Genomic DNA, 72,089 nt, shown 5'->3' with positions numbered 1-72,089 from the left:
CAAGGTCGTTTTGACTATAAAAACTTTATTTCACACCAAGCATAACCCAAACAAGTTCAAATAGAATACAAGACACGTCACAATACACATGCACATATATGTATACACGCATGAATCACCCACAAACTCAATATGCATCAATAGTAGGAGCAGCCAGCTGAACCTGATACCTCTGGTTTTTCTCATGCATGTGTGCGTGGTTTCCTTTGATTAGTAGATAATTGCTTTAGCTAGTAATTACTTCACGAGTTTAGCATGATATCCATAATTAACCACCTTAATTTATATTATAAAACCATCCGTACGAATAGAATACAAAAAAAAAAAGGTTAGTTTCATTTCAGTACCTCAAGTTAGTTTCAAATTTCAATTTAGTGCCTCATGTTTAAAATCTTGCAATGTCATACCTCATTTTTCCAATTTGTTGCAATGTCATACCTCTGTCAATATAATTGTTAAGAGATCTCTTCAATGTTGATGTAACACTTACATGACACTCCCACAATACTAATTGAATACCACGTAGTCTGACAGCATGACACATTATGCTACATGGCATAAAAAATAATTTAAAATCTAAAAATTGAAAGGAAAAAAAATTAATAATTATGTGTCATGTTTTTAGATTTTTAATTATTTTTATGTCACGTGACATGACGTGACCTGTTATTAAATTATGTGACATTCAGTCATCATTATGAGAGTGTTATGTAAGTATCACATAAGTATTTAAGAGATCTCTTAACAACCATACTGACAGAGGTATAATATTACAACAAATTGGAAAGATAAGGTATGACATTGCAAAACTTTAAACATGAGGTACTGAATTAAAATTTGAAGCAAACTTGAAGTACTGAACTGAAATTAATTCAAAAAAAATATATATATTGAAATTAAATCTGAATATATAGGACTTGTCTAATCCCATATACTGTAGCTAAGATCCTCTTCTTACAGCAGGGAATCCTCCCCATACTAATTAAGAGTCAAAAGTTTCTGCTCTTGAACGTGGTATGATTAGCTTTCCCACAACATATATAATATCTCCAACCACTAATTAATATTATTTCTAAGGGCCTAAGGCCAAGAGAATATTGATTTTTGACTTGCAGTAGGAGTCCTGGACGCAAATTGTATGTGCAATAATAGAGTTGCTAGCTAGCTATATATTCTGTTTTACTGCATCATATATAATTAATAAATCCAAGCATATAGAAATGGAATATGATCATTTACTGACATTTTTTAGTAAATTTTGTGCTTCACGCCTTCACTTTGCTGTTAAAAGTTTGGTTTAGTCTTGGGGTGTAGTATATACTACACTCCAAGACTAAACGAAGGATAATTATACTAATCATTATTCTCAGGTTTGGACGGTCCGCAAGTTAATTTTTAATTAATTTCCGAATTCAGTGCGAATTGATTGGTACTTTAGAAAATGCACTGCCAGAAGCTCTTATTCTTAAGATGTAATATTTAAAACTTAAAGTCTAAGTAATGAACGGGTTTTGATCGATTGACAAAAGTAAAATTTTCATTAGTCGATTGATTGGTGCCTGCATCCATAATGATTGTCCAAAACTGAGTAAATAGAAGTTTAAAATAATATCATTTGTATATAAGAAATGCTATCTGTCTTCTCTTCCGATCAAATATAGAAAAAAAGTAAATAACATTCATCGTATATAAGACCACCACAAAAAAGATACATAAAAAGTTTGTATTCGAGACGGAAAATGATGGAGAATTTCATATATATGCGGCGATAGGTTGATGCATATTTGATTGCCTCTTATAAATGGACTGGTGAAAGTTGAAGCCGGTGGATATCAAATATGTATGTCATTGACAAGCAACTAAAGTACTTCTTTTTTGGTGTCCACAATTGATGGTCCAGTTTTTATATATCACACAACACACTTTTCCTCCCTCTTTTAGATAAAAGAGAATATTCTTTTTTTGCTTTGAGAACAGACTTGATGGGTACACATGGTGTGCCATCACTGAATTGGAATTCATCTATTGGGGAAGTGAATAATGTAGCACTTGTTGTTGTGGCTCAATTTCTAGGGTCATGGTTGCAACACATCTATCCCTCTGTTTCTATTTGCCTCACAAGAATTGATTCTTTTTCTTCTTCTTCTTAATTTTCTATTTTTCTTTGAGTTTTTTACAACAAATATTTGCAGTTTGGTGGGTACTTTGCTAGAGCAAGCAAGGAAGGAAGGAAGGACATATTCCAATGACCAGAAAGCCCACGACATTCACAGGCTAGGCAACACTTTTTCTTCTTGTCCAAAAGGTTTCTCAACCAGTTTTACAAGCAATTACAACACTTTTTGGACCAAACCAAACGCCATTCAATTGGTTGGAATTAAAGGGATTTTCAATTTTGAAATCAAGGACTGAGATTGAAATTGAAAATCCTTTGAACCAACTAAATAAGTTTCGGTTCAACAACCAAAACCCCAAACAGAAGGAGCTTCAATTTTGTCACGTAAATTTTTAAAATTTGTGGATGTCTACTTTAGAAGCTCATTTTATATAGCAATAAAGAGGATACACATTAGATGTTAGTGTTTTAAATTAGTAACGATATATGCATAAAAACAATTAATCATTAATTCAAGAACTTATATTATATAGTGCCCTTAATTTGAAAGGTGGACGCATATCCTAAAAATTATATATAACACTAGACTTTGCACTTGTACATGCAATGGACCAAACACGTAAGTTGTAAATAAACGACCTGATCAGAAAGAGTTGGAAGCCAGGGCCAAGTGCATGCAAGCCCCACCATGCAATTATAGGCACCACATTTCCATTCCATTGGTTTAGAGCAAGAAGACAAAATTATTTTGGCATAAATTCAATTTAGACACATAACTATTTAAGCTATTTCAACGGGGTCCATGAATTTTAAAATATTTCAAATATACACCCGATCTATTATCTAAATTGAAAAATGAATTTCTGTCCATTGATTCGTTGAGAGATCAGTTAAATGACAGCTTGGCTTTTGTTGACTGGGATTAATTGGCGACGTGGCGCTATCTTAGCAAACATTCCCGCCAAATGAGCGACACAAGTCCACCTAACCCGGTCCACAAACTCATCATCTCTTTCTTGCTCGTTGAACACAAGTGAGAGATTTATATTCAAATTTGAGGGAAAATGTGATGTTTTTGGGAGATTAAATGGTTAGGAGAGCGTTCGATGAGCGGGAAAGAGGTGATGGGTGTATGAGCCTGTGTCAAGTGTACATGTGTTGCTCATTTGACGGAAAATGTATGCTAAGTTGGTGTCACGTTGTCAATTAATCCCCATTAGCAAAAGGCAAGCTGACATTTAACTGATCTTTCAATAAATTGATGGACGGAATTTCATTTTTCAATTTACATAATAAATCAGGTATATATTTGAAATATTTGAAAGTTCGTGGACCTCATTGAAATAACATATATATAATTATGTGTCTAAATTAAATTTATGCTAATTACTTTTTAGTCCTTATGCGGCAAACCACATATGCCCGAGGCATGTATATCGCCGACCAAGCCGAAAGGAAAGCTCCACCAAATATATCTATGATCACCATCATTGCATGTTAGGGCTAACTGATGACTAGGTTGTAGACCCATCAATCCCATCCCACAGTCACTGGATAAATATGAAATATATATCATAGCTAGAGAGAGAGAGAGAGAGAGAGAGAGAGAGAGAGAGAGAGAGAGAGAGAGAGAGAGAGATTAATTGGAGATGTAGAAGCCCCACACGTTTATAATTGCTCCACTTTCTCAAGGGATAGCTATAGCTAGATATATAGTTGAATATCAATGTCAATGTCAATGTCATTCAGGATCCAATGAAGCTAGCTAGCAATGCCTTAACACGTACTACATAGTACATGCAATTCCATTGGTTTGGACTTTGGAGCATTTAGCTAGGTTAGCAAGTCTCAATGGGCAGTGGGCACATCAGTCAGTTCTCGAAAGCCAAACCGTGTGTAACCCATGGTGAAATATAGAAGCTCGATCTCTCTTGATCAGTAGTTCAGTACTGAGTCCTCCATTAATGACCAAAATTCAAATGGCTCAGCTGACAAGATGATTAATAATTACTTACAAACTCAGCATTATCGACCTGAATCGAAATGCATGTCAATATTCAAGTTCTTGACTTGGGTCTCTAAACCTTTTCCACTAGTGGAATTCAATGGTTTCAGAGTATGAATGCATATAAACAGTAACGGATCTATAATTTTATCTTTATGAATGCAAGATGAATAATTTCATATAATTTTCTTTTAAGAAAATAATGCTCTCAAATATTTTTGATTGTTCTTATATATCTCATCTTCTTTAAGACATTTGATCAAGTTTCTTGTTCTTTATTCTCTTTCTTAGAAAAATTTAAATTAAGTTATCGAATAATTTAATGTGTGGTATATTAATGTACAACATAAAACACTTTTCATGACACGCAAAACATGCCATTAAAATCATTTTTAATGACAGCAAAAGGATGTCGTGGATGTATTAACCTTTTAATGATATGCCCAAGATGCTGTTAAAATGTAATATTTATTATGGCATACCAATAAATGCCATTGAAATCCTTTTTAATGACATACTCATTTAAACATTATTATAAATATGTCATATGGCACATTCAATGATGCAGATTTTAAAATTGTCATCTTTAATAGTATTTAATGACACCAATTTTTCAAATGTCATGAAATATATGTCATTAAAAGTAACTTTTGTTGTAGTGATTGTGAGTGGGCCGCGGAGACTGCCTTCACTCATCCCCTATTGCATATGCTGTTAGATTGAACCTGCAGATAAGCAAATATAAAAATTTATATTAAGGTTGTAAATTTGTAATACTCTCGGTTGAATTTGAAAGATAAGTATTAACTATTAAGTGCATTGAGAAGGGAGTTGAGTGCAGAGGTTTATTCTTGGAATATACCATTCGATTCTGATCTTCCATAACACTTTTTCAGGACGTTCATGGCTATAATCATACTTGGGTCGACTGATGGTTTAATTTGTGTGTGTGCATGTTTCTTTAAGAACACGGGTCCCCCACCCAAGTCAACTTGGTGGATCTTGGAGCGTTCAATATGAGCCTGAGCATTTACTACCATAAACATCATATTGGTGAATGCACCACAACCCTAGAATCTGATTCAAACCCTAAAGTCTAAACCCTATGCTATAAGCTATTACTTTGTTATAGACCAGTTGATCATAGCGTGAATTCTATTGAGCACTACAGTACGGATTGGAGGAGGATCGATATTGGAAGTACTTGGAAAAAATGGTTTGACTTTTTCTAGTGTTGTTATTCTACATTTCTTGTTGTGCTGGTGGACTTTGAAACATGTTCATTAAGAATTAAGTGATTATTATGTAAACCCTAGTGGTCAGGGACATGACATTAGTGAGGGTGATAATCACCCATTAACTTTAGGGGAGGGAGGGGACTTTGAAACATGTTCATTAAGAAGTGATTATTATGTAATTAAACCCTAGTGGTTAGGGACATGACATTAGTGAGGGTGATAATCACCCATTAACTTTAGGGGGGATTTGAGCTAAGACTCGCTTTGAGAGTAAGTAAATGAAGTAACTGTCTCGAGCCTTCAAATTTGATAAACTCTTTATTTAAATTATATATGATAATTTTTGTGAGTGTTTGCTAAAAAATAATAATCATATAAATATTAGAAAATTAGGATTAAAGACCAAATTCTAATAATTTTTTGGTATAGCATGAACACTATATAATATTTCAATATAATTGAACTACTAAATTTAAATCTAGATTTTAGATTAGGTCACAAACATGTTGACCCTTTTGATTTGAGCCTTTTTCATTTAACATTTTTGTCATTTACCCCATATATAATGGATATTAGTTAAAATTTATAAGGTTTTGACAAAATTGCCCTTAGCTTTTATATTATCTTGAAAATTTGCTAATGTAATCTCAATTTCACATTTAGTTGTGAATGTACGACACTCATATTTAGTTATGACTGAACGACAGTCACATATAAGTTGTGAGACAGTCACAATTAAATTGTGACTTAATTGAATTTTTTTTAGAGAAATTATACTATAATATAGTATAAATAGATCGAAGTCAAAACAATATTTTTACTCAAAATAATACATAGTATAGTGGTGTGAGTTGTCTCTTTTAATTTACCAAAGACAGTCACAGTTAAGTTGTGATTGGATTGATTTTTTTTATTATAGTGACATGTGATGTAATATTTGTAAATTATAATACCTTTTACTTTATTATTTTGTTTGACTTTTCAACTAGTACCGAATCTAAAATACTATTTAATTTTGATACATAAAATAAAAAATTATTAAAATTTAATAATTAAAATCAATGAACCTTATAAATATACATGAATAAATAATAATAAAATCTTTATAATAATTTATGATTCTCGCGTCTTTAGCATCCATACCCTCGGTAGAAATTCTTCTACTATCGTCTCTCACACAAATAATGTAGGATCCACCAAATGTTCGTGGGTTTCACACCCACAATGTGGTAGGGGCCAGGTTCATTTACCGGAGAAAAAAATGTGACAGGGCGGTTGCAATCTTAGCTAGAGCCTGGAGGTGAGGGACAAAGGTATTTGGGGATTGATTATCATTAATAAAGAACTAATAATGTCATAATTAAAAGGTACAAAGCAGCTTTCTTTTTACTTATATATTGTGCTCAGTTTCTGATCATACTGATTGATCTGGCTCTTTTGGTCTCTCTGGTCTCGCTTTCTTTTCCTTTTAAAGAATTTTTTAATTAGTTATAATTCTCTTATTTAATCAAAGAATGAGCATGACATAATGAGTTTAAGTTTAGTGCCTACGAAGATATATTCCATGGATATTCTTTCATCCGCTAGTTAAGAGATTGGTTGCCATTCTCTCTCTCTCTCTCTCTCTCTCTCTCTCTCTCTCTCTCTCTCTCTCTCTCTCTCTCTCTCTCTCTCTCTCTCTCCCTCCAAATGCCCCTCGTTGCTATTATATTTCATGTTTGACTATTAATATAAAGAAAATTTTAGCTAAATGACTCAAACTATATCTCATGTCTCTATTTAGGACAAAAATTTTACTTAATTTGTGTCAATTGAGGACTAAAATTTTCACTTTGTGTCAACTGATGACTGAAATTAAGAACCTTGTTTGTTTCAGTTTTTATCTCAACTTTGGCTCGATATTGGACCTATTAAACTTCCACCAAACTCAAAAAAATTATAGGGTCCATTAAGATACAAGTATTGGTACCTAAATTTATTAACCAAAACCACCTAAAGCCTCATTCTATTTTTGCGGGCCAACTACCACAATCCTATTATTTATTTGCGGACACCACACCCACTAGATCCCAAAATACCATGCAGACACCACACCACCACCACCACTAGATCCCAAAATACCATCCGAAAATAAACATAACAAAAACATAACATGCAAACATCTTCCAAAATACCAGCATCAACGCATCACCAAAAAACAGAAACTGAAACTGCAAGTCTGCAACTCCAATAAACTGCAGTTTCAACTCTAATAAATTGCAGTTTCTGCAGTTTCAGTTCACTTACAGTTCCAGAAACTGCAATTTAGGGTAAACCCAAAAAATAGAAACTGAAAGTGCAAGTCCGCAACTCCAATAAACTGCAGTTTCATCTCTAATAAATTGCAGTTTCTGCACTTTCAGTTCACTTGCAGTTCCAGAAACTGCAGAAAGTTCACTTGCAGAAACTGAAACTGCAAGTCCGCAACTCCAATAAACTGCAGTTTCAACTCTAATAAATTGCAGTTTCTGCAGTTTCAGTTCACTTACAGTTCCAGAAACTACAGAAAATGTAGTTTCAGTTTATTTGCAGTTCCAGAAACTGCAGAAAGTTCACTTGCAGTTTCAGAAACTGAACTAAACAAAAAAAAATCAAGAACCTAAACATACTCATGCACAGACCTTGATAAGAAGAGAGAAAAGTCGGGATCTGAATTATTTGATTAATTGATAAATTGGATCGAAATCGGTGGCGGGCAGCGACAAAATGGCAAAGCTGGATGACAAACAGATCGTGGAGCTGCTCGTGGTGGTGGTGTTCGTCCTGGAGGTGCTTGCACTGCGAAGAAGAAGAACAAGAAGATGATGAAGAAGAAAGAGAAAAGAGACATAGTGAGGGGGATAAAGAGAGAAAATGAACGTGAAGAGAGAAGAAAGAGAATGACAAAAAGGAAATAAAATGGTAATTGACCAGATTTCAAGATAGCAACTTACCTTGTTATTAAAAAAAATTAATTGGTGCACTAGAGAGTAAAAACAATAAGTAAAAGGTATCTTAGGGTAATTAATTCAAAATTATACTGGGTTTAAAGATATGCATATCTTCGATCTTTACAACCATATAAAGATCACCAAATCAAACCTCTGCAACTCTAGATAATCGGCACCAAACTAGGGTACCCGAAACTGTCCAATTTTTCAGATATTTTCCCAGAGGTCCAATTGGACAGTTTTGGGTACCCTACTTTGGGGCCGATTATCTGGAGTTGTAGATGTCCAATTTTAGTGATCTTTATATGATTGTAAAGAGGAGATGCATAGCTTAATTTAAACCCAGTATAAGTTTGCTGAATTTGGTGGAGGTTTGATAGGTCCAATGTCGGACCAAAGTTGAGATAAAAAAAAAAAAAAACATGGTCCTTAATTGACACAAAATAAAAGTTTCAGTCATCAATTGACACAAAGTGAAATTTATGTTTTGAATAGAGACATGAGGTATATTTGGAGTCCTTTAGCTAAAATTTTCTCATTAACATATATAGTATATAAATATATACCATAGAGTGGGGAATTCCCCGTTCACCTAGCTAACCACCACAGAGTGGAGAATTCAATTATCGGAACTTTCCATGTTTTAGAGCATAATTCAAAAATTACCCTTGTAAAAAATCAGTCAAATCGAAAACTGTTTAGCCAGTGTATTACAATCAACATCATTTGAACTTTATCTGACGAAGTGTATTTGTTTGAAAAATTTGGATGACCAAATAATTACCGATTTAACTGATTTAATTTTTACAGGGACAACCGTTGAGATTGAACCTAAAAAATGGACGTCCTAATTATTTAATTTTCTGTTCTAAAGTGAGCGGGTGGTTAGATGATCAGGAAAATCCCCGCTCTATGGTGAGCGGGTGATCATTATGCTATATATATACACCAACTTTAGTGCGGCATTCCTTCAGCCGGATGAGGCTTGGTTAGAAGGGTGGATTGATCTTTGAACTTTTTTAAAGATGAATTAATGATTTTAAAGTGTAGAAACCATTTATGATTCATATTTTAATTCTCAAATTTAGGCTTTAACCCAAAACTCAAAATTTAAACCTAAACAAACATGCTTTAATGCATCATTTCACATAATGTGTTCCCTACAGAAACGCTCTCTACTGTAATTAATTAATTAATTATTGAATGCATCCTTCTCATATGCAAGATGGGTAAGAAATTTCGGGTTACATTATATTAGGGGCATTGCAAATTAGAAGAAAATTTACCAACTAGCTTGTGATCTAATGATGTTTCTTAACGTTAGATGATATCCCAAATTTGAATCTTCCTCCATAGAAATAAAAAAGTTATAAGAAAATTTATATCAAGTGGATCTTTATAAAATTTTAAATTTCAATTGTTATAAGTCCCACAATCAATCATTACGTGTCATTTCGTTATTGGTTTGTAATCTCACGTTAGCATGATGACGTGATATAGATGTCTTTCTCACAACTAGGTGAGAAGAATAAATAGGTTAGGGGATGAGGTATGGCTTACCAATAGTCTGCCACTTTTATATTGCTAGCTCATGAATGCTATCTACTTTTTCCTTTCTACCTTCTTCACTAACCTTTTCTTTTATTTTTCTCATTCTGCAGTATAGTTTTATTATCGGAATAATTCATTTTTTAGAGTATTCTTTAAAGATCATCTCTACAAAAAATCAACTAAATCGAAAATCGTTTGATTATGTAACTATGATCAAAGAAATAGACGGTTTTAGTAACAATTAGATTTACTGTATGTTTATTTGATAATTGTTACATGATCAAATGATTTCCGATTTGGTTGATTTTTTGCATAAATAATTTTCAAAGAGTAATTTAAAAAATAAACGGTTTCGATCATAAGACTACACTACAGAATAAGAAAAATAAAGGATCGGTGGAGAAGCTAGAAAGGGAAGATCAATCTCTTTGCTTGCTATAAGACTCTTGAGTTCAAAGCCTGGCCAACCTATTATGGAGCCATTAACAATTACATAAACCCTGCACTATTATAGCATAAAGTTGCCCATAGCGTATTTGGGCCCATTATCCTTGTTGGTTCATTAGTGAACATTGACCACTTGACCCAAATATTTGTCAAAATTGCTCTCCGGCCACCTTTGAAATGAACACAATTAATTATTAAATAGAAAATAATGACTAGTGCATTTGTTTGGAAATTGTGGAGTAGTATGTAGTTACCATACTACATATATCTAATTTTTAAATCTAGGCTTATTTCATGATTTGCTACCCATAACTGTTTTCCATTTCTAGGTTACCAACTCAACTTACACATGTGTCATATTTTACTTTGTTCCATCACTTCTGTCAACAGGTCCATAAAAAATGCTGACGTGACAGAGACAATTTGGTTATTTCGCACCCATCGTCGTTCTAGATCACTCCTCTTGAACTTTCTGTACTTAAACAGCTATAAGTTATTCTAAAAAACTTCAAATCACCATCCGTAAAATTTTTTAGAAAGCTAACATCCGTGTCTTTCCAACGGTTAAGACTCATCATCTGGTTCATTTTGAGGAAGTACAGTTTAAAACAAGAAGTTGGCTGAACTGTTTGTACTAAAAAATGACCATAACTTCTTCTAAAAAACTCGGAATCACCATCTGTAAAATTTCTTAAAAAGCTAACATTTGTATCTTTCCAACGGTATAAGGCTAATAATCTAGTTCACTCTGAGGAAGTACAGTTTAATACGAGAAGTTGGTTCATCATATGATTCACTCTGAGGAAGTTCAGCCAACTTCTAGTATTAAACTGCACTTCCTCAGAGTAAAACAGATAATGAGCCTTATACCATTGGAAAGATACAGGCCTTTCTAAGAAATTTTTTGTATGGTGATTCGGAGTTTTCTAGAAGAAGTTATGGTTGTTTAAGTACAGACAGTTTAGAAGAAGAAATCTAGAACGACGATGGGTGCGAAATAACCAAATTGCCCTGCCACGTTAGCATTTTGACGGATCTGTTGATAGAAATAACGAAGGTAAGATAGGACGTGAGTGTAAGTTACATGTGGTAACCTGAGATAAAAAAACTTTCAGGTGATAATCTGGGAATAAAAAACAGGTATGGGTGGCAAATGGTGAAATAAGTTCTAAATCTATGATTAAAATTGTTTTAATTAGAAGTAGATTGACACATGTACAAGAAGGACACGTTATCTTAATATTATTAAGCAAATGACATGTCACATAAGCCAATCAATGCATGCAAATGGGTTCAAAGACTTGAAGACTACAAAGGACATTAAAGTAATCCACCAAATTGGCCGGTGAAGACTTGTATTTGACGTGTTGAAATTTCAAAGCAATATATGTGCAATGAATCACCAGCTGTGATAATTTGTTGTATGGTACGTCTCCTCACTTGCTTTGAACCATCCTGAACCCTTTTGTCCTGTGTTACACCAGTCAAAGAAAGAGTCTTGAAACTTGATCTCCACCCTCAATTCCAGTACATCAAATGAATGGACGGCATCTAACATACTTGGTGATAACATAGTATTGACTCTTCAGCATTGAGATATGAACTTTTTCCTTAACCTCTAAGCATCATTGGTATAAAAGGAGGTTGTGCCTCATCTTCTCTTTCACTCCATCCACAAACAACTTTATCAGTTTATCTATATCTTCAATCATCATATAACCTTCCTTCCAATCTTCGACCACAACAAAATGGTGAGTTTATCACTCTTAATGTTGTGCTGTTAGAGGACAACTTGTTGCTAGTTTTCCTTTTAGGCTTTTTTTTTTTTTTTTTTTTGGGAGGGCCTACTTGGACATGTGGGCCCATCCCAAAACATAAGAGGTCCATTAGTTGCTTGCCTATTATAGCAAAAAGTGAAACTTATTGTTACGTGGCGGGTCTTACGTGTTTGTATTAGTGTTTGATGACAATTTGGGTGAAGTATATATGATATATTTAGCCAATAATCAGATTTCAATCTAATTTTAATTTTAGTATTATAATATTGAACTGACAAATTCTTACTTGTTGCTTGTTTCTGCATTTGCTGGGAAGCAGCCTCTCTCACTAACTGTTGAGGTATGACTATTCTTTATTTATTTTTTGTTATCTTTTCTATTTTATGGAAATTAAACAAGATCTTCTATGTTTCAATACTGATTTCAAACTATTATATTCATTTATGGATCAGAAAGAATTTGCTCAAAACTCAGAAAGAGTTAAATCGGTGGATCTACATCCAACTGAGCCATGGTAATCTCCTAATTAAGAGTTCTGATTTTCACATTGTTATCTATATTAGTAGATATCGAGTCAATGATGTCACTACTGGTTTATTTAATGCAGACATATGTTAACATTTCCAAGGTTGTATAATGCAGGGTTCTAGCAAGTTTGTATTCAGGAACTGTTTGTATCTGGAACTACCAGTCACAGGTAATAAGGCATTACTCTCACATATGCTTCCACTTGAACATTATCAAACTCCTCAATTAATTAATTGATTACCCAATTTGGAATTTCCAATTGCCTTTCAATAAATCTAACATCATCCAATTGCTATATTAACTTGATGCTACTGTTCCAGACCATAGAGAAGTCCTTCAAGGTCACTGAGTCACCAGGTACATATGACACAAATCATGCATTTTATGCTTATTTGCTTTCAATATCTGTTCTTTTATTGACATACCTCTGACATTGTTTTTAACATCTGTTTATGTGCTTGCAGTCAGGTCAGTCAAGTTCATAGCACGCAAGCACTGGATTGTAACCGCGGCTGATGACAAGTTTATCCGAGTATACAACTACAATACAACTGAAAAGATCAAAGAGTTCGAAGCCCATACAGACTATATCAGGAGTGTTGCTGTCCATCCTACTCTGCCATATGTGTTGTCGTCTTCTGATGACAAGGTTATAAAGCTTTGGGATTGGGAGAAGGATTGGACATGTACTCGGGTCTTCGAGGGACATTCCCACTATGTGATGCAAGTGGCCTTTAATCCAAAAGACACCAATAGTTTTGCTAGTGCATCTCTTGATGGGACCATTAAGGTATTTGTAATGGCATTGCAAGGGTGGTTAGTTGGCTGCAGACTAGTTAACTGCATTTCTGGTGTCATTAGCTTACAATCTCTTCTTTAATTGTAGATATGGAACACTGGCTCCCCTGCCTCAGATTTTACGTTAGAGGGTCACTTAAAAGGAGTGAACTGCATTGATTACTTCAGTCGCGGTGATAAGCCATATTTATTAAGTGGTTCTGATGATTTTACTGCTAAGGTTTGTTACCAGATATATGCCTATATAGTGTGTGTGGGTGCGCATATGGTACCTGCAGGCATACTAATTTGAGTATTCTTTGATAAATTTCATGACAACAGGTATGGGACTATCAAACCAAAAGTTGTGTGCAAACTCTAGAAGGTCATGTGCACAATGTAACATCTGTAAGTGTTCATCCTGAGCTTCCCATAATAATTACAGCTTCTGAGGATGGGACTGTTCACATTTGGCATGCAACTACTTTTAGGTAACTTTTTTATGATTAAAAAATATGTGCATTATAAATGCAATTGACTGAGTTTTCTGCTTAACTCTTGCTCTTGTATTGCTTCTTTTGAAACTTGTGTTTGTCACAGATCGATATTCTTAACCCTTCTTGTGATGTCATATTGTAGTTCCAATTTCTTTGATGTATAGTAGAAACTTAATGAAGTTTGTGCTTTTAGAATTTTGTAAACATTTAATTCTCATTGTCTCACAGGCTGGAGAACAAATTGAACTATGCTCTTGAAAGAGTTTGGGCCATAGGACACATGAAAGGATCACACAAGTAAGTAGATATTCAAACATGTTATGATGGAAAAATTTATTGCCTCAAAATCAGATAATGTTATGCAATAACTGAGGAAAATGTGATGTGTACTTAATGATATATACTACTACTCCCTGCAGGGTTGCATTTGGTTTTGACAAGGGAACTGTGATGATTAAAATGAATGCTTCTCATACTTGGGATTCTGTGGACCTCTAAGCTTAGAAGGAAAATTTGAAGGAATAAAGGCATCTAATGCTACAATTTATAGTGTCTGCTATGAAGGGGTAGAATAATGGAATGATTAATTTCACCTAAGCCTTGTTGCTACTGCTATTAACCTATTACTGTTGTATGATATGAACTATAAGTGGCCAATACAAATTTATCTTTGTGTGTTTGTAGTGTTTCCCAGGAGGAACAAATTGTAAGGATCAGTAGACTAATTTCTAATGGATTGTATTATGTGTGCTCTTTATCAAATTATACTGGCCCATGGTGAATATAGTAAATCGAGTATATATATACATCTTTCAACTGCAAATTCCCTGCAATAAACCCTATAACATCACCCAAGCAAAGTAGTTTTCTTTGATGACACAAAATTGATCTGCAAAAGCATTTTTCTTTTTGTTTATAAATGAACCAAGTAAAATTGAATATGCAGAAATTCATGCTGAAAGTTCCTACACTCAGAATTTTCATAAGCAATTTCCTGCAGTGGATATGAAAATTCATAAGCAATTTCACTTGTGGCCCTGCTTTGGCAATTATATTCAAAATCTCAATTTTTTATCTCCATGTCAATCTTTCAAATACAACCTGAAATCTAAATGGTCTCTCTACCAGAAGTTTCAAAAACTAGATTAGCACTCTCCAATATATTAAAAGCCAGATCTAAATGGTATATGAATGAATCTCACAGAATATTTACCAATGCACAATCTTGTCCACCATATATTTCAGAAGGGAATCAGAATTAGATATGCAAATCTGAACTAACATTCATCTTGTGGCAGATAGATATGCAATAAATATTGTAAGTATGGCAAAGAGACAGGCAACACATAATGTTACCTAATGTATAAATTATTTCCAACATGAGAAAAGCTGAAGCCAATGGATTTTGATATATAGTATATCAAAATCCACATTTAATTTTAGAAAAGAACTAAAGTGAAATCTATGATGGATTTCAATCTATGACTAAGGTTGAGGCCTATAAATGAAAGGATTGTTTCACCTTCTAAAGGGCATCTCAGAATTTGAAGAAAGAAAGAAAGAAGGCATATTAGAGGCCTATAGGAATGGAAGGAAATGGTTCCAGGAGAGTTGGGCAAGCACTTGTGGTGATGATGGTCATGTTTTTGGTGACTGAAGTGCAAGCTCAGTCCCCTTTATGCATTATAAAATGCATGGTCCTATGCTCTGGTAAGAAAGCCAGCTCAGCTTGTACTGCCTTGTGTTTGAAAAATTGCCAGATGCCTCTCCCAGAGCCTCTCTACTACTGCAGCCTTGGTTGCACAACTTCCATGTGCACCAACACTGGTACTTACATGCATATTCTCTAACATAGGATTTGTGATTAGATGACTCTTTTACATGCCTTGTTTACTATTTTGACATCCCCATAAAAAAGTCAACAATTTTTACTCTTTGGATTGTGATATGACTGAACTACCACTCATTTAAATCATAGTGGAGATGTTGTTAAGCAGGTAGTCGAGATGTGATTAAGCCCATCTTGGCCACCATAAACACCATCTCGACCACTATCAAGGAGGGGTAAATTCGATCTGTAAATGGTCTTTTAGAAAATTATTTTGGATGTACAAACAAATGATAGTTTAAATTTTTTTTTTTTTTTCCAACTTGTCTTTAAATTAGATTCTTACTTAACTGCTGACGTGTCACATGCAGAAAATGCGGAAGGATGTGCGGATTTATGCTCCGAAAATTGCAGCAAAATTTTTGCTCCCAAATAGTATTTGTAACAGCACAAAGGAATAAACAGCTCTCAACAACACAAATGAATGAATATATATATTTTGATTTTCTGTTGATTGTTGAATAGAAAATGCTGAGAGATTTTTTAATTTAATGGAATGGTGGTTCTATCAATGTACTTGACCTGTATTGTTTCACTATTACGAAAGATGAGACAATTGTTAGTCTGATATAAATTGTTAGTTCATTATTTCCTAATAGCTCAAGTTTTTTATTATCTAATATAGTATTAAAGATGTAATTGCAAAAAGGTAAATCTCTGATCCCTATTTCCTATCTTGAAATTTATGGGGATTAATGCCAAAATTTAAAATAGATCTTTTTTTGTAAAGAAACATAATTTTATTTGCAATGACCTTGGTTTTCTTTCAAGCCAAAAGACACATTCTAATTCTTCAAAGGTATTTGTTATGGGAGCTTGCAACTCTGGTGATGAACATTTACCTCCACGGCCAGAGTTCAAAGCATTTACCCCACGACCAGAGTTCAAATTCTTTCTTTTTTCTTTGTTACCAACTTGTGGAGACTCTTGATCACAAAATTTGTTATTATCATTATTTATTTTGGGTAAAATTCGACTTAGATCCTCTTTTTTTTTTTTTTTTGAAGAAAACATTTCTTTCAACAGTCTAAAAGGCATAAATACAACAATGCCCAAAGGGTAATTACAATATAGGATTGGCTTAACATCGTACAAACAAAAGCCCAAACCCAAAACACAACAATCAGATTCAAAACCACCACAGGAAAAAGAAAACACTAATGGTGCGTTTGGATGAAGTAATTTGAAACTACTAAGGAATTCACAAATGACGGAATTAAAAATGACGTGATTTAAAATTCTAGAATTTGTAAATTCTCTTATTTGGATAAATGTAATCATAATGGAATTTAAATACGAAATTTATAGTAGTTTTATAAAAGAGTGATGGTGATGGTGGCAACAATAAAAATGATGTTTGTGGTAAGTTGATGATGGTAGTAGGGGTGATGGCCCACGGGCGAGGGGAGAAATGGTGATGGCAAAAATTGGGGTATTGGAGGTGGTGGCAACGGCAACATTGGCGGTGAAGGTGGTGGCGACGGCAACGGCAATGGTGATGGTGATGGCACTGGTGATGGAGGCGGCAGTGTCAGTGTCGGTGATGGCGGTGTCAGTGGTGGTGACAGTGGCGGCGATGGTAGTGGTAATAGTGGCGGCTGTGGTGGTGTTGGTGGTGGTGGCAGCGGGTAGTGGTAGTGATGGTGGCAGTGGCAGTGTCGGTGGTGGTGGTGGTAACGGTGGCGACGGTGGTGGTCGTAGTGCTGGTGGCAAAGGTGGCGGCGGTGGTGGTCGTAGTGGTGGCAAAGGTGGTGGTGGTGGCGGCGGAGGTGGTGTCGGTGGTTGCAGTGGTGATGGTGGCGACAGAGGTGGCGGTGGCGGTGGCAGTGGTGGTGGTGGTAGCGGTGACATGGTGGTATTGTAATTAATTTGGCAAGGTGATGGGTGGACACGACTTTTTTTTTTTATAAAAATTGGAATTTTGAAAATGACACCAATTTAGGTGGAATTTACAGCCTTCAAATCCCAAGTTTTTTTCCATATAGAATTTCGTGGAATTTAAACTTGGAATTTACAGCCTTCAAATCTCAAGTTTTTTTCCATATAGAATTTACGAAATTCTATATTTATGGACCCAAACAAGGAAATTAGAGCATGTAATTTCTTAAATGCTGAGTTTTGTTTAAATTCCAAGTTTTTTTTTCTCCATCCAAACACACCATAACGTCATTAAAATTCCACAGCCCATGATTCCAAACCTTAACAGTGTGGTTGGATGAAAAAATTAAATTTGGTATTCTTTTTTTATTTGTTAAATTTGGTATTTCAATAAAAGTTATAATTTGAGAAATGACAACCTTCAATTTTATTGTTTGGTGTTAAAAATTAAATCTTATAATTATGTATGAGGAAAAATTTAGAATTTGAATGTCAAAATTCCAATTTTAAATTCACCTAAATAGTTGTTATTTCTAAAATTCTATGATAATAAGATTTAATAAAAGAAACATTACCATCACCACCACCATCCCTCTACCTATCATTGTAGTTGCCTTCACCATTGCCACTACCTCTACACCCCAACACTGCTACCACCATCCTCACTTCCACCACCAACTCTATTGGTGCCGCCACAAACACCACCAATGCCACTACCACCGCCACCAACACCACCGCCGCCTCCTGCCTCTACTGTTATAGTCGGTACCATTAGCATTGGCACCACCATTGTACCATGGTCATCATTATCACTTATCGGCATCCCTGTTTCCATTATCGCTCACTACCACCACCACCCTACCTCTACTACTATCACCACCAACTGCATTGATTTTAAATTCCATTATGCTTAAAGGTAAGCTGAATAAGAAATTTTACAAATTTATGACTTTAAATTTCGTTTTTAAAAATTTTGTCATTTTAAAATTGCTTAGTACTTCCAAATTTGCTCATCTAAATGCAAAATAACCCTATACGGGCAGACCAACTATGCACCGAAATTACTACTCGCTAGCACCAGCACAATGTAATGGATATAAAATCCACCTAGTTAATTATTGTAGTGTTAATTCTCTCAACCTTATTGGATCTAAGTTGAAATCCCCCCTTGAGATTAAAAAAAACAAAAAAAAAACAAGAATTATGAGCATGTAGCTTCTAAATCTTCATTTTTCTTAAGAAAACAAGTTTCATGATGTCGATCTAAATGACTCATGCTCTATTGAAATATAAAATCACAAGCACATGTACGTATATAACATGAAAATGACCAAAACTAGCAGTCTAGCATTATCTTGAGAACACCACTGCTCTACAACTGGCTTTTGGGTCCGGACCTCCGGTTTGTAATTGGTAAAAATTGCTTTGTCTTTGGGCTTCGGCCCAAATTTACTCGATGTATTTGTTCTTGTCTTTGTCCTGGTATTGCTTTTAATACTTGAATTTGTTGCTGCAGTGCTTAATTTATCTTTCATATTTTCTGAAGTCTAATTTAATTTTTTGCTGTTATAGTTCATGTTTACTCTCTTTAATTTCGGCTTATGAATATTTTTGAGATGGATTTGATGACTGATGGCTCGTTTAGGCCAACCATATATCTTCATAGATTGGGAGAATGGACACTATTTAAATATGTGCTCCTTATTTCAATTTCAATACTAATATGTATACGCATTATTTGGTAAGTAAGTTCGACAATAAATTTACCGAGTCTAACGGTAACATTATTGTTGTGAATAAGACAAAGTAATCAGTGAATGTGTGGTAGAACTACTCATACAAACATGATCGACATTTTTTTTTTAATGAAGCATCTTGTCATGATATGTGGGTATCACATTTATATTATGGTCAAATATTGGTAAGAATGAGATGATCATTAGCATATCTTTCGAATGAAAAAAAAAAAAAAAAAAAAGTAATGTATTGCAAAAACTAACTCTTGAGCATTAGTGAGTTTAATACTATGAATGCTCAAAATTTTGCAATTATATGAGATATTGGGAGAAACTAACACTAGGCAATATTATCAACTCTAAACAAAGTTGTTACTAAAGCATGTATCTTCAAAAATGTTGTTTCATCCTCGAGCGTCAATTTGGCCAAATTGGCCCGACTTGTGCGACACAAACGGATGTTGAACGGAGAAGAATTATCTATCAGTTGAAAGACGTCATCGCCGCCGCGACATTTGCCACCTGTGCCGCTGTCATCGCCTTTTTCACTTCTAAATATTCTTACATGCTCTACGATCCCAAATGTTACTAGCAAAATGAAAAATGCTTTTCCATTATTGTTATTCTCATTTACAATCTTCTCGACTCCCCGGACGACGACTCGACTCCCTAGATGAAGAAAACTTATTGAACCAATGGGGAACTCGATCTACCATCTTACCTAAGAGTTCGCCACTCACTTCCACCGTAAATTTCTTGAGATTCGGCATCACAAACTCCATTGTTGAAGAGTTAAAGAGAGTATGAGTGAGTAAGTGAAAGAGAGAGAGTGAGAGTTGCTTCCCGCTCAATAACTATCAAGTTTAATTAATAAGGATGTGTCAAATAGGCCGGCCCAGCCTGGCCCATCCTATTTAAGTCCATTTGTTCCCAAAGTGGTGGAGGAGACTTCATCAATAGCCTCCGCATTAACTCAAATGTGTGCATCTAGTCTCGTTGATTAAGTTGTGGTTGTTTTGAAATTTTATTGCCTTAATAATTGTATACACATAACACTACATTAGTATGTCAAGTTTTGTTATATATCGTGACATTTGATATAGGGTGCTGCTATTCAGACTCAACTTTTTTATTAATAGCCCAACATTTTAATTAAAATATAATTTTCTATTTTATTCTAATACAAATTGACTAAAAAGGACATCTTAGTTAATAAACAAACCTTATATTTATTTAATATTTTAAGATTTATTAATTTTTTTTCAAACTAATTAAAAAAAAAAAAAAAGAAGAGACAGTAGGAAAAACCCATTGTCCCATCCCCAACAACAGTCCAGCCCCGCCCACAACCACCCTTTCTCTATCTCTTTCCCTCTCCCTTACTTTCTTCCTTTCATGATTTACAGACCACCGAAGCAAGGGAGTCGGCAGACATTTCGGCCTTGGAATTGGAACGGCTAATCCCAAGCAGTGGCGGATCCAAAAACCTTCTGTTATGGGGGCAAGATTAAGCCAGGGGCGACAGCGGTAGTCCAGGGGCCTCGGCGCCTCGCTTCGTCGTTCGGCAGCAAGCCAGCAAGCAGGCCAGCAAGGGGCGTCGGCGCGTCGCGTCACGAGGGAGAAGTGGCCAAGCAACCAAGCAGGCGTCGGCGCCGACGGCGAGCCGCGAGTGTAAAGGAGCAAGGGGCGACACTGCGACAGCCAGGGGCGACACTGCGACGGCCAGGGGCGCGACACTTCTTTGGCTTCAGTCTTTCAGAATTCAGACTTTCAATTTTACCCAATTTTTGTCGTTCTGTGTGGCTGGTAGTGGTACTCAAGACTTAGTTTAATTTACTTGCCAAAACGACGTCGTTTTGGCAAGTTTAGAATTAAAACAACCTATGCATCTCACGAGACAGACATTCATCTTCCTCAAATCTGTTTTTCATTTCTCTGGTTCTCTCTCAGCCATTTTCACAACCGCTAGCTTCTCTTGCCAGTTGCCCCTCTGCCTGCCAGTAACACCCAATCTTCATGGGGTCAAAAATTTCTTTTAAGCTCAGCATTTCTGGGTTCATGGGGTCAATTGACCCCATTGACCCCACTGTGGATCCGCCCCTGATCCCAAGGCCAATTGTTTTTCCAAGACACCACCAGTGAGATTTAAGAGGAAGATGGTTGATCATTAGACAATCCCCATTTCCAATTCCATTGGTGGGTTTATCCTCCTTGACTGGTGACGTTGGAATCACGACAAGCTTGTCAACAGTTTTGGACCCAAACGACATTATGAGTTTCACTGCCAAGTCCGACTCTATATGAACCAATACACACGAACCCATCTCTCTTACTCTATATTGTTTTTATTCTAGCAATCTCCTAACCCAATAGAGACGTTAGTTGTTGAAAATAATAGATAAGGATTGATCATAATAATAATTATTATAAAAAAAAGTATTGAAAAGAGTAAATTAATTTTTTTTATCAAACTCAAAACTTAGGATACTATAATATGCATATATGAAATTCAAACAACAAACAATAATAGAAACATACCTTATTTTGTTCATTGATGAAGCTATTCTTATTCATAGTGATTTCTTCTACCTTTCGATTCACCAAAGCACCACAAGTGTTGTGCCTCTAAGAAAATAATATTGTCAAAGTCTCAAATAATATTAACGAATATATTTGTATTAAATTAAATAATGACGTATCTAACGTCGCTCCTCCAACCGGTATGAGATGAACCTTGAATCACCATAATGTTCAATCTTTGCTAGTGCATTTTGGTTACGAATATTGACAGTCGACTTTTTTTGTTAAATATTAGATAAATATAAATGTGTTAGTATATATAATAAAAAAATAACAAAAAAAAAAAAATATTTTGAAGCCTTAAATGGTATAATATATCAAATCTCCAGAGTTTGAAACTTCATGTACAAATAATGCCATTTGTCAAGCCGATTTACCATCTCGGGCTTGGCCAATGCCTCAGCAGGCGACCCATATTGCCAGCGTACCATCCACGTCAATGCCACACAGACTCGCTCCTCAGATCACATTGTTCACATTTCACACCAAAGAGCTTTACCACTCGACAAATCTCCACCGTCGATCAGTCCACCATCCACGTCTCAAGAGCCCGGGTTTCCCCACCAGTGGCACTATCGTAAAATCCCTGTCTTAACCGCAAAAGCTTTTGCTCGCTCTCGTATTTACACAGACACAGAGCTCTCTCTCCAAATACGAAACACCAAAATCTCTCTCCCTCCCTCTCTTTCTCTTCTTCTTCTTCTTCTTCTTCTATCTCTGAGCTCGGATTACCTGGATCGCTAGGGTTTCCCGCTCTGTGATCTCGGCCGGAGCTCTGCGAAAATGGTGAGTCTGTGATATCTTCCGGTTCCGTAAACGTTTTCATATTACACTGCATCACAGATCTGATTCGAATCCATTTTGACTTCGCACCAATTCCTCATTGTTTGACCAACTGCATGAATTTTAGTCAGAGTTGTGAAATTCCTTATGCTCTGTTTGGCTGCTTGGAATTCAACGATTTCTTAATTTTCCATTTTGTTTTCATTTCGTTGCGCGGCAACAAACTGAGCAATTAGAACTTGAATTTCGTCGGGATCTTATGTTCGATTCTGAGTTTCTATTTACTTTCTCGCTAATCAAACAGAAATTTGAGTTTGTGAATTAATTTTAAGATTTGGTGTTTTAATTTGGCACTGATTGATTTTCTTTGCTTTTTGCAATGTATTAACAGCCTCTCAGATTGGAAATCAAGGTAATGCTATTGAATTCCTTTAATCTCGCTTCTCTATGTGGATCAGATCTCGATCTTAATAGTTATATTCTGAATTGTGTGAGAAATGGTCTAATGTAATCTTTTGGTTCAGAGAAAACTTGCTCAAAGATCAGAGAGAGTAAAATCTGTGGATCTACATCCAACAGAGCCATGGTAACTACATTACATTCCTCTCACCTGTCCTTCTTTCTTTAAATTCTATTATTATTGACAATAGCAATATAATTTGTTACAACTTTGTAAGTCACAATAGCAATGCCATGCATCCCAGCTCCTCTGCTTGATGTCACTCATATTTATTTTTTCTTTTTATACTTTACAATTTGGAAATGGGCTTGCTACTCAAATTAGATAGGATCCTAGACAATTTGGTGAAACAATAGGTAATGTGATAGGTGGTTAGTTAGTGAGAGTAGTAGTGCCATCTCTTCAGCCTGATATTTTTTCTACAGTTTTTTTTTTTTTTTTTCTTATTGAAGTGTAATGATGTGGCAGACATTTTGCTCGAGGCAGCACCCCTACGCTGGGGTGCCATGGCAGCCTAAGTTTCTTTTTTCTTTTTTTTTTTTTTTTTTAATTTTTTTATATATATGATTTTTTAAGATAATTTGGTGAAACTTGTAATTTTTGTGACTCAACACATATTAATAACAATGAGTTGGGAGCTCAGCGAATGGCAGGGAAAATTGATGGTTATTAATGTGTTGAATGATGATTCTTACTGCAGGATTTTGGCGAGTTTATATTCGGGAACTGTGTGCATTTGGAACTACCAGACACAGGTATGATCTAGATATATGGACATTAAATTTACTGCAAGTAGCATTTTCAACTAAGTTATACTGACGTATTTCTGAAAACAGAAGGGAAAAATGGTGTCTGTTTTCAAAATATTCATCTTCTGTTTGGATATTAAGAAATGTCGACGATGGATCTTTAACTTATTGTAATTGTGAGCCACTGCTAAAAGCACCTATAAAGCTTGATCTTAACATTTAGCGGAATATGTGAGTATCTTAACTGTTCTTAAGAGGTATTGTTGCAATATGAGAGTTGAAATTCTATGGTCTGTATGACTAGCTTCATCACATGTTAAGACATTATAGAAACAAATCTTTTGGTCTGAATGAAAGAGTTACAACTGAAGTTATGGAACTTGTACGACCAGAAGATCATTTATGAGATTCCTTGTTAAGTTTAAGATATCCCAACTAAAGTCTTGAGAACTTTAGATTAAAAAATTAATTGATAGAGTGATAGAGGACCTTACTGTGACAGAAATTCTTTACTCTGTAGACGAACTAGATGCCAAACTAAGGGCAAGGAATTGCTGATCTGGGACTGTCCCAAGTCATGATTTGTGTATAGTTCAGCATAGGATTTCCTGGTCACTTGTTCTTAATTGAGCTTATTCAGATGTACTCATAGGCATTGAACAGTGATGGTTACAGACAGAAATTTTATACTCACTTTGACATTGACAAAGCAACTTCATAAAATTCTTTTTGATACCTATTTGGACACTGACTTGAGGTGCTACTTATAGAAATTCTTTTGATCTTCATAAATATTACATTTATACTAAACAATAACACTTTTTTTTAGATATTGCATTTTTTACCCTGAGTGATTAGAAAAGTGGGTAGTCTGGGTTTTTTCATTTCTCTAGGTTTGATAAGTATGCTATTATCTACTGCCAAGTCATTCTAGCTAATTCTGTGATGCATTTAATACTTATTAAATCATCATGTGAGACCTACCGTTTCATTTCTTGTAACTGGTACAGTGTCTTTTAGGGTTTTTTTTTTCATAAATAAACAAATCACAAACAGTTGGTGTTTCTTCCTTTCTCCTGGAGTTGTTTTAAACTTTAAGTGAGCCTTTGAACTCTTAGGTGTATTTAAGTGGTTATGGATGTAAGCATGTGCTCACTTGAATTTTCTTCGTACTGTTGCAGACCATGGCTAAGTCTTTTGAGGTCACTGAGTTACCAGGTATTTTGTTGGATGCCTACTCTGTCTGTTTGCATTTCTTTATTCTTGATGGACATTTCTTTTCTGGAAATTTCCCCCAATAAGATTATCATGCTTTAATGTCTAAATCATGGGTTTGCAGTTAGATCAGCCAAATTTATATCACGCAAGCAATGGGTTGTTGCTGGAGCAGATGACATGTTTATTCGTGTATACAATTACAATACAATGGATAAGGTTAAAGTATTTGAGGCACATACAGACTACATTAGGTGTGTGGCTGTCCATCCTACACTTCCATATGTGCTATCATCATCTGATGATATGCTCATCAAGCTTTGGGATTGGGACAAGGGTTGGGTTTGTACTCAGATATTTGAAGGACATTCCCATTATGTGATGCAAGTGACATTTAATCCTAAAGATACAAACACTTTTGCAAGTGCATCGCTTGATCGCACCATAAAGGTAAACATGACTTGTTCTGGTGGCTTTCTTGCATGTATTGCTACATTTGGGTTTACTGGTGCTAATTATGCTACGGGGTTACTGGTTTTTTTTCCTTGGCAGATCTGGAATCTAGGCTCCCCTGACCCAAATTTTACATTGGACGCCCATCAAAAAGGAGTAAATTGCGTTGATTACTTTACTGGTGGTGATAAACCTTATTTAATTACTGGTTCTGACGATCACACTGCTAAGGTCTCCCTTCATCTATCCCTTTTCTTCAGCAATGTTTAGATTGTATATCTATGTGATGATTCGGTGAAAAATTCATGCATAATCTTATGAAAGCAGGTGTGGGACTATCAAACCAAAGGTTGTGTTCAGACACTTGAAGGCCATACACACAATGTTTCTGCTGTGTGTTTCCATCCTGAGCTTCCTATAATAATTACGGGGTCTGAGGATGGAACAGTTCGAATATGGCATTCCACCACTTACAGGTGATTCCTGTGCTGTACAAAATTTCTGTATCTTGATTCCTAGGATATTATATCTTTTGTGTGGGTATTCAACTTTTTTTTTTTTTGTTTCTTTATGAATTTTGTAGGTTTTTTTTGACCTTTCTGACTGTTTTACTTTTGAATTTTTTCTTCTATTTTCAAATAAGGCCTAGTATAATTGTGTGGTTCATTTACAGGCTTGAGAACACATTGAACTATGGGCTTGAAAGAGTTTGGGCTATTGGATACATGAAGGGTTCACGGCGGTGAGATTTCTAATACTTTTTTCTTCTTAAATTTTCGTTGCAGTTTCTCTATTTGGTGTGCAATATCTGTTGATATCATTTATTCATTGACATTGGGACCATGTTAAGGTGTTTCAAGATCATCAATAGGTGCCATTACTGTGTTGAAGTTTGTGAAAAAGGAATTTTTTTTCTTGCAATAATGTCTTGAGTTGTTAGTCTTCTTAATAAATTAATCAAACATCATGCCGAGTTTTTGAGTAAGGTGCCCAATAAAATGAATTTATAATTTCTGGAGCATGTTTCAAAACTGTATCTAAGGTGCCCAATAAAAAAACTGTATCTAAGATGATTTCTTTTCTTATCAACTTGTACAGTGTTGTGATTGGTTATGATGAAGGAACCATTATGGTTAAACTTGGGCGTGAAGTACCTGTTGCTAGTATGGACAATAGTGGAAAGATCATTTGGGCTAAGCACAATGAAATTCAAACCGTCAACATTAAGAGTGTGGGAGCTGATTACGAGGTTTGAACTCTTTTAGATTGACTTTTTCTTTGCTGCATGGTCCTGTCCTCTTTGTTAGTTGACACCCTGTGCTCTATTTTTGCTTTGCTCTGTAGGTTACTGATGGAGAGAGATTGCCTTTGGCCGTTAAGGAGTTGGGTACATGCGATCTTTACCCTCAAGTGAGGCTTTCTTTGACTCTTAGTTTTAAATTCTTCCTTCGATTTCTCACCTGATGATTTCGTTGTATCTTTCTTGTCTTGTTTTGTAGTTTTCTAGGTTATTATGTAATACATGATGAAGTTTTTTTTTTTTCTCTCATTAATTTTATGGTAACTTAATAGTTACTCCTTTCTTGATAGCTCACCGTCCTTTCACGCTTCAATAATTTCTGCAGATGTAAACTAATCATTATTATTTGCTTTTACTTATTGTTATCTTGACAGGATGTGTTTCTATACAATCACATTTTTTTTTTTTATAACCCATACAATCGCATTTAAAATGTATGGTTGATAGACTTTCAAGTTTTATTACTGTAGTTTTCTCACTCTGGCTCCATGTTTTCCTGCTTTAAGTTGTGGTAGTAGTTTTATGATAAGAGTACGAGAACTTTCCTGTGTGTTGGAAATTGTTTGCTGTTATGCGGCTCATTTATTTAAATTATCTTCATCCAGGGCCGTATGTCCATATTATGACCACATCAATCTAAGGAGTGACTCTTGACATAGAACTTTATTAGTTTCTCTAAGAATGTTCAACTTCAGTGAGAGTGGAAGTACAATTATTGCTTCAGATGAAGTGACTTGTTCTTCTTGTTCAAAGAGAAGGTGTCTAGTACTTAACAACATAGATTATTGTTAAGGTTTGGATGGTCGCTTTGTAATTGAATTTCTTAGGAAATTAGTGAGAAATGGTTTCTGTATGAACTAATATTTCTTTGCTATTATTCATTTTCAAATTGAAAAAGCATTAAGTTAATTATGTTCTTAGAATATAGTGACTTATTTCTACTAAATTGTGTGGGTGATACATGCATTAGTTGATTCTTCCTGCTCAATATTTGTTTACAGAGCTTAAGGCACAATCCCAATGGGAGGTTTGTTGTTGTTTGTGGTGATGGAGAGTACATTATATATACTGCTCTGGCCTGGAGAAATCGGTCATTTGGTTCTGCTTTGGAATTTGCTTGGTCATCCGATGGAGAATATGCTGTTAGAGAGAGTACTTCAAAGATTAAGATTTTCACTAAAAACTTCCAGGTTTGTTGTTTTTAATTTTTTTTTTTTTTTCAGTTTATCTACCCTGTGTTATTGTTGTCTGCATGTTATAAGTCCAACACAAAACAAAACTTCTGGTAGAAATTTGTTTCATTTTCTTAATTCCTGCTAGAGAATATGGGTTTATTTTAATAGAAGTGGCATATTTCAGGAGAAGAGGAGTATTCGACCAACATTTTCAGCTGAACATATTTACGGAGGAACTTTATTGGCGATGTGCTCAAATGATTTTATTTGTTTTTATGATTGGGCTGAATGTAGGTTGATTCGTAGAATTGATGTTACTGTGAAAGTGAGCCCCTACCTACCTTAAACATCCCTGTAATTGCTATTTTCATTTTTCATACAATTCAACTTATTCTTTCATCGAACATGTCAGAATCTCTATTGGGCCGATAGTGGTGATTTAGTGGCTATTTCCAGTGACGCATCATTCTACATCCTGAAGTACAATGTAAGCATCTATGCTAGTTGGCTTCTTCTCCTTCAACCTCTCTCTCTCTCTCTCTCTCCCCCCCCCCCCCCCCCCCCCTCCCAAATTGTTTCATCATTCCTGTTTTAGAACCTGGTTTGACTTAATGTTTAATGAGATTGCATATTATAATGGTGCAGCGGGATGTAGTCTCTTCTTATTTGGATAGTGGAAGACCTGTGGATGAACAAGGTGTTGAAGATGCATTTGAGCTTCTCCATGAAATGAATGAACGTGTCAGGACTGGTATATGGGTTGGGGATTGTTTCATTTACAACAACTCCTCCTGGAGGCTTAATTACTGTGTTGGTGGCGAGGTATTGTGTATTTTTTGTTGGTCTGAAATTGTCTTTTATATCTAGATATAGACCACATAAAATGATTTAACTTTTCCATAAGGTGAATAAATTATGACTATTATTTTAGGTAACCACAATGTTCCATTTAGATCGACCAATGTACTTGTTGGGATATCTTGCCAACCAAAGTAGGGTGTATCTGATAGACAAAGAGTTCAAGTAAGTGCACTTTTGATTTGTCTTATTGCAAGTTGTGATAGTTATCTTTGTTATTATTATTATTGAGAAACTTATATGTAATTTTTAATGTGCAGTGTAATGGGGTACACACTACTTCTGAGTTTGATTGAATATAAGACTCTTGTAATGCGTGGAGACCTTGAAAGGGCTAATGAAGTTTTACCTTCAATTCCGAAAGAGCATCATAACAGGTACCTGTTAATTTCTGAATTTGGCATAATGGCATTAAATTTCTCCTTTATGAATTATTGAAAAGTAAATCTTAATAAATGAATTATTTCTTCAATCCTAATGGATAATTTCGTGTAATTGTAGCGTGGCTCGTTTCTTGGAATCACGAGGTATGATAGAGGAAGCACTTGAAGTGGCCACGGATCCTGATTACAGATTTGAGCTAGCAATACAGCTTGGTCAATTAGAAATTGCTAAGGTAAGCCTAAGGATGGATAACTAGTCTAGGAGGTTCTCTTTACTTTATGCTTTATATGTTTAGTAGTCTTATACTGAATGATGTGGCTTATTTAACAATTTGTCCCATGTGAACATTCACGTTCTTTCTTGCAGGCAATTGCCACTACGGTGCAGAGTGAATCTAAATGGAAGCAGTTAGGTGAATTAGCCATGTCTACTGGAAATGTATGTTTTTTATTTATTCTTACTCTCTTGATATTGTGCATATTACTACCTTAACTGCAATTCACCATGCCCTGTCAAATTCCTTTTTGGGTATTCACCATCCTTTGATTTTACCTCGTTTTCTATGTTATGTTGTTGCAGTTAGAAATGGCTGAGGAATGCTTGAAGCATGCCATGGACTTGAGTGGTTTATTACTGCTCTATTCCTCTCTTGGAGATGCTGAAGGAATATCAAAACTTGCATCCCTTGCCAAAGAACAAGGGAAAAACAATGTTGCATACCTTTGTTTATTCATGTTGGGTCGATTGGAAGAGTGCCTTGAGCTGTTGGTTGAAAGGTAATTCCTTATTTGCTCCTTACAAGTATTTGGACACAAATCATGCAATTAAAGTTTTTGATTAATGAGCCATTCTCTTTTCAGCAATCGGATACCTGAGGCTGCCTTGATGGCTAGATCTTATCTTCCAGGCAAGGTCTCAGAGATAGTAGCTATTTGGAGAAAAGACCTGAGCAAGGTGACATTTTACGATATCTTTGTGTTTATGTCTTCTTTTGACACTCAAGGCTCATGTCTGCATTTGATGTCTAGAAAATTAGATATCGCAACTCATATAGAGAACTCACACCATCGTGGAGTTTGGTACAATATTTATTATGGGCTGGTTGTCCATGCCTCAGTCTCCTATAATCTTAGAGATATCACAAATTCACATTGACATTCACATACAACAGAGTTTATTTTTTTTAAAAAAAAATATATATATTTTTAATCCAGAATTTTGTTATTGCAAATATTTAGGCAAATATCTCCTTTGCATGCAGTTTTTCTAGGAAAGTAAGGTACTAATTCTACTATCGAAGTTAAGAACAATTAACTTGGCTCATTTTTAAACTAATTTCTGCAGAAAAATTTCACCAGAATAGTTGTCATCATTTTGTTTTTAGTAAATATAGGTGCCATCATTTCCAGTTTTACTAATTCTTAATTTCACAGCAGCTTTGTTTGTGTAACCATCTTTCCACAGTATTCGATCTTTCTACTGTGATTTTCTTATGATCCTTCAATTTTTGATATTGGGTGCTATGTTATTAATGGTTTCACACTGATAGACAATGGTCAATGGGTTCATTGTAATTTATTTTGGTATGCTCAAGTATAATACATTATGTGGCTTACATTTTGATTAATGTTACCTGCAGGTTAATCCAAAAGCTGCTGAGTCTTTGGCTGATCCTGAAGAGTATCCTAATTTATTTGAGGATTGGCAAGTTGCTCTTTCTGTTGAATCTAAAGCTTCAGAGACAAGGTATCTCTCTCTCTCTCTCTCTCTCTCTCTCTCTCTCTCTCTCACACACACACACACACACACACACATACGTCAACCTTCTATCCTTTGTTTTAGCACAAGTTTCTTGACATCTCCAGCTTATTTTTTTTTTCTTTTGGCTTGACGCTATTTGCCTTGTTGTATTAATAGCTTTCTTTTGATTGTTTTTTTTTAGGGGTGTTTATCCTCCTGCCGAGGAGTACATAAACCATGTTGACAAAGCACACGTCACCCTTGTGGATGCTTTCAGGAACATGCAATTGAATGAAGAGGAACCTCTTGAAAATGGAGATGCTAATCATGAGGTAGACAATGGATGCAAATTTTATATTGCTTGCTGGAAGATTTTATTTCTCATTGCGAATTTATTTTAAACCGTTGATATTTGCATGATAAGATATGCAGATTTCCTGCCTGTCTCAGGACATATTTGTCCTTTTTTATGTGATCTGCATGTTGGACTACTTCTAGTTAATATATTTGAATGTTTGGTCTATATGATTGGTACAAGCTAGGTCTTCTAACTTGTAGGCTTATTTGTATGAAGCTGATATGGATTTCATTGCATAAAGAACCCATATTTTAGTTTCTCTTTGCTTTTGCTTTATGAATTGGCTTTTAAACACTAAAGTTTCATTTCTGCTTGTGATCTGTTTTACCACAGGTTTTGGAACAGAATGGGGAACATACTGCAGATGAACAGTATGGGGAACAGACTGCAGATGAACAGTATGGGGAACAGAATGCAGATGAACAGTATGGAGAGGAGGAAGGGAGCCAGGAGGAGCCTGTTGTGGTAGACGCTGATTCAACGGATGGTGCTGTACTCATTAATGGTAACGAGGCTGACGAAGAGTGGGGTACGAATAATGAAGGAACCTCGTCAGCCTAAAAAGCTATTGGTTGGGCCAATGTGAAAATCCAATTTTGTCTCTGGTGATTAATTGATTCTAAAGTGCCATCTCTGACTCCCATTCTGACAACTTTCTGATATAACTAATCATACCACTTTCTCTACTAACTACTTTTTGAGATTTTAAATATTTTTTTATCGGTATAATTACTACAATAAGTACTATTAATGCTGACTCTATTAGGGTTCATCTTCACGGAATGCCTCAGCATTGTACCAGTGAGCTGTGTTTATTGACTTTATTCGAAGTTAGCTATGTGTTATTTATTCCCTGTGGAATAACTGCAAAATAGATTCGAAGATTTGATTGCTAACAGTTTCAACAAATTTTTTTTTTTTCATGTAAAAAAACTTTTTTAGAGAAAAAGCAGTGTGAATCTAACATCTAACTGCATAGATACCCAGAATTCCTTTATAGAATACCTGGAAGCAGTATGCACAATTGTCATCCACTTAATCCAAAAATTGATTTTCTGTAGCTTGGTTTCGCTGTTGATTCTGTATGATTGGTTTTTTCTATTATCTTTTTGGTTTCCTCTTGTTTGATTTCAGTATTGGCTTCATTTGTAACATGAGATTGCTCTTATTCTTTCTGTATGCGTAATTAACTTGTAAATGATTGAACTTGGTAGTTTTGTTGTTACTCTCTCTTTGCATTTGGATGGACCATGTGAGGATTTTTCATTGTCAGCTATCATTATTGTCATTGTAAAAATTACTAAAAGTTGTTTTTATTTTTATTTTTTTTATATAGTTGTCTATTCTTAGCTGTTGCATATTTTGAGGAGCTTAAGGATTGTGTTTGGTATTTTCTCTACTCAAGTTGTTTTGTTACTTCCTAATTCTTGCATCTCTTTCCTGTTTGCAGTGCTTACACCACGTCACTAGGTCCCTATAAAGACTGCTGGTCCAGCTGTATGGATCCTTTGAAAGGTGAGAAAAGATACATATATTATACTTAATCAAACTCAAGGCTTGAGCAGAGTTAAATGCCAGTAGGATGATCTGGTAGTGTGTTCTATTATTGGGATATTTTATCAGATTATGTAATCATAGTTTTCCATTCTTTACCGCCTTTATGAATAGTTTGGGCATATTACACACGACACATTTATGCACTTAAAGAAGCCATTCACCCTGCACTTTTCTGCGGACACATGAACACTGAAACCACAATTGTGGGGGGAAAATCAATTTATTGGTGTCAACAATTAATAAAAGTGTCTCAAAGGTTGTTTTAAATGCTACATGCCAATAGTTGTCTTACAACAATTGACACTAAACAAACTAATCAGATTTGTTACTGCAAACAATGCATCTAAGCCCTTTTCAATACCCTTTGTTATAGAAAGTTTCTTCCTTTGTCGAATACTTACTTTTGGAAGCAGTTGAGCGTCACAAATCCCTAGTAACTTTGCATTCATATGAATATGCTGTTATCTTCAGGAATAGTTGTACCGATGCTGGTCAATACGCTGTCATTTTTGTTGATGGGTTTCTTTTCCGGTTTCCCGTTGTTTTTTGATGGCAGGTCTCCTGCAAGAGGCTGACAATGCGGTGATGTAATGGATCGGTTGTCTCGGTTACCCAGTGGTGTGGCTTGTAACGAATTATAGTTTCTCATGGGGCACGGCATAATTAGCTTCGTAGCTTTAGTTAGTTTACTCTTTCGATTGCAGTTTTAACATATTCTTTGAGGCCTTCTTCCCATCTTGAAATTTTCTTGTGCCATTGTGAATGTAGAAAGAATTGAGGTAGTGATGAGGTCATCCTTTTTCCATTCTTCAAATTTTAGATACTTGGTTCCCCTCTACTTTTTTATGTGTTTTGGGAATTCTTTTATGTGACTGATTGTAAACCTGTATTGTATTCACAAGAGTATATACATTGTTAGCATCGTACACCAACTTTGGCACTTCGCATGTGTTGCCACCATCCTTGCTACTTTCTAATTTTATTATATTTGATTGGGGGAATTCAAATTAGACCTTTTCCAGCTGTGGAGAAATATCACTCAATCAATAACAGCATGTCCTAACTGCTTTATAGACCAATCTCTAAGAAATATTTGAGAAGTAAATTTTGTTTTGGAAAACATTTCTAAATTGTGTGTAAAACACTAAAACTTCACGGGCATGGAGTACAATAATTCGAAAAGGGAATTTTAACCTTTTGTTTCTCTTTTCCATATCGAATCCCATAATTTTAAAGCATCAGGTCTGCACTTTCTTCGGAAAAAGACGGTAATTGCAGCATCTAATTCCTCAGAGCTGACCCCTACGGCCCTACCCCACCCCACTCAAAGTTCCAACAAGCACAGACAAAATACCAGAGAAGAGCACTTTATTAGCTTTCTAAAAAATGTTTCTACTTAACTAATTCCAAATCCTGGGTCTATTAGGGGTTTTAGAAACACCAAAAAAATGCTTTCACAAGTTTTGGGATGTGAGTTACACATTGAGCCTTTGATTTTCAGATTTTCTCTTTTAAGAGTTTGGTGTGCACTCGAGGAGACAATTTGTGATACAATACCACAATGACTCAAAACCTAGTAGGATGTTAACGAGTTTGGGTTGACTATTTCTTAAGATGAATACGAAATATGACATGACGTACTAAACACAAATAATATATAGGTCATGTTATTGCAAAACATGAGTAACCAAATGTTGACACGATTTAGACGATATAATTAATATTATATGAAGAACATGATTTTCTTTTGTCAGTTTTTGTTATGTATATACGAGTCATTGTGTATTTATAAAAATATTCTTTTACACTTTTGTTAATATCATGATTAAGTAGTTTGAATTTTATAAGTGAGTTTTAATTTTAAAATAAAGGAAGTTTCGTTTAAGATTCTAGTTCACAAGATATATAAATTAATTCAAACATAACATGATTATAATATGTTAAGTTAGTATTTAGTCATTAGTCACGTTTAAATAAATAGATTGAATTTGAGTTGACAAGTATTAGACACGAACATGAAAATGACACCACATAAATACTATCAATACAAATCGGTTGGTATTCTACCCGACTTAAAAAAAAAAAAAAACACGACATGACTCGACAGAACACTTCTTTTTGAGTCAGTGTTTTGTTTGTTGAATTAGTTCAAGCAAAATATCTGACCACAAAAAAATAAAAATCAACCCAAAATAAATCGCGGGCATGCTGATTCCAGGCCATGGAGGCCCAATTTCAATGGTCCGGACTCCGGACCAAGAACTTCGTCCCGACCCAAAGTAACACGTGTCGCAAAACGACCTAAATTACACGCAATTCCTATGAAACCAAACGCGGTAAACGATGTCGTTTAACATCTCTACGCACCATTGAAGCCCCTTCGCAGCTCAATTAAAAAGGAAGAGAAACCCTCAGACTCTTCCATATCCAAATCTTTTCCAAGCAATCTCTCTATTACATTTTAGAAAATCGAATCCAAGAAAACAAGAAATAAAATTAAGATATAAAAACGGGATCTCTCTGCTTCTGCGTCTGCTTCTCTTTGCTTCTCAGTAAGTCCATGCCCATTCTCATTTAATTAATTAATTTTTTTTTTCTAAGATTTAATTTTAGTTCGAATTCAGATACTGACAAACATAGGGCTTCATATATTATTTCATATTTTTATGGTATTTAATTAACTAATTAACTTTTTTTTTTTTTGTGGGTTATGTAACTTCTCTATATTTTCCGTAGTTATGTTTTATGCTAGTTTGCTTGTGTTTTTTGTGGATTTGCTTGAATTTTCGTTTTGAATCTTGATGACCCAGTTCATGATATTTCTTGGACTTTGCTCAGAAAGTAGGGTTTTAGCTGTTAACCCTTTGTTTGGTCTCCGAGGAAATTGCTGAAAAATGAAAGAATCTGAAAAACAGTAAAAGACAAGTTTTAGTACTAGTTTTAGTTTCATGGAGTTTGGAAACATACTCAACTGTGCTATGGAACTTAGGGTTTCGAAGATTTTTCTTTTTTTGGGAACGACCCAAATAATTAATTAGTTCTAAAATTAATTTTTTTTTTTGTCATAGTTTCTTTTCCGATCAGTTAAATGAAGCATTAGATGTTCTTTTATTAGCATTCTCTCAACTTTTTTTTTTTTTTTTTCATTTTTTATTTATTTATTAGCTTCATTTGTTTTTAGATTTCATATTCCAAGATTTCACTTGCGGGGTTGGTCTCTTTAGGTATCCATAGTCATCTTTCACTTATATCCAAGATGGTTTTCTTTTGCTTTATTCTTTTCTTTTTATTATTTTGGATATTGCAAAAATACTTAGTGTGGGGGTTAAATTTCCTTGATTGCTTTAAAAGTTGTAGGGTTGTAAACATTTCTAGGGTTTTTAATTTATGTTTCTGGGCCAGATATGATCTTGGAAATTTGTTTCTTGTGTTGTGTGTCTGTATGTGTCAAACAGTTTTGTATAAGAAAATTTATTGTTTTGTAATCATTTTGTTTGTAAATGCAAATAAGAAAAATCAGCTTCTCCTTTATTGAATTTACATAAATAAACTTATATAGTGTTATATCAGAGTTGTAAGGAGCTCTCTAGTGCCGTTAAGAATTTCTTTTGCGCTGGGTGGAATTCTCAGCTAAAGGGTTCTAGTGCACCGTAATACAAATGTTGTTGACTGTTTAGGTGACATGATATGTAACTCACCTTTATTTGTTACTTAGGACTAATAGCAACCTAATAATTGATGTAATTTTTTATTTTTCTGCTCCTTTCCTTCTTTTAAATGATTTCTTCATTTATTTAACAGGTAGAAACAGAAACTAGGGAACTTTTTCATTCATTTATCATAGTTAAGATTATTTATTATGTTTTCTTTGAGTACACATGGCGTATTGCAATTCTTGGCTGGGTTAATCAATGATGTTTATACTTCCAATAGATTTACCTTTTTACTTTCTCTCTGCGCTTGAAATGAAATAATTTATTAGTTTAATATCTTTGTTTGGCTCTGTGAGAAAAAGAATTGTTTCTGATGATTTGCAGATATTGGCTTAAATTTATTTTCTTGATTCATTTGTAATGGGGGATGCGGAAAATGCCCTTCCACCTTCTAAGAAGCGTGCTGCTGGAAGGGAACTCTCTCGGGATAACCCAGGCCTTGATGACGAGGAAGATGCTCCTGAACAAGAGACTGGAACTTTCAAGAGGGCCAGTGAGGAGGTGCTGGCAACCAGAAGAATTGTTAAGGTTCGTCGCCCTCAGTCAACTTCTGGTCCCTCTTCCAATCCTTTTGCTGGGATACGTTTGGTTCCTCCAACAGAAGCCAGTGCAATCCCTGCCGCAGCTACCGCTGATGCACAACCTGCCAATGAAATAAGAGTTTCAGACGAGGATAATAAGCAGTCAGAAAGCAAGATTGATCAGGCTGGGGCTGAATCTGTTGCAGATAAGGTGAACGACGAGGTTTCCAGTGAGGCAAATAAAGCTGGGGGGGTACATGAACCAGCTGTGGGAGAAGATAAGATTGAGAATGAGGGTCAGACCGAGAATCAGGAAAAGACTGAAAATGAGGGTCAGACCGAGAATCAAGGAAAGATTGAAAATGAACCAACTGTGGGAGAAGATAAGACCCAAAATGAAGGTGAGACCAAGAATGAGGAAAAGACTGAAAATATAGATGAGAAAGATAACAAAATCGAAAATTTAGAACCAAATACGGAAGGTACCCCTTTGAGCTCATTCCAACAGCTTTCGAGTAGCCAAAATGCCTTCACAAATCTTTCTGGAACTGGGTTTTCTTCTTCCACTTTTTCTTTTGGGCTTATGTCAAAGGATGGCTCCTCATTGGGTACTGGCTCTGGTTCACTTTTTGCATCTAAAAGTGATCAGCCTTCTGGTCTTGGTCTCTCTATTAATGGACATTCTTCACTTTTTGGCACATCAGGGGCGTCAATTGTACCTAAGAGTGAAGGTAGTGGTTTCCCTTCAATGCAAGAGGTTTCAGTTGAGACTGGCGAAGAAAATGAAAAAGCAGTTTTCACTGCTGATGCTGCGCTATTTGAATTTATTGATGGAGGCTGGAAAGAACGTGGAAAGGGAGATCTGAAGGTTAATGTATCTGAATCTGGGACTGAAAGAGCCAGACTTGTTATGAGACTCAAGGGAATTAGGAAGTTAATTTTGAATGCAAGTCTTTACCCAGATATGAAGCTCACAAATATGGAGAAGAAAGGTGTAACATTTGCCTGCATGAATAGTATCGATGAAAAGAAGGATGGGCTTTCCACCTTTGCTTTGAAGTTCAAGGATGGTTCTATAGTTGAGGAATTTCGCACTGCTGTTACAGCACATAAAGGTAAGACGCCTGCGGCTATGAAGACTCCTGAAAATTCCCCCAAGGCTTCTGATGATTAAAAGGAGGCCAATGCCAATGCTCAGTGAGTTCTATTTTCCTGTCACGAGTTTGTCTAGTTGCTGTCCTTTTCCCTTTTGGGAAGAAAACAAAGTTGTTTTAGAGTTCGGCAATTCCTAAGCCCTTTTGTAGCAGAGTTATAGAGTCCTGTCCATTTTGTTGTAGTTTAATGTCAGTCTAGTCTTTGAAAGACCAATGTTAACTTCATTCTGGTTAAATCTTAGGTTTAGACTGCATTAAGCTTTTGGGATGTTGAATGCATGACACAGTTTTATAGTTGGCCCCTTCATCTGCAATAGATAATATATTGAACTGTTGTGTCAGATAGTAAAAATTTTCTTGCTTAGATTAATCATTTTATTAGCCACTTGTCTCTTTGGAGAATTATCTGGAAAGTGAAAACGATTGAGGTGGTAATGGACGCAATCTGATGTAGACTGCCTTACATTGCCCTCATGGAAATGAAATGAAATGAGAAATCCACCATTTGCATCATAACCTCATTTCATGACATCTTTCTTCTTTGTGTGCTTGATTTATATTCTTATCTTGCTAGTATATATTTCAATCCTTTGGCTTTGGGGTACTATAAAAGAATGGTACTTTTATAGACGGTGGTGAAGACTTCTAGCTGTTCATTTGGTCTTGGAAAATGGTCTCGTGTGCAATAGGTGCAATTTGATTAATTTTCAGAATTTCCTTTAGGTGCTGTATTTATCTTGCAAGATAAACCCAATGATAGTTTTGGTTTGTCCTTGCCCGGGGTTGTCCCTTGTTTTGTCTTTTGTTTTTGGGCTTCAGCCCCATCTTACCAATAAAAAAGGGAAACATAGTAAGGAAAATAAAGGAAGAATGATGCTTATTCTTTTATATGGAGATTTTTAAAAAAAAAAAATAAGGAAAATGAATGATTTGGAAGAAGATTGGTATTGTTTTGGTTTTTTATTTCCTATTTAGTTTTCAACTAAAGTTGGTTGATATGGAGGGAAATAAACCTTTTGAGATTTGTCGTTCTGAGTCTTCTGACTAGAATGATGAGCTTTCCTATGAAATATTGAAATGATCGATCGTTTAGTTTCACCCATGCATATAGTTTTTTTAATAGAAAGATTACCTAATATAGTGTGAAATGAGTTTCCTTATTCCTCTAAAACTTTCTTGGTTGGCTAAATGTAATAAGCATTCTCATTCCTCTAAGACAATAGAATGAGCAATGCTCAATTAGAAGTGATAAGTATCCATTTCAGTTAGAATATTCACTTGAACCCATACCCCGAGCTTTGGACCCGAACTCCTTTCCTCGAATCCCAACCCTCAATGCCTCGAGTCCCTATGAGCATTGAGCAACCCCAACACCTTACAAACCACCACTAAAGACCTAACAATTTTCCTTTCCATTTCTCTTCTTCCAAACACATTATTAGCTATAAGCCTATCTATATAACTGAATGCTAATTGGCAAGCCTCCCACTCTCATAGAAGGATTTATATAGGTACGTGGGTATGTATGGGCATAATTAGATTGATAAGTACTCTAACTGAAACTTCGAATATGGCACAACATTATAAGAAAATCTTCCTCCATTGGGAATACAGAATACTACAATTAATGGTAATGTTTATGTTTATGGTACGTGATTCAGTTCCCTTATAAATCATATTTAGGATTTCTAATGAAGAAGATAGATACCAATATTTTGTCTAGCTAATGACTAAGAGGTCATTTTTCATTTGTCGTATATGGCAGATGGATTCAAGGCTATTCCTTGTTTGACCGTCGATGGATTGGGTAAAAGATACAAATCAATCAAGATTAAACTCTATTATTCTAGAGCATAATTGAAATTATGCATAGCATAGATTATGGAGTAATGCTATTTGGTCACTTAATTTGGTTCAAATAGCATTATTCTAGATTATAAATTCGATCTCATCTGATAAAAAGAAAAAAAAAAAAAAAAAAAAGAAGCTATCAAGGTTTAGTAAAATTTAATTATGACATTGAGGAATATTCAAATTTATAACTGAAATTTGGTTCCTCATTTAGCATTATAAATTAACTTTATTCATAATTTATTACATTGATTTGATTAACACCTCAGTTTGGTAAGAGATCTTAATTATAAAAGCACTTTTTCAACTGACTTTCTCCTTTATTATTTAATTATGCATTGTAAATTTATGATCGAAATAGTTTATTTTTTAGATCTAACTATGAAGATCATCTCTGCAAAAAATCAACCAAATCAGAAATCGTTTGGTTATGTAAATATGATCAAATATACAAACGGTTTTGGTATCAATTTGAGTCTTCATTAGTTTATTTTGAACGATTATATAATCAAATGATTTCTGATTTAGTTGATTTTTTACAGAAATAATTTTTAAATAATTATCTAAAAGATGAACAGTTCTAATTATGAAAATGAGTTTTTTTTTTTTCTCATATTCGGTACCTAAACTTTGACCATTGTCTTAATGTGGTATATAAACTTTTATGTGTCCCAATTGAGTACCTAAACTTTTATTTTGTATCTAATAGGTACCGAAATGAATTTATGTTAAAATTGTCAACAAAAGTTAGGGGTAATATAGTCACTAAAACAAATTATATTTTAATTATTTTCTTTATATGTTTAAAATTATAAAAACAAAACACAACAAACAAAAAAAAAACAAAAAATTATAATTAAAATATAATTTTTTTGAAGTGATCATCTTGCCCCTAATTTTTGTTGACAATTTTAACAAAAATTCATTTTGGTACCATTAGACACAAAATAAAAGTTTAGGTACTCAATTGGGACAAATAAAAGTTTAAGTACCACATTAAGACAAATGTCAAAGTTTATGTAATAAATATGAAAAAAAAAAAAACTTATGAAAATACATTGTCGAATGAGAATAATAAAAAAAAAAGGTGGATATCATTCTTTATTTATAAAATACATATAATATGTATAATGATTTGTGAAGATCGAGTTGAGGACGTGGGATACATAGTTGATTGTTGAGACGTGGGATAAATTTGAACCGGAGCTAGTTGTTTGTTGGGACGTGGGAATGTGGGATACATAGGCTGTCTGATCGGGATTGGTGAATTGGCTTTGTGCATGTTATGGTGTTTATACTCTCAATTAAGTTCATGGCTTTCATTAGGTTTTGGCTTTAGGTGTCTTCCTGCTCTGGCATTCCCCCACCTATTTGAAATCACAATTCTAATTGATTTTTCATTTTTTAGTTACAATTCATCGAGTCTATCCTTAGAAATTTACATACAATGACAACTTTTAAACAACAATGCCAAAAAAAATATTGGCTCATTTGCAAAAAAGGCCAAATAAAGAGATTTAAGGAATAGTCTGCCTGACATAAAGAAAAAGCATAATTAAGACCGAATAATACTTTTGTGAAATAAAATAGAGCATTGATTTTTTGAATTTTCTATCTTTCATATGGAAAGTCTATAATTGTCTTATAATGCATATTTTGTAGTTTTATTTGAAGAAATTATTAAGTGTATCGGATCCACATAATGACATTGCTAATGTGTAAAAAAAAAACCAATATATTTTCAACACATGGAATTACTAACATCACCATCATAGAGCACAGACTCGCAACATAAATTGTATATATTAATCTTGCTTGAAAGGTACAACCACAAGCTCATAAAAATAAAATCAATTGGTTTTATTCAGTTGCAATTAATTATCAAATCAAACACTTAGTTCTTTGTTAATGCATAAACATTGGCGCAAGACCCAGTGCAAGAATCCACACAAGTTTTCACCTTTTCTTCATCTAAAAAAGAGCCAAAAAAAACAAGGTGAGTCTAATACATACACACAAAATTAAGCACCAAACATAGAAAGAGAGACAAAAAAAAATAATAATAGAGAGAGAGAGAGAGAGAGAGAGAGAGAGAGAGAGAGAGAGAGAGAGAGAGAGAGAGATTTAATTACTTGGGTTATATTCGGTGCTGATATTGGTGCACAAAGAAGTAGCACAACCAAGCTTGCAGAAGTGATGAGGGTTTGATTGCATGTCTAAAGGAGCAGGTAAGATGCACTTTTTCAAGCAACTAAAGCCACACTTGAGAAGGTTGTGTGGTGGTTGGACCATACATGCGATGAAGCAAGCACCATAGCACAATTGGAACTGAGCTGTGGATTGTCCTATGAGCAATCCCAACACAAAGCAAAAAAGCACTATGGACTTGATTTGTTTCCCCTCCATTTTCTCTTCTACCAATTAAACACCTAGCTAGCCAGCTATATATATCTGAATGCTGAGTGCTGAATGCTGTGTAGAAGCTAGGGTTTATATAGGCTAGGTGGGTATTGTACATGTGACATATATCTATAGCTAGATTGATAATACCAAATATGACATATCCATAATTAATTGTAATAGAATCCCTCTTAGACTTGTTAGGATTTTCATATCCTGAAAATTAAAAGTTCATATTGCCATTGGCCAAACAAAAGTTCATATTGTCAGGCGTGTAAATAATTATTACCGTACAAATATATAAAGAAAACAGAAAGTATATTAATTTGTTTTACTAATGAAGATATAGGAATTAATTATTTGTCTTTTGTTAAATATGGCAGTTAGCTAGATTTCCTGAAACGATATTCCATATGTGATTGTTATGGATTAGGTGAAAAATTAAAATCTGGTTTGGTTTCTATTTCTATATCAATTTTCATTTTTCCGCTGAGGGTTCATTGTTATTAGGATGGGAAAGAATCAGAGTATGAGGTTAAGACACTTACTTCCATTTAAGCAAATAGCTTTAAACAAATTAAATTTATAGTGGCACCGAGTCTCCCTTTGTGGGAGAAAATTTTGAAATCAAATCTCATGAACGATAATTATTGATGATTAATGAAAAACAAGGAAATTGTTATTTGCATTTTTTAAAAAAGAAAATTTTAGCAAAATGACTCAACTTTTACACCGTTTTCTAGTTGAGCTAAGTGCTAATAATAGGGATTCCCCTCCCCTTAAATTAGGAAGTGTTCAAAAAATAACCACTCACTAAAGAGAGTGTGAAAGAATAATTTTGGAGTGCATTTATCATGTCCTAAAAGAAAAATAAACAACTTTAAACTATTGTTACCTAAAAAAAAAAAAAAAAACCCTTTAAGCAAAATTCAATTATAGTATTAACAATAATGTTAGGTGTCCACATTTTGATACAATCTCTCTCTAATAGAGGTATGGTATGACCTACTTATGTTATGAATTATCTATTAAATTAATTTAGCAATTAACACTTCAATTCAAAAAGCAATTGAATTTGTGGGTATATCTTTTGGACCATGGGCCAGCCTAGCTAGTTCGGACTACCGATCATTGTGGACGACCCGGTCAATTCGAATGTGCATAGGGTAGAGCTTAGGCTCGTTATATATCTTTTGTTTTTATTTTTTAGGTAGGCTCGTTATATTTCTAATTATTCAGAAATAAAAAATTGTGGCTTATTGGTTTTGTTTTTGTTATTACTAATAGTCATGTGTTCAAGGTAGTCTCTATAGTCTATACTTGCAAATTTGGTAATATTTTATCATTTATTTAAAGTTTTCATTAGGCCTAATTAGGCATTATTCAATGGCCCACCACTTCTGGCCTCTAAGATTCTTGGTCTATGGGCAGGACTCGAGCCCAACCTAAATTCTCAAGGCCCTCACATCAGACATGGTTTGGACCAAACATATTTAGGGCTGAGCCAATCTAATTTTTAATACTAAAAGTAAAAAGTAATTGTAGCTGTTTATGGGTATGAAAAACGGTGTTGTATGTGGTATCATAACATTTCAACTCATGATTTGGCTTGTAATAAATTTAGTATTAATTCACACTTGCACAATGAAATTAGCTTCCCTTCCTTCACGAGAGGATAACTAGATCAAAGATTAAGATATGCAATTTGTGTCAAGCTCAAACCAAATTGTTTTTATATTTATTGAGGAATGCTATCCACCTTCTCCACCGACCTTCTCTTTTATTATTCTCATTCTACAATGTATTTTCAAGATCGAAATCGTTCAATTTTTAGATAATTATTTGAAGATCATTTAATGCAAAAAATCAACTAAATTGGAAATCGTTTGGTCATATAATTGTTATCAAATAAACAAACAATATATGAATCAAATTGTTATAAAAATCGTTTGTTTATTTGATCACGATTACATAACCAAATGATTTCCGATTTGGTTGATTTTTTGTTTAAGGATCTTAATAGTTAGATCTAAAAAATGAATAGTTTCGATTATTAATTTACATTATAAAATGAGAATAATAAAGGAAAAGATCGATAGAGAAGTTAAATTAGAGAAGGTGGATAGCATTTTCATATTCACAAAGAGGGGTTATGAGATTCTTCTGTAGGACAGTGTGCCACTTGTCTTGTAAGACCTCCAATCATATATTCACATGTATGCTTATTTCAAGTAAAGTTTATAATTTTTAAAAGGAAAAAAAAAAAAACATTTTTAGTCCCTGTATTTTACCTTGAAAACATATTTGGACCCTTTGGTTTCAAAACTCCATATTTGGTCCTTGTGTTTCATGTTTTTTGCAATATAAGGACAATTTTAATAAACTCAAAATTTCAATTTTTGTTTAGAAACCAAGTTAAAGGTTACATACATGATTTTTTGTTCATATTGGTTATAAATATATGTCCTTAAATTGCAAACCATACAAAACACAAGGATAAAAATTGTTTTTTTCTATTTTTTAAAATAAACAGTACACATAGCGTCGTAGTATAGGATAGTTGTACTATATACATGGTCAGACAGCCCTACTCAAGAATTTTTCGGGTGTTATCTCACTACAAGAAAAAAGGGTTTGGGAGAGGAACGGAATTCGTCGCCCAAAGTTGAGTTTCGTCGCCCAAACGTTTGGGCGACGAAACTGGTTCGTCGAGCAATTCTTCGCCCAAGAGTTTGGGCGACGAATCCATAAATTTCGTCGCCCAAAGACACCAGGGGGCGACGAATTTTTTTTGTCTCCCAAAACATAAAATTCGTCGCCCAAAGAATGTTTAGGCGACGGACAAATTTCGTCGCCCAAAGACGGTTTGGGCGACGAACCCACTTATTCGTCGCCCAAAGTATGTTTGGGCGACGAAATTATCCGTCGCCTAAACAAGATTTGGGAGAGGAAAAGCTAATTTCCTCGCTGGAACGTGCTTTGGGCGACGAACAAATTTCGTCACCCAAATAGGGTTTGGGCGACGAACACCTTATTCGTCGCCCAAAAATGGTTTGGGCGACGGAAAAATTTCGTCGCCCAAACATGCTTTGGGCGACGAATAAGGTGTTCGTCGCCCAAACCATCTTTGGGCGACGAAATTTGTCCGTCGCCCAAACGTATTTTATTTAAAAAAAAAATTTTTATTTAAATTATATATATGAATTTAATATTAAAAAAAATTCAAAAATTATATAAAACAAAATTAATAAATTTATATATATCCAAAATATCCATACAAAGTAGAAACAATTTAATTAATACATACAACAATTTAATTAATACATACATACAAATAACTAATGGCCCCCTAGGTCAGTAGCATCATCGACACTGGTGGAGGAGTCTGGCATGCACTGGTCGATGTTGGGCGGCAGCACAAACCCAGGTACAATCCTGGCCAACTGGCCAAACATCTGCTGCATCTGCTGCACCTTACTCGTCTGCTCCGCATATGCCGCTCTCGATTCTTCTAGCTGACCCTTCAACAACTGCACTTCAGTGGTCAGGTTGACTATATCTGCAGATGGCTGAGATGAAGACCCGGCGCTGAGATCACGAACCCGACCCGCTCCCATTCCGCGTATCTCCCTACCACGCCTAACACCCAGTGTCTCCGTCATAATACGAAGACCGGCATCGGGATCGGGGACTGAGATCGTCTCCAACGGAGTGTCCGGAGGGTACTGGCTGGCCACCTCCTCCAAATAACTCGCCTTCTTGGCGAGCATCTCAGCCTTCAAAATATTATACACAAGTTAGGAATTAAGAAATCAAATACAAAAATTTAAATTTGTGAAATAAAACTAAAATATAAAAAACTAACGTGCTTCGCCTTGCCCTTGTCGTTGCCGGGTCGGGCATAAACATCCCCGTAGTTGTCGACCTCCGGAAATTGCGAACCAGCCTGAAAAAGAATGTAATGTTGACAAAAACTCAAACAATACTAAGGAATATATATATATTAAATTAAATAATAGCGCACCTGACGATATGACTCCACCCGGTATGAGAAGGGCATGGAACCACCATGATGATCAATCCTTGCGGGCGCTTTCCGGTTCTGAAGATTGGCATTCGACTTCCTCTGTTAAATATGAAGCAAATTGGAAATGCACATATTAGTGTATACACAATAAAGGAATAACATAAGAAAAAATAATTGTGAAGTCTTAAAATGATATAACATACCAAAAATTCCGGACTCTGAAAATCAGTGCACAACCACTGCCACTGATCAAGCCGAGCTGCCATCTCCGAAGGAGGGCTGGCCAATGCCTCATCTGCCGATCCAAACATGTTATATTCTTTGTGCAGCTCGTGCTTCCATTGGGCGTACACTTTTCTCAATAACTTCTCCATATACCTAGCTACATCCGGATCCTCCATCCGAATGTCATAGTTTACCTGAAAAAAATGCAATTATCAAATTGTTAGGAATGATCAAATTAATCATTTTATATTAATCGAAATATACTCACAGAAATGGAGCCCATAATGCTCCTCTTGATGGCGTCATCAACCTTTTCCCAACTGGGGAAAAGCATGGGGCATTCACCACGGATAATCGATCCGACAAAGGAAGCGAAAGTACTATGGACCTCCTTGCTCGGTCGTAGGTGACCTTGCTCAATAACGATTCGAATCCTCTCGTTCGTCGTGCGAGTGATTCGCGACGCCTTCAACCCTCTACTTATCCCCCTCGTGGTTTTGGTACCTAGAAAAGCAAATATAACATATTAATTTCACAGTAATGTTATAACATCTAAATAAAATTAAACATAAACACAAGTGATGTGAAAACATTTTTCTTACTCTCTGATGATGAGGCAGTACGAGTGGATGATGCAACATTATCATATGCACCATAACGGTGACCCCGTCGGGCCCTCCGTGCCGACTGAATCCCAGACCCAGTACTAGATGAGAAATCTGGGGCTATCGCCGGGGTCGAGTCGCCCTGGGCTATGAGGTCGGGCTGGGCTGCAGGGGCGGGCTGGGCTGCAGGGGCGGACATAGATGCTAAAGTGGACCTCCGAGATCCACCCCTGTTCGAGATCAAACTCATCTGCACAATTCAATAAATATTTATGTTAGTAAAAAAGAAAACTAAAGTAATAACTTACTAATCTGAATCATCATTATCACTTACTAATATGAATCACCATTATCAATTACTAATCTGAATCACCACTAGAAATACTCATTTCATCATCATCATCATCGATACCATCAACATCATCATCTTCATATTCATCTTCATCTTCATCTTCATCTTCATCATCTTCATCATCATCATCATCATCATCATCATCATCATCATCATCGATGAAATCATTAACATCAATTCGGGGAAGTGGCCCAAGATCAATTGATAAGGCATCGATCTCAATTGGAGGAACGTCATGTATCTCGACTTGTTGTATGATAACATCATTGTTGTATGGATTAGGTATGGTCGAAGATGAATCCTCTTGATAGGCCACGTCATCCTGATTTTCTTTTTCTGGAATATCCCATATATTTCGATTCTGAATCATCTGAGCTACTTTCCAACCCACACCCGCCTTAGGGTCATCCAGATAACATACTGGTTTTGCCATTGTGGCAAGAATAAATGGATCATTCTCATACCATCGAGTGTTTGTATTCACAGATATTAAGTCGTAATCGAGTTTAATACTGTTTTTCCTATTCGGGTCTGTATTAAACCAATCACACTTAAATAACACAACTTGAAAGCGATGCGAGTACAAGACTTGATGTACACTCGTCAGCTTGCCGTAGAAATCAACCGTGCCAGTGTCCAAGTTCTCTACACAAACCCCGCTATTTTGAGTGCTCAAGATGGCATCTCGTTCTACAGTTAAAAACTTGACTCCATTCACATTACATCCGGAAAACGTTTCAACCCATTGAATACCACTCGCCAAACTCATTAACTCCTTGTATAACGGCGAATTATCATCAGTCAGCTTTTCCATCTGTTAAAAGACAATGGAATTAATATATTACAAAAAATTTACAAACACATGAACGAACTGATCATTATTGTCAGTAATCACTTACATGTTCCTTAAACCATTTAGGAAACAATTCCCGATGCTTTTTCTGTACACGTTCCATGTCCCATCTTGGATAGTCGCGCTTCATTAGTTCCTCATGCTCAATGCGTAAAGAGTCAACTTCTTCGCAATTGTTGAGTATGAACCAATGAGCCACCTCCATATCGTGTTTCGAGAATTCAACAGCTGATTTAGGGGCTTCGCCAAATGGTCGTGTAATTTGAGAAAAGACAGAAAGTGTCTCATTTTTTTCACCGCCGTCGTCGTTGCGTTGGGGGCGATTGAATGACGTCTCAACACTGCTGAGGTACATTGCACAGTACGTGATGGATTCATTTGCAATGTATGCCTCTGCTATGGAGCCTTCGGGGCGTGCCCGATTTCGGACGTACCTTTTGTAATTACCCAACATTCTGCAAATGTAATTACATAGTGAGAAAAATTTTATGAGTAACATAGAGCTGAACTTGGAGAATAGTAATGAAATAGTTTAGAAATTGTTACCTTTCTATTGGGTACATCCACCGATAACTGACCGGCCCAGCAAGAATTGCCTCTTGCGGTAAATGTATCATTAAATGAATCATTATATCAAAAAAGGCCGGTGGAAATATTTGTTCAAATTTGCATAGGATGTACACAATCTCATCTTTCAATTTTGCCATGTCCGACACGCGCAACGTCTTAGCACAGATATGCTGAAAGAACCTCGACAACCCAACAATCGGTTCAACCACATCTTCGGGCAAAAACTTTCGAATACCCACCGGAAGCAGACGTTGCAATAAAACATGACAATCATGACTTTTCAAGCCCAAAATTTTTCCAGAGTCGATTTTCACATTTCGAGAGATATTGGCCGCGTATCCATCTGGAAATTTGACCGATGCAAGAAACTTTAAGAATTCTTTCTTGTCCACAGGCTTCATGGTATAAAATGGATGTTTCTTTATCAATTTATCACCCTTCTTCGTTAACCACAAATGTTTCCTGATGCCCATTTCTTGCAAATCTTGTCGAGCCTTAATTGTGTCCTTTGATTTTCCCTCAATGCCCAAGATTGTCCCCACCAAACTTTCACACACGTTCTTCTCAATATGCATTACATCGAGATTGTGCCTGATTTTCAACTTGGACCAATACTCCAACTCGAAGAATATCGACTTGTTTGTCCAATTTAGATGTGCAGGTGACCTTGGCATATTTCGTTCTTTGTTAGAGGGATGTTTACCAATCCGGCCAAATTCTAAGTTATTCAACTGCCTCAAGATGTCATCACCAGATAATTCTTTAGGTTTCACGCCCATCTCCTTTTTTCCGTCAAAGGCCTCCTTACTGTGACGCCATTTATGATCCCCCGGCAACCATCTTCGGTGGCCCATATAACATACTTTACCACCATGCCAAGCGGAAGTTATATCTTTATTACAAGTAGGACATGCCATATAACCCTTGGTGCTCCAGCCTGATAAATTCCCATAAGCTGGGAAATCATTTATTGTCCACATGACTGCCGCACGCAAGGAAAACATTGTTTCGGTGGACTTATCATATGTCGGCACACCATTTTGCCACAATTCTTTCAGCTCATCAATCAACGGCCGCAAATATACATCGATCTCCTTGCCAGGGGATTGCGGTCCTGGAATTAATAGCGTCATAATTGTGAATTTTTTTTTCATGCATTTCCAGGGAGGCAAATTATAAGGAACCACGACCACTGGCCAAGTGCTGTGAGATGTGCTCATATTTCCGAATGGATTAAATCCATCAGTAGCAAGTCCTAATCTGACATTTCGTGCATCTGCTGCAAAATCCGGATATATCTTGTCAAATTCTTTCCATGCGCTTCCGTCTGCAGGATGTCTCATCACATCATCCTCAACCCGCTTATCTTTGTGCCACCTCATGTCAGTTGCAGTATGTGTCGACATGTACAATCGTTGCAACCTTGGCTTAAGTGGGAAATAACGCAACACCTTTTGCGGAATCTGTTTCTTTCTCTCTACAGACTTGTTCTTATATCTCGGTTCATTGCACACAGGGCATTTATCCTTCCCTTGGTGTTCTTTGTAAAACAATACACAATCATTCTTGCATGCATGAATCTTTTCATATCCCAAACCGAGATCTTTCAACACCTTATTCGCAAGATAATGGGTTTCAGGTATATGATTGTTCTTTGGAAGCATTCGTTTCAAAATCCCCATCAACTGATCATAACTTCGATTCGAATGTTGATTAAGTACTTTCCAATGCATTAACTCCACAACAGCAGTTAGCACTGAGAACTCTTCACAACCAGAGTACAATTCCCGCTGAGCTTGTTTCAACAATCTCTCGTACTTATCAAACTCTTCTCTTTGGACTTCGGGCAACCCATCATCTTGATCCATATTATCGCTCTCTGTATCATCCTGACTGACTTCGTGATCTAGCGATGCATATGGATAAGCATCGTTTATTATGCCCATCACTTGGTCATTATCATCAGCAACAGATTCAGTAGGCTGCAGAATTGTTCGGGTCTCCGAGGACGTCGAAGCATAAACTCTCGGTTCACCATGATAATACCATGTCGTATAGTTGTGTGACATCCCAAATCTCACCAAATGAATTCTGACTTCACGCACTGTCTTCCATAAAGAGTTGTTACAATTCCGGCACGGACACCTTATATTATTCTGAGCATTGACATGTTCCTGTGCAACTTGGATAAATGACTCGATCCCATACAAATATTCATCACTAACACGATTCGTATTACGTATCCACTGTCGGTCCATGATGCCTGTTTCCATATTACACGACAATTAGAAAACGATGCGTCACCATTCTTCGTCTCCTTATGCCTCCGGTAAGGGCCCTATCCCATTCGAGAATGCACATATGTGTCGTGGTCAACGCTCACACGACGTGGTTTTGATCTGGGAAAATTTCGGCAGCATCTCCCTATGGTTCTCCAAGTGCACGACGTAGATATTTAAAACAAATATCTAGTATGCACTCGAAGAACACATAAGGAGATGTTGCCGAAATTTTCTCAGATCAAAACCACGTCACATGAACCGCTAACCACAACACATAATTGTGCACTCCCAAACTGTCCATGGGTAATTTGGACAATTCAAGAATCATATTGGAGCGCAGTCACGCCAAGCGCCCATGCGCGCGTCCAATAGACTCTCGAACGGGTCTAAGGTATCGATTGAAATTTAGTGTACAAAGTTATCCACTGATAACTTCGCACGACTAGTTAAATGTACAAAGTTATCGATTGATAACTTCGCACAAGCGCTTCGTGCCACATGACCTCACCCAGTACTCGAGGAGTGCTGGACTACGTCATCGAAAATTTTGCAATTAAAACTAAACTAAATGTAACATACAAACTAAATTATAATTAATTTAACAATATACATATAAGCATACAAACAAACTATTAAATTTTAGCATATAAAAACATACAAATTAATTAATGAATTTTATAATTAATTTTAACATACAAACTAATTCACTCAAAAATTTAATACAATTATATATGAAACATTAAATACTAAATCATACAAAAACTTAACTAAAAGATAGATTAAACACATACCTCACCAAAAATGCAATTATCCTTCACAACAAATGCAACACTATCCTTCCTTCACCAAAAAAATAAATCATTGTCAAATATGGGCTCAACATCAATCTAAATTCAGATTTCACAACCAAACCACTAAATTAAAAAAACTCACAACATTAACTAATTACCACTAAAATCAGAAATTTCACAATCAATTTATGCAAAATCCACAACAAGTACAAAATCCACAATATTAGAAAACATAAAAAACAGAAAATACCATAAAAAACAGAAAATACCAATAAAAAACAGAAAATACCATAAAAAACAGAAAATACCCAAAAAAAAACAGAAAATACCAGCAAAATACCATAAATTCAAAAAAAAAAAAAACAAAAACAAATACCTGTGCTTTCGGCTTCGAGTGGGGGGAGGGGGGGTGAGCTGCTTTCGGCTTCTCGGGGGGGGGGGGGGGTTTGGGTGAGTGGTTTCGGCTGGGGGGGGGGGATGGGTTTCGGTGGGGGTGGGTGGGTTTCGGCGGGGGTGGGTATTTGCGGGGGTGGGTTTCGGCGGGGGTGGGTATTTTCGGGGGTGGGTTTCGGCGAGGGTGGATTTTCAGGGGAGGGGCGGGTGGGTCTCCGATGGGGGGGGTGGGTTTCGGTAGGGGGGTGGGTTTTCGCGGGGGGTGGGTTGCTGATGGGGGGGGTGGGTTTCGGTAGGGGGGGTGGGTTTTCGCGGGGGGTGGGGGGCGGATTTGGGTTTCGGGGAAGGAGGGAGGAAGAGGAGGAGGCGGAGGGAGGAGGAGGAGGAGGAGGAGGGAGTGAGACCTGAGGGAAGGAGGAGGCGCTGCGAGGGTGAGAGGCTGCGCGGCGCTGCGAAGGTGAGGTGAGAGTGAGTGAGCTGACCGAAGTGAACCCAGAAATGGGTATTAATCTAAAGACTTTGGGCGACGAACATGAATTCGTCGCCCAAAGTCACTTTAGGCGAGGAATTAAAAAGTTTGTCGCCCAAAGTGACTTTAGGCGACGAATTCATGTTCGTCGCCCAAAGTATGTTAAAGCGACGAACATCAATTCGTCGCCTAAAGTCACTTTGGGCGACAAACGTTTTAGTTCCTCGCCTAAAGTGACTTTGGGCGACGAATTCATGTTCGTCGCCCAAAGTTGTTGACTTTAGGGCACCGTTTTATCCCGCCATAATTTCAGACTTTGGGCGACGCACTGTTCGTCGCCTAAAGCTACGTTTCGTCGCCCAAAGTTGAATTTTTTTATGAACCATGATCGTTCATACGTTCGAGCTCCAATACCAAACTTCTAGATCTCCAATTGACCTAATATTTTAGAGGAATGATCTTTGAGTGACAAACTAATAAATGAACGGTTCAGATCGTTAAAAACACAATCGACATATAAGGTTCTACATATAAATCAGTGATTTTTGCATTTGAAGACTAAAATTATATCAACTCTTTCGTTAAAACCTTGTAGCTTCAATAATTGTGAAGACCACAACGTGATTATCACAATCAGAGCCATTCTTCATATATGTTCATACTCAAAGATCAACCCTGCAAAAAATCGGCTCAATCGGAGTTCATCTACCCGTTCGATTATTATTATAAGAATCAAGATCGTTCATACATCCTAAATGCTAAACCTAACTTCTACATCTCCAGTTGAGTTAATTTTTTGCATGGATGATCTTTGAGTGAGGCACTAAGGAATGATCGGTTCGGATCGTTAAAAACACAATACAAAAGTGATCTTCTACATACAAATACACTTAAAGAGTATAATTATATTAACTTTTGGGTAGAAATTTTGGTGATTCAACAATTTGTGAAGACTACAATGTGATTTTAACGATCGGAACCGTTCATTCTATTCGTTTATACTGGAAGATCATCCCTGCAAAAAATCGGCTAAATCGGAATTCATCTCATACTTCGATTCGTATTACAAAATTTACAATCGTTCATAAGTTCAACCACCGTTACCTAACTTCTACATCTCCGATTGAGCTAATTTTTTGCATGGATGATCCTTAAGTGGGGAATTAAAAAATGAATGGTTATGATCTTTGGAAATACAATCGTATAGTATGCTATTACATATATAAAATTGTAAACAAAAAAATATTCTTACTTTGGGCGAGGAACTACAAATTTCGTCGCCCAAAGTGATCTTGGGCGAGGAACATAACATTTCGTCGCCCAAACAAACTTTGGGCGACGAATTGTGAGGTTCCTCGCCCAAACCATTATTACAAAACAGGATGATCCTTTGGGCGACGAACATATTTCGTCGCCCAAACTCATTTTGGGCGAGGAACATAATTTCGTCACCCAAAGTTACTTTGGGCGACGAAATGTATATTCCTCGCCCAAAATGAGTTTGGGCGACGAAATATTTTGTCACCCAAAGTAAGTTTGGGCGAGGAATATACATGTTCGTCGCCCAAAGTAACTTTGGGCGACGAACAAGTATATTCCTCGCCCAATGTATTTCTCAATTAATTGTTTGTTGTTAATGTTTAGGCGACGAAATGTGTTCGTCGCCCAAAGTAACTTTGGGCGAGGAATGTCTGATTCGTCGCCCAAACCTTCTTTGAGCGACGAACATGTTCGTCGCCCAAACCTTTATGACTTTGAGCGACAAATTTTCTTTTTCGTCGCCCTAAATTCCTTTGGGCGACGAATATATGTTCGTCGCCCAAAGTTTGGTCGCCCAAATATATTTTTCTTGTAGTGTCTTCTACTTGGTTCCTATTTAATTCTTAAGGCCAGATAATATAGCTCACTCTATTGAAATAAAAAAAAAAACTATATAAATTTTATATTTCACATACGATTAGAAATTATTTCAATTGAATTTGTACTATATCGATATTTGGTGAGAGGTGGAAACAATCAAAATCACGTACTAACTATATACTAGATTTAACATGATGAATGTGCAATGAATCTGATCGTTCGATTTCATAGAATATTCTAAAAACAGTTTATTTACTCGTATAAACAACAATGAAATATTAATTTGGGTGGGATTGATTTGAAGTACATCTAAAATTGTTTAACCAGTTCAAGAAATGTGGTCTAATGGGGATTGAAGGATATCATGGCTTTCATGCATTAGATATCATGGTCTGATGACACAATTATGGCACCAATTATTAGGGCACCTAGCATTGCCGATATTCTTTTATAGTTTTATTTTTGGCCAATCAATAAAATATATGTCTTAGTGCGCTTATGCATGTTCAAATTTCATTACATAGATAAATGTAACTCAAAATTAATTAATATTGATTGCCATATATCCGACAACTCAAATTTAATACTTTGATTTTGACAAAACCCGAGTCCTAAGCTCAAAACAACTGATCAAATAATAATCTTGTTTGCAAATTACAACCACATATATGTTCCTAAGAATATGATCAACGCATGCGCGCTTTTATTGAATTGCAATAAAATTGTAAACCAATGTAGTAGATCTAGCTTAGTTCTTTGCTGAGGTGCATGTGCCAGAGCAAGAATCCACACAAGCTTTCACCTCTTCTGCTTCTGTTAAAGAAAACAAAAGAAAAAAAAAATGGTTAGTCATACACAAACGAACATAGAGAGAGGGGAAATTTTTTTATGTAATTAACAATACTCATATATGCTTTTTCTCTTACAATAAATATGTGGGACCCACATACATGCTGTGAGAGGTCACCTAGGAAAAATATTTAAGAGAGAGAGAGAGAGAGATGTAATTACTAGGGTTATCTTTGGTGCTGATATTGGCGCACAAAGAGGTAGCACAACCAAGCTCGCAAAAATATTGAGGGTTTGTTTGCATATTCAAAGAAGAAGGACCAGGAGCAGGTTCAGGATGAGGATGGATGCAACTTTTCAAGCACTCAAAGCCACACTTGAGAGGGTTGTGTGGTGGTAGGACCATACACGAGACAAAGCAAGGAGGATAGCACGCTATGATACCAGCTGTGGACTGTTCTATGAGCAATCCCAACACAAAGCAAACAAGCACTAAAGACCTAATTATTTGTTTCCCCTCCATTTTCTTTTCTACCAAACACCTAGTTAACTAGTTATTTCTGAATGTTGAATGCTGAATGCTGAATGCTAAGTGGTGAATGGCAAGCCTCTTAGAAGGGTTTATATAGGCTAGGTGGGTATTGTAAATATGATATATATTTATAGCTGGATTGATATGCCATAGCCATTATTGTAAAAGAATCCCTCTTAGATAGACTTGTCAGGATTTTCATATCCTGAAAATTAAAAGTTCATATTGCCTGCAGGATTGTGGAATAATTATTAGCATATAAATAAGGAAAACTGAAACTGCATATATTAATTAATTGATATCTGTCTTGTTAAATATGGCAATATATTATAGCAATATAGCACCTCAATTCACTAAGAAATTAAATTTTGAGGGTATATTTTTTGGTCCATGTGCGAACCTAGTCCTATGTTATATATGTTTGGCCATCGGCCAGTTCGATCGTATGTGCATAGGATAGAGCCTGGGCTTGTAATATGTCTAATTATTTCAAAAATAAAAAATTGCGGTTAGCTAGTCATGTGTTCAACAAATTGTACGTATACACAACTACAAAATCTTAATTTGGGTGGGTTTGATTTGAAGTACATCCAAAATTATTTCAGCAGCTCAAGGAATGTGGTTTGAAGCTAAGGGATTGAACGATATCATGGCTTTCATGATTCAGCATTATAGTTTTTAGTCATGAAACAAGTTTGTTTCAGATTTTTTAATCCTTACAAACTATTATATATGTTTTGTGTTGGCCAATCAATAAAATATAGGCTTTGGTACAGATGCATATTCATTTTTTTTTTTATTACATAGAGAAATATATAGTTCAAAATTAATTATTTTGATTGTCATATCTTCGACAACTCAAAATTTATACTTAGATTTTGACAAAAATCTCCAGGTCTTAAGCTCAAAACAACTGATCAATAAATATCAATAATCTTGTTTGCAAGGCACAATAATTTTTATAACTATCAATAACATGCAAGTTCCTAAGAAATGATTAATTGCTTTTATTGAGATACAATAAATTTATAATCTACAAAACCAAAATTAGGGTCCATTTGGATTCTTGAATTTGGATTTGGATTTAAAATCTATACATTTGAAATCCATGTATTTGAAATCCTATTGTTTGGATACAAAATTCAAAGGTGAGGAATATTTCAATTTAAGAATTTTTTTTGATAGTTTAAGAAATTTTTTTTTTTTTACCACTGACTGTTTAAGAATTTAAATATATGAGTAAGGATAAAAAAAATAAGAAATATGATTTTAATTTTCATATATTTAGCAATATATGATAAATATTAAAAATAGGCAATCTAACACAAATATAAGTTTAGCTAAGTTGGTGGAGAGATTTATTTGTGTGTATAAGGTTTCAAACTTGTTTACACCCTATTTTGGTTTTGGGCCGAGACCACGGTCAAGCCCAACATCATCAGCAAAGCCCGTTTGAATCTGTGTTCTGAGGTGAGCAAGTTCACTCAATCTGAAGCAGAAGCCTAGGCCCATGGAGAGTTTCAGAAGCAAAGGCCCAAACTGCCAAACTTGTTTAAGGGAATTAAGTTTCCTTTTATGCCGAGAATCCTTGGCGGAATTTGGCGGAATAGGAGATTTAAATCAAGATAAGGCAGGAATTCAGTGACTTAGGCATGAAGAAAGGGAAGACTAAGAAGGAAATAAGAGTCCAAAATTAAGTAGGAAAAAGTTTTTTAACCTTAAGAGCTGATCACTATATAAACAAGGCATTGAATGCACAAGATCTCTCTCAATACATCTCATAAAAATCAAGCACAAGCATTTCAATACCTCAAGATCTAGTTCTTTGTTTTTTGCTGTGCTAAGATCTTTTTTTAGTATCAATTTCGTTATTATTATTTTCCTTTCGTTGTTTATTTTTCTCTATGAGATTTTTCATAAGAATCCGTATTATTACTCAATTTAAAGATAATCAGATCATTCATACATTTTGCATTAAAGTACACTATTTTGCAATTCATAATCAGATTAATTGCTTTCATAGTTCTTTGCTGAGGCAAGAATATATATTATTGGTGCAAGTCCCAGAGCAAGAATCCACGCAAGTTTTCACTTCTGTGCATCTGACAAAGAAAAGAGAGAAAAAAAAGTAAGTCTAATATACACACAAATCAAGAGAGAGAGACAGAGAAAGATCTAATTAATTACTTGGGTACGTTATCTTTGGTGCTAATATGGGCACACAAAGAAGTAGCACAGCCAAGCTTGCAGAAGTGTAGAGGGTTTGATTGCATGTCCAAAGGATCAGCAGGTATGCTACACTTTGTCAAGCAGTTAAAGCCACATTTGAAAGGGTTGTGTGGTGGTTGGGTGACACACATGAGAAAGCAAGCACCATATATAGCACACTTCGAATTCAGTAGCTGTGGATTGCCCTATGAGCAATCCCAACACAAAGCAAACAAGAACTATAGACCAAATTTCTTAATTTCCCGTCCATTTTCATTTCTGCCAAACACCTAGCTAGCTATAAGCTATAGGTATGTCTGAATACTGAATGGTGGATGGCAAGCCTTTTGGTCCCTGAGCATGGGCTGGAGGGGCGACCGCCCAGGGCCCATCTTCAAGGGGGGCCCAAATACTATAAAATAAAAATATAAACTAGAATTAAAGATATATATATGATTTATACAAGCCCTATAAAAGTGTACAATACCTTATTTCTAAAAGGCCCAAATTAGTAAAAAGCCCAAACTGATTTTTTAATAACTAACTAATAAATCAATTTATGTTTTAGACTTTCAATTCTTTATTGAAAAATTTAAACGTGAAAGTTTCTTTTTGTTAAAAGAATGTGATCTATCTCTCTCTCTCTCTCTTCTCTCACTTTCTCTTCTTCCATTCCTTGCATCGGATCGGATCTTAAATTCTCTAAGCTTTAGCCCGAGAGCTCTTCTTTGATTCTATCTCAATTTGAGGTTTCGCGAATTCTCTTCTTTAGTCCTCATTCCCTCTCTAAAGAAATTAGGGTTTACTATAATTAGTTTAATTAGTTTGGGGTTTCTCTTTCTTAGTCCTCATTCCCTATAGCTCTTCAAAGCTTATATATATGTCCAAAGGCCCTGCAACTTTTTTTTTTTTTTTTTCCAAGGACCCTGCAACTTTAATTAGTTTTGTTTAAAACTTGTATGACCAAAGACTCCACAACTTTAATTATTTATTGTTCAAAGCTTGTAAAAACCATGAGATTATTTCATTTTTTATGATCAAATTATCATTTTTCAAGAAAAAGCAAATGGAAAACATCTCTACATAAATTTATAATATGTTTTTTTTGTAAAATTAAGATTGTGTACAAAGTGACCCATTTCATATTTTCGCCCTGGGCTCTAAAATTCAAGAATGGCACTGCTTTTGGAGGAGTTCATATGTATGGGCTAGGTGGGTATTGTAAATATGCAATAAAATTTATAGTTAGACTGATATTACCATATGTGAAAAAACTCCAAATATGCCATAGACTTGTCATGATTGGCTGAAAAAATTCATATTGCCAAGGTTGTGGAATAATTGTTAGCTAGGGATATTAAGATATTAGCCCTTTAAACTATTTTTTTATAGAGTTTGACACCATAACTTTTTTTTTAATAGCTAAAGCTCATATTTAAAATCCTACGCCACATAGGAGAACAACAATCCATTAATTTCCTATTATTTACCATTATGTAATTAATGTTGATTTCATATTTCTCTTTATAATTAATAAATCACTAAAGTACGTATAGGGAATCATTAAATTATTAGAATTATGGTTTTCGTATTTAAATATAGAAAGTAATAGATATTTGAGTTTTTTATTTTTTATTGGAGATATGTGAGTTTTTATGTTGTAGGAGTTTTTATTTAAAAACAAGGTCAGACATGAGGATAAGGGCAAACAAGACATTAACAAAATCTTAATTTTGTAAAATGCTGACTGAGAAATTAAAATGTGGAAAATGGGTGAGTGTAGTTATGAATTTTCTATAATTGTTAGCATATAAAGAAAACATAAACTATATGTACACACATTTGTCTCTAATGGTATCTAAGAATTGATTATTGTCCTTTGAAATATGAGATCGAGTTGGATTTCCTTTAATGATATTACATGTATGATTGTTAATGGATTAGGTCAAACATTACAATGTGGTTTGCTATCTATCTTAATAAGATTCTATTTTCAATTTTCCTTTTCCTTGGATGGTCTTTTTTTTTTTTTTTGACCAATTGGAAACCATTTCATTAAGATGCCACAAAGGCAGAAAATCCAAACCAAATACACATAAAGCACCAAACTAAAACAAACATAACCAAAACAATGAAACAAAGCAACATAATGCAGAAAAACAAACACATAAACTAATCCAATGGTAGTCCATCTACTATTAGCACACCAAGCAAGGAGAATAGGGGGGTTAGAAACCCAGTCCTCAGGACACATTCCCCTTCGAGCCAGCTGAGCTTACTCATAGCTAGATTAGCTTTACTAGAGATCCATGACCATTTAACAGAAATAAAACCTTGCTACAACAGTTTGATGTCATGAACCATAGGAGCAATATGCCAAGAAATAGGTAGAGCAGAGTGAGTCAAAGCCATAATGACAGACTTATGGTGCGTTTGGATGAAGTAGTTTGAAATTATTAAGGAATTCACAAATGAAGGAATTTAAAATGATATGATTTAAAATTCTAGAATATGTAAATTCTCTTATTTGGATAACATGTAAACATAATAGAGTTTAAATACGGAATTTATGGTAGTTTTAATTTTTGATGCATTAATTAAAAAGAGTGATGGTGATGGTGGCAATTAACAATAAAAATGATGCTTGTGGTGAGTTAACGATATTGGTAGGAGTGATGGCCCATAAGCGGTGGGAGAAATGGTGGCGGCGAAAATTTTGGTATTGGCGGTGGTGGTGGCTGTGGTGGTGGTGTTGGCAATGGCGATGATGGTGATGGTGATGGTGATGGTGGTGGTGGTGGTGGTGGTGGTGGTGGTGGTGGTGGTGGTGGTGGTGGTGGTGGTGACGGTGATGGTGGTGGTGGTGGTGGCGGCGGCGGCAGTAGCAGCGAGGGTGGTGGAGATCTCGGTGGTGGTGGTGGCAGGGGTGGCAGGGGTGGTGGTGTTAGCGGTGGTGATGTTGGTGGCGGTGGTAGTATGCCGACACGACTAATTTTTCTTTTGTAAAAATTGGAATTTTGAAAATGACACCAATTTAGGTGGAATTTAAAGTTAAAATTTATAGCCTTAAAATCTCAAGTTTTTTTTTCGTTAGAATTTACAAAATTCTGTATTTATTGACCCAAACAAAGAAATTAGAACATGTAATTTCTTAAATGCTGAGTTTTGTTTAAATTCCAAGTTTTTTTCCTCCATCCAAACACACCATTAGAGTCAGATTCCACTAGCAACTCGGCAAAACTACAATTCTTAACCCAAAGAAGTCCCTCCTTAATTGCCAGAGCCTCCACCAATTCAGTAGATTCAACAGAACAAGGCTTAGCAACACCCCCATAACTTGACATTCCTTGGATGGTTTAGGAATATGCGATTTGCACAAATATATATTATACAAAAAAGGTTCTGGTGGTGCAATTAACTATATAAAATTTTATATATTATTATAACTTTCCACCGGGCCTCCTACTATTATATGGACCTATATTTTGGGCCATGAATTAATAGACTTATGTTTCTGCTTGTTTTCGTTTTGTTAATTAGAAGTAGATTCAATTTTGAAAGGTCAATATTCAGACTAAAACCATTTAGGAATATAGATTTGTACTTAAATCTAATTTTTAAGGCTAAGGTCTAAAAAGTGGACTTTTAAAATTTTTTGACTCATATTATCTTTTAAAATTAAGATAATTATTATGAATTAATTTTAAAAATTATGAAAGATAATATCCGTTAGGACATTTTTTAATTAAAAAATTCAAGATTATCTAATTTTTATGTTTAACAATTTAAAATAATAAAAGATAATATCTGTTTAAATTATACAAATATAAAAAAAAATGCATTAACCTACAAAATCGAAAATAATCAAACAAGTAAGAAAAAAAAGTGTATATATATATATGTACATTTCAATTGTACCAATACTTAGGTTTATATATACACAGGGTCTTTCTATTGAGGTATACCTCAACTTATTTATGTTGAGGTATACCCTATTGGGGCCCACACGAGTCGTTTTGTGTCGATCCGAACCGTTTAATTTTTACATCTCCATTGATAGATCATCCTTACAAAAAATTAGCCAAATCAGAAATCATTTGCCTCTCTAACTTTAATCAAATATATAAACCAAATATTTTCGATGAAACCGTTCATTTGTTTGATCAAAGTTAGATAGGCAAATGATTTCCAATTTGGCTAATTTTTTGCAAAGATGATCTATCAATGAAGATGATCCTTACGAATGGTTCGGATCGACACAAAACGACTCGTGTAGGCCCTAACAAGGTCATACCTCAACATAAATAAGTTGAGGTATACCTCAATAAAAGGAGCCTGTATATATACATATATATATAGTTACATTTCAATTGTACCAATAATTGGGTTGGTATATATATATATATATATATATATCGAAGCCGATCAGGTGCGGACGTTCGTACCGTGCGAACGCCACATCTGACCGTTGGATCACGTCGGCTGATATGATCGAACGGTCAGATGTGGTGTTCGCACCGTGCGAACGTCCGCACTTGAATCAAATTGAATATATATATTCGATTAGGTGCGCACCAACGAACATGCACACTTGATCCAAACGCTCGGTTTCCGCAGTCGATCGCTCGGCCATGCTGCTTCTTTCCCCGAGTTTTGAATGTAAATCCCCTATTTTTTTCACCTCATCCCCTCCTAGGCTATTTCATATATGGATGTTTGCATGTCTAACAAGGAGGGCATTTAAATACAAGAAATAAGCAAGTATGCATGCATTTGAGAAAACACGGTGATCACTCAACGTCTCCGCGCAGTCCAAATTTATCACATTTATGAACACAAGCTTTGTCACAGCAGTCTTGTATGTACGGCATCTTTGTGCTCGACTGCGATAGTTCAATTACATGCTGTTTTTGCGCCAGAACGTCTTCGTGTGGAGAGAAAGAGGGAGGATAAGGAGGCGCAGAGATTTTGTGGCCCCCTCGTGCTGCAGCTGCAGCGAACACAATTGTTAGCATAATCCATAATGTGATCATTGAACAGAAAAGGTTTTAGGGTTTCAATATTCTGATAATTTCATTAAGACCACAAAATGTGGTTTATATACACGGGCCTATAACTAAAATACAAGAATTAATAAATTACCTAATTAATTCTAATAATTACATAATAACCACATGGGTTGACTCACATCAATACTTCCCCTCAAGTTGGTGCATATATATCGCACATGCCCAACTTGTCTAGTGAGTCCAAAAACACCCTATTTGCTACGCCCTTGGTCAACACATCTGCAAGCTGATCCTCAGACTTCACAAATGGGAAGTTGATAATCTTAGCTTCAAGCTTCTCTTTAATGAAGTGTCGATCAATCTCAATGTGTTTTGTTCTATCATGCTGAACAGGATTATGTGCTATATCAATAGCAGATTTGTTATCACAAAACAAGTCCATAGGCTTGGTAGGTGGACACCCTAAATCAGTCAATAAATGTCTCAACCATAAAAGTTCAACTACTCCAAGTGCCATACCTCTGTATTCAGCCTCTGCACTTGATCTAGATACAACCGATTGCTTTTTACTCCTCCAGGTCACCAAGTTTCCTCCTACAAAGGTAAAGTAGCCTGAGGTAGACCTCCTATCATCTGCTGAACCACCCCAGTCTGCATCAGAAAAACCTTCAACATCCACATGACCATGATTAGCAAACAACAACCCTTTACCAGGTGCAGATTTTAAATACCGCAAAATTCGCTCCACAGCATCCATATGGGGTTTACACGGGGCATGCATAAACTGGCTTACTACACTAACCGCATAAGCAATGTCAGGTCTAGTGTGAGACAAATATATCAATCTTCCAACAAGTCTCTGATATCGCCCCTTATCTGCAGGCAAGGCCCCCAAACACTCGAAAAGTCTATGGTTTTGTTCCATAGGAGTGACAGCTGGCTTACACCCAAGCATACCAGTTTCAGACAACAAGTCTAAAACATATTTCCTTTGAGATAGGAATATGCCATGTTTAGACCGAGCAACTTCTATCCCAAGAAAGAACTTCAAGTCCCCCAGCTGTTTCATTTCAAACTCTCTAGACAAGTACCTCTGCAAATTAGAGATTTCCTCATAATCATCTCCAGTCAGAACCATATCATCAACGTAAATGATAAGAGCAGTAATCTTCTTCCCCCTTTTCTTTAGGAACAAAGTATGATCAAAATTACTCTGCCGATAACCATAGTTCTTCATTGCACGGGTGAATCTCCCAAACCAGGCTCTTGGAGATTGTTTAAGACCATATAAAGACTTTCTCAGTCTACATACTAATCTTGTATTATCAAACTCTGGTATACCTGGAGGGGGATCCATGTATACTTCTTCAGTCAAATCACCATGGAGAAAGGCATTCTTTACATCAAACTGAAGGAGTGGCCAATCTTTGTTAGCGGCCAAAGACAACAGAACCCGTACTGTATTCAACTTGGCCACTGGAGCAAACGTCTCCAAGTAGTCTATGCCATAGGACTGTGTATAACCCTTTGCTACCAACCTTGCCTTATACCTTTCAACTGATCCATCAGCTTTGTGTTTGACTGCAAACACCCATCTGCATCCAACTGTCTTCTTCCCCTTAGGTAGAGAAACCAACTCCCAGGTTGAATTCTTCTGTAATGCCGCCATTTCTTCAGCCATAGCCTTGGTCCATCTAGAATCTGCAAGAGCATCCTGCAATCTACTAGGAATAGAAACAGAAGATAATTGCAGAACATACGATTCATATGACTTTGAAAGCCTAACAGATGACACATGATTATTAATTGAGTACCTAACTTTGGCATTTGGATCTGGCTCATATTTAGCTGGTGGTTGTCCTCGGTTAGACCGAGGAGGAAGTGTAAATTTAGAAGCATTAGAAACAAGATCTGAACCAGAATGTGAATCAAGAGTATTGTTTGTTACCTTAATGGATGAAGAAGATTGATTCAATGGAGTAGGAGAGATGGCGGTACTATCATGGAGTGGTGATTCCTCAGGCTCAGAATTCGTGGGTTGTTGTCCTACCATATCCTCAGTATCATCCCCAGTAATTTCCGCAATCTCAGTCTCATCCGCAGTAATTTCCGCAATCTCAGTCTCATTCTCAGACTCAGACACTAGGTGATCAGTAGTCTGTTCTGACCCTTCCTCAAAGAACAACATATCATCTCGATTCTGCACTTCACTAGAAACCTCCCCCTGAAGGGTAGAATCCAATGGACGGGGAGAATAAAAAAGTTGATGTTCATGAAAAGTGACATCCATAGAAACATAGAAGCGCTGAGTAGAAGGATGATAGCACCGGTACCCCTTCTGGGATGGACCATAACCAACAAAAACACACTCTAAAGCCCGAGATGCGAGCTTGGATCGCTGATGAGAATGTAAATGCACAAAAACAACACACCCAAAAACCCGGGGTTCCAAATGAAGGATACCTGGGAGAGAGACAAAATCCGAGAGAACATCCAAAGGTCGCCGAAAGTCAAGGACACTAGATGGGGTCCGATTAATCAGATAGACGGCAGAACTCAAGGCATCACCCCAGAACAAAGAAGGCACATGACCGCCCAGAAGAAGGGACCGAGTGACTTCCAATAAATGTCGATTTTTGCGTTCAGCAACCCCATTCTGTTGTGGAGAATGAGCGCAAGAAGTCTGATGAAGGATCCCCGCAGAAGCAAAATACTGAGTCAACTCTGTATTAACAAACTCACCGCCATTATCTGAGCGCAAAACCTTAATAGGACAGGCAAACTGGGTGAGGACCATATGATGAAAAAGGCGAAAAACAGCACACACATCACTTTTATGTTTCAGAAGATAAACCCAAGTCATTCTAGTACAATCATCAATAAATGTCACAAACCATTTCATTCCTTTATGTGTACCACACGGGGCCGGACCCCAAACATCCGAGTGGACCAAAGCAAAAGGAACATCCATATCATCATCCTCATCGCCATTATTAATTAGTTTAATTTACAGTCTAGAATTAAGCACAACATAATGCAACCCCAAATCAGACTTGACTGAGAGAGTCCCTTAAGCATTCTCGATGAAGATGACGTACTTGTTAGACGTTGTGCTGTCAAATAGTCTAACAACAAAATATGCTTACGTGTGTTATCATGAATTTAGACCGCATACACATCTAAACAAGAATCAACTTAATCCATGATTTAGATTTAGTCACAATCTGGTACGTAACATAAATATATAGCTTTTAGAATCTCAGACAGAACAAAATTAATTCGTGTGTGTATATATAGAAAGAGGAATTAAGAAAGCTTCATGCATGTGCATAGGGCTCAAAATTAGAGAATTAAAATCTAAAATTTAAGTGACAAGTGCCGATTAATCTATGCGATACAATTTTGTAGAATTTAATGCGGCCCAATGATCGGCAAATCCGCATCCTTTGTAGATCGATTGGTGGCAGCCAATCAAAGTTGGCAGTGTGAACATTCGAACTTGAAGCGGCCAGACATATGCATATATATATATATATATATATAAATTGAATATAAGCAATTTGATTAGTAACCCGTTCAATCCAGACAAGGAGTTCTGAACCCCTTGGGTCCTATTAATTAAATGGGACTTTCACATCAATTTTCGGTGGTCAAGCGAATTTGAAGTTTAATTAAACAAAGTTGAAACGCTTTGTTTTTCCTTTGTAGGAGTACGTTTCCATATAATTGGCAAATGTCCTCATTACTACAACTGTAAAGGCGTAGTAATGAACTAGCTATATGCTTGGTACATATGATTTGTCTATATGTATATTTGGTTTTAACTTGAATAAGAATGGTGAATTTTGTCATAATATTATTTACGGTTGATCAACCCTTCCTAAAGGGCACATCTTGCATTTGGCAAGACCAGCGGGACAATATACTACTTTCAATTGTAATAATAGATCGATTATATATACCAATATTAAGGATATGGGTCTTTGGCCAAAAAAAAAAAAAAAAAAAGGATATGGGTCACGCTCGTACCTTGTTATAAGAAGCAAAAGTGATCGTATATATTGTTGGGTCACCCTGAATTGTCATACTTGTTTTGAGATCAGTATTTAAGAATATATATTGTCATATATTTTTTGTTTTGGTGATCGAGCCTAGCTATATAGGACCCTGTGTGACTGATTTCTAATTTTCTAGACTGTAATAAAGGTTTCTAATTCACCTCATCATCTTGTACAAAACCATTGATCGAGATCGATCGATCACAATTGCCATGGATGGATATGATAGGAAAAGACTAATTATGGCTATCATCATCACATATTTGTGGATTATGGTGATTGTGTTAGTAGCTGGTGCAGCAGCACAAGCCTCCTTATTCCCTCCGTTTATACCTCAAGATCATAATCAAATTAGGGTTGGTGTTCGTGACCCTAGTCTAGTAAATTCGGAGGAGGATGAATATATTCTGAGAGATGCATGCTGCGATAAAATGTGTTTTCATAGGTGTGAGAAATGTGGAATGACTATATATAGATCCAGCCTCAACAGATTGTTATGATGATTGTATGCGTACTTGCATGAAAGCTGGTGTACTCAAATGCCCTCCTGTATGATTGGACTCTGTGTGTGTGTGTGTGTGTGTGTGATTTATGTGAGCTTGTGTATTTTCTTTATTAATTAATTAATTATTGTATTCTTGTGTGTTCTTTTGTTCTATGTGCTTCAACATGTCCCAAATTAATTACTTTGTTATGGATGTGTTGCCTGCCAGTATTTTTGCCTACTGATTAGTACAAATTATGCATGCATGGACTATTACAAATAGTAGTATACCGGGTGGTTAATTAATTTCTGCATATATATATATGCATATCACACGTACGTGAAGGCAAATCAATAACTAGATTGATTTACAGAAATATTCTTAACAGAAAGCGTACTTCACACCATTCATGGTATCTTGCAGCGTCTCCTTTTCCACACATTTAAGGTCCAATTTGGTTTGCAATTTTGCATAATGACATTTAAAAAAAAAAAAAAAAAAAGTCATACCCATGCTCATTTCAAGAGATAGTGAATGAATCATTCTCATTACACTATTTGCAAATGTTAGGAATTAATGATAACAGCAAATAACTTTTGTTATCATTCCAATATTTGATTTGTGAAGTAATAGAAATAAAAACTTGTTCAATTTTCCAATAATATCTTCACTTATTATATTAAATATTATTCATACTTGAATGACGAAAATGCTGTCTTTAATTTATTGTGGGTGTAATTCAATCACAAGTTAACAAACCAAGTAATTAACCAACACGTACTCTTTTCCCATCTTCGGTAGCATCCGTTGAATCTAATGTTTTTATTTTTATTTCACTTTTTTAGAAAGGAAAGGCGAGAGTGAATTTCAGGCGTTTACTATATCTATTGAATTTTAATGATATATATTATTTAATTTGAACAGTACTAAATGTTTGCCGTTTCAGTAGTGAGGAGGACCCCGAGTGATTATTAATTAATTACTTCCTCGACATGTATGAATGGACGAAATTGGAGAAATTCGACATGTGTGTGGATTTCACAACAATACAAAATATGGTGACATATTTTAATTATATGCCTTTTTTTGGCCAGGGAATTATATGCTTGAACATTAATTGAAAATGTAATTAAATAAAATACAAATTTGAGCCCATTATGAACAAAATAGAATTTTCAAACGGATTATAGAATTACATCGTTTGGTAAATCTATAAAATTAATTAGTTTCTTATTAATTTACTAATAAATTAACCCTTTTAAGCGCTTCTACATGTACATGTATGTTATTATAAGACTCAATGGTGCAGTAATTAATCCTTCTTTTGGTGAGCTTAGCTAACATATATATAGGACCCTGGCCTCTGAGTGATTTCTAGACTGTAAGTTTAGGTTACTCTTTCATTTACCCCATCTTGTACAAAACCATTGATTGAGATACATCGCAAGTTATATATGGTTGGAAATGGTAGGAGGCGAGTTCTGGCGGTGATCATCACATATTTGTGGGTTATGATGATTAATGTGTTAGCAGCTGCTGCAGCAAAAGGTGAAGAGAGGCTTGCAATTGCAATGGCTCTCCCTCCCTTTATACCTCAAAATCATGACTATGATCAAAATAGGCTTGCAATTGCTGTACCTGGCCGTACTGATCGTCTAGTAAATTCGGATCCCAGATGGTTTTGCTGTGATAAAATGTGTTTTTATAGGTGTGAGAAATGTGGAATGATTTAAGATCCGGACGCGACAGATTGTTATCATGATTGTATGGGTACTTGCATAGCAGGTGTATTACATTGCCCTCCTATATGAGAAATTATTCTATATAATTAACTGTAATACTACCATGTGGTATAATTCATAATTCATCCACGTCATAAAATATATATATATATTATATATTGACTTTAGATGTGTTGCTTGCTAGTACTACTATTGCCTACTACCCACTGATTAATACAAATTAAAACATGCATGGACTACTACAAGTAGCATACCAGGTGGTTAATTAATTTATGTTGAATTCTTCTCTCGTAAGCACTCAGGTCGTCAAGACCTGGTCGGGACCTAAGATATTATATAATGATACATATTTTATACCAAAACGTCTCTATACGGCGATACATATATGATGCTCATCCTATATATACACTTGAATGTCTTAATGCATGTATAGGATGTGCACTATGTATCGCCTTATAAGGACGTTTGGATATAGGATAGACATCATGTATCATCGTATAGTATTCAGGACTAGACCAGCCTGCCACTAGGTCCTTACGATCATTAAGACATTCGGATATAAAATAGACATAGTATTTAGGTCTGGACTAATTAAGTCCTCACGACCCTGAGTGTTCATGTGAGAATTTTCAAATTTCTGCATATATTCTATCCCCACCGAAAGTCTTTTTGTTTTGGAATTGGAAGAAAAACAAGATGACCATACGGTTATGGACGGAGGTGGCAAATTGTGTTTGAAACAGGTGAGGGTTTATTCACTGGCTGATGGTGAGGTGTCTGGTCTGCTATATTTTGACCCAAACCATGAGGATGATATCTTGTATATATCAAGGTATATATGCGTCGAGACATTGTCATTGCAATAGGTGCAATCTTGTTCCCATTATTGCTCCCATGGTGGCCGACACCAATTCCTAAACTACCAAAGTATTTTCATGGACCATGGTGTGGGATTAGTCTTCTTATGATTAAAAAGTTTGAATTATATATATACATATGTTTGACGTAATGCATTTGTATTTGCATATATATATGCTGCTGATACTTGATAATTTATTTTTAAAACTGTGCATCTTAAGCACCGAGTTCTCGGTAGGCTGCCGAGCCCTCTATTTTGGGTGTATTCTCTCAACATGTGGTTCTGATTCATAATTTGGAATAATAACATGTAAGACTATATATTTGACAGAAGAACATTCTCCACTATTAATAACAGCTAGTAGATCTTATTCCAAGAGCACAAAGTAACATTTACATATGTAAATTAATGTTCATCACATGATCGAACTCGTTTGCCGACTTCATTTATTTGTAAAAATAACATTCTAATTTAACGAAACCTAATTGATCTTGTAATTAGATGGTGGGGCATTCTTGTTGTATGTCTCGGAGCAAGAATCCACGCAGTCGCGTACTTTCTTCACCTCTGCGAAAGAGAAGTCAAATTAAAAGAAATCAAAACGTACAATGGGCAAGCGAAGACTGAGCTAGCTAGCATGTTATTTTAACATAGATTTTCAAGAATTTTCTAAACTAGTATATATTTATTTTCTTAAAAAAAGAATATACAAGGGGCAACTTAACAGACTTGCACAAGTACCTGGGTTTTGCTTAGTGCTGATATTGGAGCACAAGGACAAAGCACATCCAAGCTTCAACTTGCACAAGTGGAGAGAGGTTTGTGGGGTTTTTCACATTTCGCAGCATTGGTTTGCGCATTCAATGTTAAAACCCCCGGAAGCCACGAGACAGCCAAGCAAGCAAGCGTTAAGGCATTTTATATTTACAGAATTAGCAGTGGATTGCCCCAATAGCATCCCCAACACCAAGCAAGCGACTGCTAGTGACCTCACTGATCTCTGCTTATCCATTTTATTCACTCGGCCAAGCTATGAGACTTGATACATATAAGGACTTTGTTCATGCACTTGAATTTTTTTTTAATAGGAAAATTTTTATCAGATTAAATATTTGCATATATCTTCAAGGGTACAGTTTGCTTACCATAAATAACAAATTAATACTGACCTGATTCTATGTACTGATTAATTATTTGAGGTGTAATGAATTCTTGCCCTTCATAGTCTTGATGAAAATACCAAAAAGGGCAAGACGCCTCGAAAAGAATTAACTTTCTTATTATGGATGTATACATTCATTGCATCTATATTCCTAGCTCG

General features: G+C 35.7%; 4 protein-coding genes across 9 annotated transcripts; 3 read left to right on the top strand and 1 right to left on the bottom strand.

The window, feature by feature from the left end:
* The first annotated feature begins 12,020 nt into the window (after positions 1-12,020).
* Positions 12,021-14,712, top strand: LOC147287183 (coatomer subunit beta'-1-like). Its single transcript, XM_086239560.1, has 10 exons — positions 12,021-12,077; positions 12,424-12,444; positions 12,557-12,618; positions 12,747-12,801; positions 12,953-12,989; positions 13,097-13,422; positions 13,519-13,650; positions 13,752-13,900; positions 14,135-14,203; positions 14,326-14,712. The coding sequence occupies exons 1-10, from the start codon at positions 12,075-12,077 to the stop codon at positions 14,402-14,404; spliced, it is 933 nt and encodes a 310-aa protein (XP_086095686.1). The 5' UTR covers positions 12,021-12,074; the 3' UTR covers positions 14,405-14,712.
* A 7,905-nt stretch (positions 14,713-22,617) lies between these two features.
* LOC147287182 (coatomer subunit beta'-2-like) lies at positions 22,618-33,960 on the top strand. 6 transcript variants are annotated; one of them, XR_015121688.1, is made up of 26 exons: positions 22,618-22,774; positions 23,163-23,183; positions 23,296-23,357; positions 23,932-23,986; positions 25,162-25,198; positions 25,320-25,645; positions 25,748-25,879; positions 25,976-26,124; positions 26,322-26,390; positions 26,747-26,897; positions 26,993-27,058; positions 27,950-28,138; positions 28,308-28,448; positions 28,536-28,610; positions 28,769-28,945; positions 29,055-29,146; positions 29,242-29,358; positions 29,483-29,597; positions 29,732-29,803; positions 29,945-30,141; positions 30,226-30,319; positions 31,005-31,111; positions 31,308-31,437; positions 31,797-32,068; positions 32,914-32,978; positions 33,577-33,960. XR_015121688.1 is itself a non-coding variant. In XM_086239556.1 (26 exons), exons 1-25 carry the CDS (start codon positions 22,772-22,774, stop codon positions 32,931-32,933), a joined length of 2,793 nt encoding a protein of 930 aa, XP_086095682.1. In that variant the 5' UTR covers positions 22,618-22,771; the 3' UTR covers positions 32,934-32,978; positions 33,577-33,960. The 6 variants fall into 6 exon arrangements, 2 of the variants coding, with proteins under 2 accessions (XP_086095682.1, XP_086095681.1); XM_086239556.1 differs by having other exon boundaries at positions 31,797-31,992; XR_015121687.1 differs by lacking the exons at positions 22,618-22,774; positions 23,163-23,183 and having other exon boundaries at positions 23,281-23,357; positions 31,797-32,045.
* A 1,451-nt stretch (positions 33,961-35,411) lies between these two features.
* LOC147287181 (nuclear pore complex protein NUP50A-like) lies at positions 35,412-38,791 on the top strand. Its single transcript, XM_086242637.1, has 2 exons — positions 35,412-35,572; positions 37,058-38,791. Exon 2 carries the CDS (start codon positions 37,094-37,096, stop codon positions 38,426-38,428), a length of 1,335 nt encoding a protein of 444 aa, XP_086098763.1. The 5' UTR covers positions 35,412-35,572; positions 37,058-37,093; the 3' UTR covers positions 38,429-38,791.
* Positions 38,792-47,630: 8,839 nt separating this feature from the next.
* On the bottom strand, positions 47,631-51,614 carry LOC147287180 (uncharacterized). The gene is made up of 4 exons (XM_086241887.1): positions 49,268-51,614; positions 48,768-49,176; positions 47,851-48,682; positions 47,631-47,766 (listed from the first exon to the last, which is right to left on the bottom strand). Exons 1-3 carry the CDS (start codon positions 51,562-51,564, stop codon positions 47,876-47,878), a joined length of 3,513 nt encoding a protein of 1,170 aa, XP_086098013.1. The 5' UTR covers positions 51,565-51,614; the 3' UTR covers positions 47,631-47,766; positions 47,851-47,875.
* Positions 51,615-72,089: the final 20,475 nt, after the last annotated feature.

Source organism: Dryas octopetala, chromosome 4 (assembly GCF_963921425.1).
Source record: "Dryas octopetala chromosome 4, drDryOcto1.1, whole genome shotgun sequence".
NCBI classification, from domain to species: domain Eukaryota; kingdom Viridiplantae; phylum Streptophyta; class Magnoliopsida; order Rosales; family Rosaceae; genus Dryas; species Dryas octopetala.
This window is presented reverse-complemented; position numbering and strand designations above follow the sequence as displayed.

Excerpts from the sequence above, each read along its gene's own strand:
- LOC147287183 (XM_086239560.1), top strand. Across the intron at positions 12,619-12,746 it reads CTACATCCAACTGAGCCATG|GGTTCTAGCAAGTTTGTATT; the intron begins GTAATCTCCTAA and ends TGTATAATGCAG. Across the intron at positions 13,901-14,134 it reads TGGCATGCAACTACTTTTAG|GCTGGAGAACAAATTGAACT; the intron begins GTAACTTTTTTA and ends ATTGTCTCACAG.
- LOC147287182 (XM_086239556.1), top strand. Across the intron at positions 23,358-23,931 it reads CTACATCCAACAGAGCCATG|GATTTTGGCGAGTTTATATT; the intron begins GTAACTACATTA and ends TTCTTACTGCAG. Across the intron at positions 28,611-28,768 it reads TCTACATCCTGAAGTACAAT|CGGGATGTAGTCTCTTCTTA; the intron begins GTAAGCATCTAT and ends ATAATGGTGCAG.
- LOC147287181 (XM_086242637.1), top strand. The coding sequence starts at position 37,094 with ATGGGGGATGCGGAAAATGCCCTTCCACCTTCTAAGAAGCGTGCTGCT.
- LOC147287180 (XM_086241887.1), bottom strand. The coding sequence starts at position 51,564 with ATGGAAACAGGCATCATGGACCGACAGTGGATACGTAATACGAATCGT. Across the intron at positions 49,177-49,267 it reads TGGATGTACCCAATAGAAAG|AATGTTGGGTAATTACAAAA; the intron begins GTAACAATTTCT and ends TTACATTTGCAG. Across the intron at positions 48,683-48,767 it reads CTAAATGGTTTAAGGAACAT|ATGGAAAAGCTGACTGATGA; the intron begins GTAAGTGATTAC and ends GTCTTTTAACAG.